This window comes from Myxocyprinus asiaticus, chromosome 6, assembly GCF_019703515.2.
Source record: "Myxocyprinus asiaticus isolate MX2 ecotype Aquarium Trade chromosome 6, UBuf_Myxa_2, whole genome shotgun sequence".
NCBI classification, from domain to species: Eukaryota; Metazoa; Chordata; class Actinopteri; order Cypriniformes; family Catostomidae; genus Myxocyprinus; species Myxocyprinus asiaticus.
The window spans coordinates 4,221,975-4,294,063 of record NC_059349.1 but is presented as its reverse complement, the minus strand read 5'-3'; the positions used below and the strand labels follow the sequence as shown (position 1 = coordinate 4,294,063).

The 72,089-nt window shown below is 38.6% G+C and overlaps 2 protein-coding genes and 1 long non-coding RNA gene across 5 annotated transcripts; 1 reads left to right on the top strand and 2 right to left on the bottom strand.

Annotated features, from left to right (window-relative positions):
* Positions 1 to 12,532: 12,532 nt before the first annotated feature.
* On the bottom strand, positions 12,533 to 30,359 carry LOC127442909 (gastrula zinc finger protein XlCGF57.1-like). 2 transcript variants are annotated; one of them, XM_051701289.1, is made up of 4 exons: positions 30,227 to 30,356; positions 18,866 to 19,039; positions 16,168 to 16,314; positions 12,533 to 15,875 (listed from the first exon to the last, which is right to left on the bottom strand). In XM_051701289.1, the coding sequence occupies exons 3-4, from the start codon at positions 16,220 to 16,222 to the stop codon at positions 14,695 to 14,697; spliced, it is 1,236 nt and encodes a 411-aa protein (XP_051557249.1). In that variant the 5' UTR covers positions 16,223 to 16,314; positions 18,866 to 19,039; positions 30,227 to 30,356; the 3' UTR covers positions 12,533 to 14,694. The 2 variants fall into 2 exon arrangements, with proteins under 2 accessions (XP_051557249.1, XP_051557250.1); XM_051701290.1 differs by lacking the exon at positions 18,866 to 19,039 and having other exon boundaries at positions 30,227 to 30,359.
* A 7,323-nt stretch (positions 30,360 to 37,682) lies between these two features.
* LOC127443001 (uncharacterized) lies at positions 37,683 to 41,353 on the bottom strand. Its single transcript, XR_007897580.1, has 3 exons — positions 41,110 to 41,353; positions 38,675 to 38,849; positions 37,683 to 37,914 (listed from the first exon to the last, which is right to left on the bottom strand). It is a non-coding gene; the product is annotated as an uncharacterized LOC127443001 (long non-coding RNA).
* On the top strand, positions 40,079 to 64,569 carry LOC127442877 (E3 ubiquitin/ISG15 ligase TRIM25-like). Of its 2 annotated transcripts, XM_051701165.1 has the most exons (6): positions 40,079 to 40,722; positions 41,641 to 41,736; positions 41,833 to 42,066; positions 45,442 to 45,592; positions 60,037 to 60,096; positions 61,550 to 64,569. In XM_051701165.1, the coding sequence occupies exons 1-6, from the start codon at positions 40,138 to 40,140 to the stop codon at positions 62,077 to 62,079; spliced, it is 1,656 nt and encodes a 551-aa protein (XP_051557125.1). In that variant the 5' UTR covers positions 40,079 to 40,137; the 3' UTR covers positions 62,080 to 64,569. The 2 variants fall into 2 exon arrangements, with proteins under 2 accessions (XP_051557125.1, XP_051557126.1); XM_051701166.1 differs by lacking the exon at positions 61,550 to 64,569 and having other exon boundaries at positions 59,759 to 60,041.
* The last annotated feature ends 7,520 nt before the right edge of the window (positions 64,570 to 72,089 follow it).

Sequence of the window (72,089 nt, the reverse complement as noted above, 5' to 3'; positions counted from 1 at the left end):
TGACAGTGAAATATTGAGGCATAGTGCCATTTTTATGTCATGTTGGTCATAACAGTTGTCAGTTGATGGCGCTATTTTGCTGCTGTTGTTTTTGACAACCGTTTCTGCTCATGTCAGTGTCAATAAAGCTAATTTGGTATCTCTGGAGTGCAGGGTTTTGGAAAGAGGGGGCATGGCTAATCCAACGGCTCAGCTTGTCGAAATTCTAGAATGGCTAAAAATTTTGTAATTTGAATTGTCTAGTCTAAGGTTCATGATCAGATATTAGTATATCGTGATATTGTGATGTACTGACATTTGATAATAACTTGGAATCCAGAAGGAAAAAATAATTCCTTGAATAAGATTTATGTACAGAAGATAAAAATTAAAAGTCTACCTGAGGGACTAAGAATTCTCCATATGTATCTACAAAATGTAAAGACTGCATATGTTTTCTTAACATTGTGCTTGATTTGGATGCAGTGTTAGCCGGCTGTCTGTCTTATGTTTTGTCCAGCACACAGTTGAAATCGCCTCCTACAATTACATTCGTCTCGTGATTGTTTTAAAACAAGGGAGGATCATAAAAATTCGGGGCATACAGATTCAATAGAATAAATTGTTTTGAATTTATAGAACCAATCACTATAATGTATCTACCAAACTGACCTGAGATAGTTTTATTTGTATTTTTTATGAATAAATGGTACATTTTTCCATACAAGATTAGCCACTTCCCTGGCCTTAGTGCTGAAAGTGGACTGATATACCTGTGTAACACAGTTGGATTTTAATCTGTTTTCATCTCCCTTCTTGATATGCATTTTCTTAATAAAGCATATGTCTGCTTTCAAAGATATGGCTGTCACGATTATGAAATTTGTCTGGTTCTCACCATTATGAAGATTAATTGTACGTTTTAGTTCTTTTACAATTATGACAATTAATTGTCATACAAATGGTCATGCTTTTGTCATATGTGTATGTGTGCTTCATTAACCTTAAGAAGCCATTTATTCATTTTTAACTTTTACATGATTTCCTTTAAGGCTTTAAAAACCTATGAATGACATCAAAAATAATATTTTAAATATAAAAACATTTCTAAATACTTAAAATATGGGGGCCTGGGTAGCTCAGCAAGTATTGACACTGTCTGCCACCCCTGGAGTCACAAGTTCAAATCCAGGGCATGCCAAGTGACTCCAGCCAGGTCTCCTAAGCAACCAAATTGGCCCAGTTGCTAGGGAGGGTAGAGTCACATGGGGTAACCTCCTCATGGTTGCTATAACGTGGTTCTCGCTCTCGGTGGGGTGCATGGTGAGTTGTGCATGGATGCCGCAGAGAATGGCGTGAAGCTTCCACACGCGCTACGTCTCCACGGTAACGCGCTCAACAAGCCATGCGATAAGATGCGTGGGTTGATGGTCTCAGACATGGAGGCAAATGAGATTTGTCCTCCGCCACCATGAGGACTTAGAGCGCATTGGGAATTGGGCATTCCAAATTGGGGAGAAAAGGGGAGAAACAAAATACTTAAAATATCGCTCTCTCTTTTTGGTCAACTTTAGTTTTGGTCCATTTTGCATTTGCACCATTGTTGTTGTTGGAACCCAGCCAACCTGATTATTATATTATATTATATTAGTTATATTAAGTATGTAGTAGTAAAATATTTATATAAAAATTTCTTCACTTTCACACGTTACTTAAAGGCTCTTCATTAACCTACAAGCCCTTATTTCACATGAAGAAAGACTTTTGAGATTCTGTGTTTCTTCATTCTATCATCTCGGGCATGACACAGGGCTCCTTTGTGTCACTGCATGTCTTTAACACTGCGTGAACAAACCCATAACAACAAATCACGTTTGTCATTACATGATCATTAAATTAAAGTGAAACTGGAGTGCTTTGCATTCACTATCATCCTAGTTTATATTTTTGTGGGAGTTTAGCGTGAACCTCCGCAGAGTCCTGAATAAGTCCTGTTCTCAGTGCGGTCCACAGTGCAGCTCAGAGAGGTGGTTGGCATTTAAAGGGATCAAGCATTCTTCAGAATAATCTCCCAAGTGGGGATTCTGAAAGAAATCCTCACTGATCAGGGCACTAATTTAATGTCACATACACTACGTGAGCTGTATGATTTATTGTGTAATAAATCGATTCGGAAAAGCGTGTGCCATCCACAAATGGATGGCTTGGTTGAACAATTTAATAAGACCTTAAAAAATATTATTCGTAAGTCCGTACACGAAGATGCTCGGAATTGGGATAAGTGGCTCGAACCTCTGTTATTTGCAGTACAAGAGGTCCTGCAAGCCTTAACGGGGTTTTCCCCGTTTTAATTGTTATATGGGTGTAAGCCTCGTGGTGTGTTATACGTCATGAAGGAAAATTGGGAAGAGGGACCTTCACAGAGTAAAAATTAAATACGTTCTTTACCTGAGAGCAAAACTCCACACACTGGGGCGTCTATCACAGGAGAATTTGCTACAGGCTCAAGAACATCAGTCCCAGCTGTATAACAGGGGAGCTCGGCTAAGGGAGTTTGCACAGGGAGTTAAAGTACTTGTATTACTGCCCACATCAAGCTCGAAATTACTCACGAAGTGGCAAGGGCCCTTTGAGGTCACACAGTGAGTTGGGGAAGTCAAATTTGAGGTAGTGCGTACAGATAGGGGCGGGGCTCATCAAATTTACCACCTCAGCCTACTAAAACCATGGAGAGAGTCGGTCCCCTTATCCTTACGATGATAGTTCCGGAAAGGGAGGAGCTAGGTCTAAAAACCAATCAGTTCACCCCAGTGCCTTGCGGAGACCACCTCTCACCATCACAACGTACAGAGTTTGCAAGGTTGCAAAATAATTATTCTGACGTGTTTTCGCCTCTCCCTGGCCACACTAATCTCATAAAACACCACATCGAGACAACCCCCAGGGTAGTGGTATGTAGTCGGCCCTTCCGGTTACCTGAACACAAAAAACAGGTAATATGGGAAGAATTAAAGGTCATGCTCGATATGGGGATAATAGAAGAATCCCAGAGTGATTGGGCCAGCCCGGTAGTTCTGGTACCTAAGAGCGATGGCTTGGCTCTTTTCTATGTGGATTATAGGAAAGTCAACACAGTGTCGAAATTTGACGCATATCCAATGCCTCGTATTGATGAACTGCTCGATCAGTTGTGCACGGCTCGCTTTGATTCGACAATGGATTTAACAAAGGGATATTGGCAGATCCCCTTAATGCTGATGTCCAGTGAGAAAATGGCCTTCTCCACACCATTTGGGTTGCACCAATTTGTGACCCTTCCATTCGGTTTGTTTGGAGCCCTGGCTACGTTTCAGCGTCTTATGGACCGAGTCCTCAGACCGCACTCTGCATATGCCGCTGCTTATTTGGATGTTATCATTATTTACAGTAATGATTGGCAGCGGCACATGCAGCATCTGAGGGCTGTTCTGAGGTCGCTGCGACGAGCGGGGCTCACAGAAAACCCGTAGAAGTGCACAATTGGGCGGGTGGAGATACAGTATCTGAGGTTCCACTTGGGTCATGGGCTAGTGCGGCACCAAATTGATAAAACCACGGCAATTGCGACATGCCCAAGACCCAAGACCAAAAAGGAGTTGAGACAGCTCCTGGAGCTGGCTGGCTATTATCAAAGGTTTGTGCCTAATTATTCAGATGTTGCCAGCCCGCTGAATGATCTCACTAAAAAGGGAGCTCCAGACCCGGTCCAGTGGACGGAGCCATGTCAACAAGCTTTCACGCATGTAAAAGCTGCACTTTGTGGAGGGCCGCTTCTGCATTCCCCTAACTTCTCTCTCCCTTTGTTTTGCAGATGGATGCATCGGACAGGGGGCTGGGTGCTGTACTGTCCCAGGTGGTGGAGGAGCGCCCGGTACTGTACATTAGTCGGAAGCTCTCTATGAGAGAGACTAAGTACAGCACCATAGAAAAGGATTGCTTGGCCATCAAGTGGCTGGTCCTCACTCTCCGCTACTTTTTGTTGGGATGAGCATTCACCCTCTGTTCGGACCATGCCCCTCTCCAGTGGCTCCACCGCATGAAGGATGCCAATGCCTGGATCAGTCGTTGGTATCTGGCACTCCAGCCCTTTAAGTTCGAGGTGGTCCACAGGCCGGGGGCGCAGATGGCTGTCACGGACTTCCTCTCTAGTAAGTGGAAGGGGGGGTACCGAACTGAGTTGGGCGGTGGGGGTATGTGGGGGCAAGGGCATGGCCGAGCATTCATCTGGGGAGAGAGGAAGCGGTAAGGGTTTTCACCTGAGATGAATTGCGGCTAATTGTGATTTCTATGTTCACAGTGAGAGGCGGGGAGTTAAAAGGCTGCCCAAAACCCCAGAGAGAGAGAATCCAGCTGACAAGTTGTGTGTGTGTTGCTTGGCTTTTATAAAGTTTTATATTCACGCTTAAGGCGGACGTGTTTGATTTATAAATAAAAGTGACATACCTGAGTTGGAATCGCTGTTCCCCACTTCCTAATTTCATTGAACCTTTACAGTTAGCCAGAGCAGAACTTGAGTGAGTCAGTTTGGCTGCACTCAACCACAAAACTGATGTTACCCATTTGAATTCTACATTAAAAGTGCTAGGGAGGACATCAAACCTCTCTAACTGTTACTCAGCCCCAACACTGTAAACAGCACTGATGAGGTAAAGAGGAGACAACCCATGCACAAACATTATAACAAGGCTTAAAATCACATCAGCATCCTTAATAAAATGTATCAAGTAACACTACTGTAACTGGTATTATGACATTCATATCAAGAATCATATCAAATATATTATGGTGAATCTATCAGACTTAATTTTGATTAACTACAACTTTCACAGTTGTAAAGCTTTAAAGTTTCTATACACACTATGCACTCCAAAACACCTGAGGTAGCTTAGTGTTGTCTCACCACAGTCTCTCTCTGTCTCACTTGGCCTGTGGAACTGCCAGTCAGCTGTCAACAAAGCGGACTTCATCTCGGCCTTCGCCAGTCAGTCAAAACTGAATGGTTTGGCTCTGACTGAGACATGGATTGGCACAAACTACACTGCAACTCCCTTGGCTATCTCTACCGACTTCACTTTCACCCACACCCCTCGTCTTACTGGGCAGGGTGGGGGAACTGGTTTGCTCATTTCCATCTCATGGAAATGCAATTTTTCTCATCTATCTGCAATAATACACCATTTGAAATCATGCCATTACTGCCACTAATCCTGCTAATGTTAATGTTTTGATCTGATTTTTAATCAATCGTCCCCCAGGTCAACTAGGCAACTTTGTTTAGGAGCTAGATGTATTGGTGTCCTCATTCCCTGAGTATGGCACTTCACTGGTGGTCCTTGGGGACTTCAACACCCACCTGGACAAAACTCAAGCGGCTGACTTTCTAGCGCTTTTGACCTCATAAGATTGAACACCCCTGCAACACACAAAGCAGGAAAACAGCTAGATCTCATCCTTACCCATAGCTGTATCTCCAATAATCCTCTTGTTACTCATTTAAATATCTCTGATCACTTCTTCATCGAGTTCTCCGTCACTCTCTCTCTTCCTCCTTACCTCTCACCCCACCTATGGTTTCCTTACACTGTAACCTTTGCTCTCTCTCCCCCACTTGCTTCTCTTCTATGGTCATTGCATCCCTTCAATTCAGCACTTCCCTTCACTTGATATAAATGCTCTTTGCTCAACATTGACTTCTTTCCTTGATAGTGTCTGTCCTCATACCTCTAGGCCAGCACATGCCAAACCCTCTAGACTCTGGCCATTAGAGACACTTTTTGACCACTGCACTAATCTCAGGTCTGTGGAAAGGAAGTGGCGCAAGTAAAAAGACTCTGCTGACCTGAGCAAGTATCAATCTCTTCTCTCCTCTTTTTCCTCTAGTGTTTCTGCTGCTAAGGTTGAATATTACCAGAATAAGATCAGCAACACTTCAGATTCCTGTAAACTGTTTCCAACTTTCTCTATCTCCCTCCACCGCCTTCCACTTCTTCTCTGACTGCTGATAACTTTGCCATGTTTTTTTTACTGACAAAGTAGTGAGCATCAACAGCCAATTCTTTATACCACACACCCACAACCTCTCAGAGACTGAGATCTCCAAAGTGTATCTTGCTAACCATCCTACCACCCGTCCCCTTTACCCTATTCCCACCCATCTTCTGCAAACTGCCTCTTCATCAATCTTACCCACACTCACACACATCAAACAAATGACTTACTACTGTACAGTTTCCCCAACACATTTAAGCAGGCTCGAGTAACCCCCACTGTTAAAAACAAACAAATAACCCCACAGTAGTTGCTAACTACCTACCTTTCTTTGCTAAATCTCTTGAGAGGGTTGTTTTCAACCAGTTGTCTGCTTTTCTTTTACAGAACAATCTACTCGACAGACATCAGCCTGTGTTTAAAAAAAGAACAATCAACAGAGACTGCCCTCTTGTCAGTAGTGGAAACCCTGTGACTGGCGAGAGCCAATTTCAAAACATCTGTCCTTATCCTCCTCGAATTGTCTGCTGCTTTTGACAGTGAACCATCAGATTCTCCTGTCCACTCTCTCTGACCTGGGTTTCACAGGAACTGCACTTGGATGGTTTGAGTCATACCTCACAGGCAGATACTTCAAGGTCACCTGGAGAGGAGAGGTGTCCAAGTCACACCAGCTGACCACTGGTGTTCCTCAGGGATCAGTGCTTGGACCCCTCCTTTTTTTTCGATCTACACTACATCACTCGGACCCATCATTAAGGCACATGGTTTCTCCTACCACTGCTATGCAGATGATACACAGCTCTACCTGTCATTCCAGCCTGACGACCCCACCATCTCAGTTCATATCTCTGCCTGTCTTTCAGAGATCTCAGCCTGGATGAAGGAACGTCACTTTCAGCTCAGCCTTGCCAAGACAGAACTCCCCGTGATCCCAGCCAACCCGTCTGTTGACCACAACCTATATTCATTTGGTTCAACTACACAAACACTAACCAAAAGTGCCCGGAACCTGGGAATGATGGTGGATGAACAGCTTAACTTCACAGCCAGCATCTCATCAACAGCCCGATCCTGCAGGTTCACACTTTACAACATCAGGAAAATCACACCTTTCCTGTCCGAATATGCCACACAGCTCCTGATCCAAGCTCTGGTCATTTCAAGGCTGGACTACTGTAATGCCCTGTTGGCTGCTCTCCAAGCTAGCACAATTTAGCCACTTCAGATGGTCCAGAACACTGCAGTACATCTGGTCTTCAATCAGCCAAAAAGTGCTCACATCACCCCACTCTTGATTACACTCCACTGGCTGCCAGTAGCTGCCCGCATCAAATTCAAGGCTTTGACTCTGGCATTCAGGACAGCTAAAGGAACAGCTCCCTCTTACTTCAATTCATTTCTCCAGGTATATGTCCCAACTCGCTGTCTGCAGTCAATGAACAAGTGGCGCCTGGTGGTCCCGTCGCAAAGAGGCACAAAGTTTCACGATCATTCACTCTCTCTGGTTCTCTGTGGTGGAATGAGCTTCCAACCTTCACACGATCTGCTGATACCATCTCAGCATTCAAGAAACAGCTGAAAACACACCCGTTCTTCAAGCACTTAACCAATCAACACTAAATGCTCTTACTTTTTTAACAAAAAAAAAATGTGTCTGTCTCTTTCTTTTGAGCTAGCATCTTTACTACTTCAGCTACTGTGAGAACAGCAGTGCGATACTGAAGATATTGTTGACTTGTATGATAAATTGCTTGTTTTGTACCTCATTTGTAAGTTGCTTTGGATCGTGGTGTTTATTTTGATCTTAATTCCTTCTATCCTGTTGTTTTAATCAGGGTGGATAAAGAATGTAAAAACTATCCTAAATTATAAACAACTGGGCCCATGGACAGAAGACCCCATCCATTGGAGTCCTTCAACTCAAGACTTAAAGTCTTAAAAATCAAAGCGAAGGGAGACGATTGCAATCTCAAAACCTCAGTTGTATTGGTTACAATGCTTTAGTCATAAAACGTAAGATTAAAAAGGTATTGTAAATGGTTACAAAGAACAATCTTAACTGCACAACAGTAGCATTGGGGAAACAGCTTACAATCGATGCCAATTCCCATGTTCTATCAATTCATGTGTCTTTATATAGTCAATCTTTGCACTCTTTCTAGTCTAGGGATTCCCAGGGTGATGTCACTTGCAGCTTTGAGAAAGCTTTTAAAACCCTTCTCAGTTTCGTAGCCAGATTACTTTTTCTTTTCCTGGACGTCTTTCTCTTGAGTCTCTGTCGTTTGGTTTGTAGAACATATTCATACACACCCCATTCTCTGTTGTTTACTTATGTTTATCTCATTGGGTACATTTAGGTTAAACTTCTTTATTTTAAAACATGTACATGCTCTTCTATTCTAAACGTAAAAATATAATAAAGCAGTTCAAAAACTTTTAAAGCAGTTCTCTTTTTATCTCTTTGAGATTACACAGAAACAGCTATATGTTGAAGCTAGTTGCTTATTTAACATACCCATCCAGAGGCTTACTTCAAGGCTACTTCATTTTAGCTCAAAACTAATACATTGAAGCCATCTTCTAAACATTCAAATGTACTACATTATAAGCATTTTAAACAAGGTACACTACATCAAATTTATACGGAATACTTGTAAGTAGGGGTGCACCGATTGATCGGCCACCGATCTAAATCTAAATCACCGATGGCAGAGTCTTAAATCTGTGATCAGTGATCGGCCAATCGTGCTTAGATTCAGGGCTGATCTTTTTTGCAGCACACAGGGAAACACACATACAGTGCTACTCTAAGAAATGAGCACTTGCTCAGCCCTGGAAGCATACAGTGTGGCCTCTGGAGGACGAATTGTTGGCATTTCAAAGCATTCGCAAATTTATACATTCAGACATGCTGTAATTAAGATGAATATACCATTTTGTTTTTTAAAAACTGTGTAAAGGCCGATTTATACTTCTATGTCAAACCTACGGCGTAGGCTACACATAGCTATGGCGGTTATGGCCTGATGTGCACCTTCTCAAAAATGTCGCGCCGACGCAGACGACCACAGCTGCGATTGGTCCACTGTGTTACCAGAGACTGCCAACAGCACGATAAGAAATTATCCACGCTAGCAGTGCATTTTCTCCTAGATTATTTTATCTATTCATCTACACCGATCAGCCACAACATTAAAACCACCTGCCTAATATTGTGTAGTATCGTGACAATCATGCCATGGTCCAAATCACTGAGATCAAATTTTTCCCCATTCTGATGGTTGATGTGAACATTAACTGAAGCTCCTGACCCATATCTGCATTATTTTATACACTGCACTGCTGGCACACGATTGGCTGATTAGATAATTGCATGGATGATTGTTGGTGCCAGACGGGTTGGTTTGAGTATTTCTGTAACTGCTGATCTCCTGGGATTTTCACGCACAACAGTCTCTAGAATTTACTCAGAATGGTGCCAAAAACAAAAAAAACATCCAGTGAGGGACAGTTCTGTGGACAGAAATGCCTTGTTGATGAGACAGGTCAACAGAGAATGGCCAGACTGGTTCGAACTGACAAAGTCTACGGTAACTCAGATAAACGCTCTGTACAATTGTGGTGAGAAGAATATCATCTCAGATGCGGGTTGGCACTGTTTTGGCGGCACGAGGGGGACCTACACAATATTAGGCAGGTGGTTTTAAAGTTGTGGCTGATCGGTGTATATCCACAGATTAGTGATCATGTTACATTGTGTTGGGACCAGTTATGTTTTTTGTGAGCATCTGCTGTTTTTATATTCTGTTTTATATGAACAAGCAAAAACGTGACAAAAGATACTTCTGTTTACATCTTATAAACTTTTCTCGGGTCTTTTACTCAATATATATATCAGGTATGTGAGTGAAAAACTACTTGCCGTATTCTAATCCAGAACTTTCCGATCTGTATGATGTTTTGACTGTATGTTTGACAGTATGGTTTACAGTAAATAATCACATTTCATAAGTTATGAAAATGGAACAGATGTTAAGAGTTGGTTATTTTGTCTAAATGCATAGTAAAGATTTTAAGCTTTAAAATGACACCCATTGTGTGTTGGTCAAGCAAGCAGTTATTGATTAATTTGTTTTGTTTTTTTCAGCACGGAGAGTCAAAATATGCTACATTATTTTTAAGCGAGTAAGAAGCAATCATACAGTACATGCCTAATTTATTTTCTCTCTGCATTGCAAGCAACATATATAATAAATAATATGTACCTAAATACACACTTTAATGAACTCATTTTCAATGCTTTAATAATTAAAAAAATACTTTTGAATCAATTTCCTCTAAATACAATAGCATTTTGGCTGTATAGTCACAAAACGACGCAGACACACCAACCCAGAACTATAAATGCAAACCAATGTGTTGGTAAATACGTGGAGCCTATGCCATAGGTTCGACGCATAAGTATATACCGGCCTTAAGAATTACATGTGTATGAATATTAAGGTGCCCATTTTCAAGAGTCATTATTACGGCAGTAATTCTGACTCGCCGCGTAGTTAAGAGCACAGAGAGGACAAAGATACTGCAAACGGGTATAAATTAAACGACAAATAAACATGCAAATACATATCTGAGAACACGTGAAATAACGTGAGTTGTAACAATCAGACAGTGGGTGCTTGTCATTTCTTAAATTGTGCATCCTCGTTTCCTAACTCCTCTGTCCTCAAGCCTGTGACCCAGAAACCGATCAAAGTCTGCCATCATGAAGGACGTATACATTATCGAAGATCAAGAACAGAGGAAGCTTCCCGAGGATGCTTTAGCAAGGAATCGCAGGAGCATCCTCAGCGGAAGACCTTTGGCTGAAGCACCTGACGCATGTAAAAATTCTCCCCCTTCACATCTGACACAACAGTTTTCATTCTGTTTAAATAAACCATAATTGTCACATACTTCAACAGTGTATCCTGAATTATTAGGTCTTATTATGAAAATATCAAGTAATTAAGTTTCAACAACATAACGTCAAGCGATCCGAGGTAATACAGCTGTGCAGAGACGGTGCTCTCAAGTGACACGTGAGTGAGCAGGACACCATTTTACAAATCCGCCTTGCTTTGCCTCGTTTTCTTTCCTTGCACCCTTTCCTCGTTTCCTAAGAGGGAGGAGCTAAGAAACGAGGAAAGGAAGCAAAGAAAGGAAATGAGGATGCACAGATTCAGAAATGAAAAGTATCCAGTGTGTAGAGTGATCCAGAGAGCTTTCAGCTCCACTCTCTTCAACATGCACTTTCTTGGTGTCAATCAAACAAACGCGCTCTTCAGGTGTTCTCAGTATCTCACAGTCACTCATCCCAACACTATTCTATGAGGATCCCAATTTAAATCAGTTTAATGTTGGTCACAATACCACTAATCACAGCAATTACAGTTCAACCTTAATGGCGCCGCATCTTCAAGCAGTTGCTTAGTAATTCGTGATTTGTGCTACAACAAAACGGCAAGTAATCAAATCATAGATACTCATGTTTTCTCACTGGAGCGGTTTTGGAGCTTGTAATAAATATATATTTCTAATTTTTAAACGTATCTCTGGTGTGTGTGACGCTCTCATGGTTTATGCTGATTGCCAGTACATCACAATGACCTTTTTATAGTGACAAAAGTAATAATCATAATCGTTTTCTATACAAATAAATGTTATCATTTTACAATTAATGTCATGTACTTTTACTGTGTGGGGCATAAACATATAACTGCAGCATATAACTTGCAAAAGTGTGACAAAGGGCACTTTAAAAGAACATTAGTATCGGCTGATCTTATTTTTTATTTTTTTTTTAAATCAGTGATCGGTATCAGCTTCAAATTCCCTGATCGTTGCACCACTACTTGTAAGGTTATATATAAGGAAAATAATCATAGTAAAGTTTCATTTAGCAAAGCATTATAGTAAGTCATTCAGAGTAAACACACATTATACTTGTAAAAGTAAAAACATAATAAAGCAGTATTCTTGCATTTATCTCATTATCCAAAAAGCATTAAGACTATTCGTCTTTTTTTTTTTTTCATGAAAAAATACTATAGTTTATTTTTTAGAAAGACTATATACTGTACATTGACCGAACTATGGTAATAAAGAGCCATCCATGGTCTTACCAGTGGTTTTGGCCTTATTAATACAAATGCCACTCTTAAACAGTGGAAGAACAATGGTAAACTTTTATAAAGGCAAATACACTTTAGAATGAAGGGGTTTGAGGTCTAGACTTCCGTGAATTATGGACAATTTCTTTTGTCCTGCTAAACTCGTATTATTCTCGTTCAAATAAAATTTCCAAACAAATGCATGCGGTAACAGTCACCAGTAACTATCACTTTTTGTGGGGTGGGGGATTTCGATCAAACTTGTTTGATTACACTTGGCTGGGCTCAGAGGTGTAAAATCTGCATTTGTGCTGCTGTTTTCTAGAAGACAGAGACTGAAGCAGTTGTTATAACAGAACAGCTGCTCAGTGTTTTCAACATCACAATACCTTTATTTTGTGTTACAAACATTAAATTAATCATAGGAGTACTGGGATAAAATTTTAAAGCCATTACCATTTGAGCTGGATGTACTGATATGCTGATGTTTTTTTGACATCAAACAAAGAATGTTTTAGGTTCCAACATAATCCACTTGAGCCTTCTCAGAGTTCATTGGTCACCACTTCCGGTGCAACAAGTGAGAACCATATTCGCTATGAAGAATTAAAATACCATGCAGCATTGCAATGTAAACAACATGGCTGTGCACATAGCAGTAATCACATTCACAATCACATCTTGTCAATCAATCACTCATTATAAAACATTCTTAAAATCACATTATACATTTAATGATATACACTGCCTGGTTTGGATTTAAATAAGCAGACACTTAAGAGCCAATGATTGGATCATTATTGCAGTAATTAATGTTTCAGCTGGCAACAATTCTTTTAACCCTAACTGATGCAGTGTTGTTCCTCATTTCTTAAACAACCATATCGGAAGACGTACCCCATGGTCGTGGAAAAGATGTTACTGTGTTTCAGAAGGGCCAAATTATTGGCCTGCATCAAGCAAAGAAAACAACTAAGGAGATTTCTGAAATCACTGGAATTGGGTTAAAACTGTTCAACACATTATTAAAATCTGGAAGGATAGTGGTGAACTGTCAGCTTCGCGGAAGGTATGTGGTCGGAAATGATCACAAACTAAAACACTTGAAGTCACATCGTAAAAAATCGACAGTAGAACTCACGGCTATATTTAATAGTGAAAGTCAGAGGGGGGCCTGGGTAGCTCAGCGAGTAAAGACACTGACTACCACCCCTGGCGTGCTGAGTGACTCCAGCCAGGTCTCCTAAGCAACCAAATTGGCACGATTGCTAGGGAGGGTAGAGTCACATGGGGTAACCTCCTCGTGGTTGCTATATCTGGTACGCTCTCGGTGGGGCGTGTGGCAAATTGTGCATGGATGCCGCGGAGAATAGCGAGAAGCCTCCACACGCGCTATGTCTCCGCGGTAACGCGCTCAACATACACGTGATAAGATGCGCGGGTTGACGGTCTCAGACGCAGAGGCAACTGAGATTCATCCTCCACCACCCGGATTGAGGCGAGTCACTACGCCACCATGAGGACTTAGAGTGCATTGGGAATTGGGCATTCCAAATTGGGGAGAAAAAGTGGAGAAAACCAAAAAAAAAATAAAAAATAATAATAAATAGTGAAAGTAAGAGCATTTCCACATGCACAATGCGAAGATAACTTACAGGATTGGGTCTAAACAGCTGTGTGGCCACAAGAAAGCCACTTGTTAGTGAGGCTAATTGGAAAAAACAACTTCAATTTGCTAAGGAGCATAAACATTGGACTGCGGAGCAATGGAACAAGGTCATGTGGTCTGATGAGTCCAGATTTAACAAATGTCAGTGTAAGAAGGGAAGCGCATGAAGCGATGCACCCGTAATGCTTAGTGCCCATGCACTGTACAAGCCTCTGGAGGCAGTGTTATGATCTGGGGTTGCTTCAATTGGTCAGGTCGAGGCTCAGCAATAAAATGAAGTCAGCTGACTACCTGAATATACTGAATGACCAGGTTATCACATCAATGGAGTCCTGACCTTAACCCAATTGAAAGTCTTTGGGATGTGCTGGAGAAGACTTTACAGAGTGGTTCAGCTCTCCCTTCATCAATACAAGATTTCGGCCAAAAATGAATGCAACTCTGGACAGAAATAAATGTTGTGTTGTTGCATAAGGTTTTCGAAACAATGCTCGAATGAATGCATGGCGTAATCAAAGCTAAAGGCGGTTCAACTAAATATTAGAGTATGCAACAGTCAGTGTATAATCTGTCCTCCTGTGTGCCTGCTGCGAAGCGTAAGGTGACACTTTTTTCATGCTGCAGGACTAGTCAGTACACTCATGTGCGAAGAGGTTAAAACAAAATATTTAATTTATAAAATATATACTTCATGCTCCTCTCATTTGTTCAGAGAGCTACATCTGTTTCTCTTCAGGTATACCAGAACTGGGTGTATGAAGCAGTAACATAAGATATTATTTCCAATCAAGAAATTTAATCTTTGTGATTATCTGAATTTCACACTGTTTACTTGAAAGCGTTGACCCTGAAAATGAACTTTGCTCAGTATGACAACTTTGGACAATGCTTTTTTAGATGAGTCTGTAGATTACTTGATTGGGTGAAACTCTTCCCACATGAAGTGCAGTGGTATGGCTTTTCTCCAGTATGCACTCTCTCATGGGTTTTCAAATTTCCTAACACAATGAAACTCTTTCCACAATGTAAGCACTTGTAAGGTTTTTCTCCAGTATGGATTCTTTGGTGACGTTCCAATTCATAAGCTCTGATAAAAGCTTTACCACACTCTGAGCATACATGAGCTTTCACACCGGTATGTATTATTTGGTGCATATTAAAATTGCTCAACCATGAAAAACCCTTTCCACAAAAAGAACACACATAAGTCTTTTCATTTGAATGAGTTTTCAGGTGCATCTTTAGCTGAGATGCCAATGTAAATTCTTTGCTGCACTGATCACAGTTAAATGGTTTTAATCCAGAGTGATACTGAAGATGATTTTTGAGAGTTGTTGCATGTGTGAAACTCTTTCCGCACTGAAGGCATGTGAAGGGCTTCTCGCCAGTGTGAATTCTTATGTGATCCTTTAGGCTTGCTTTTTGTGTAAAACTCTTTCCACACTGAGTGCATGTGAAAGGCTTCTCTCCGGTCCGGATTTTCATGTGATCCTTTAGAGTTTTCTTTACTTTGAAACTCTTTCCACACTGAAGGCGTGTGAAAGGATTCGCTCCGGTGTGAATTCTCAGGTGTCTCTGTAAATCTCTGTATAGTGCAAAACTCTTTCCACACTGAAGGCATGTGAAAAGCTGCTCCTCAGTGTGAATTCTCATGTGACGGTTAAGGTTTCCTTCTTGTGTGAAACTCTTTCCACACTGAAGACATGTGAATGGCTTCTCTCCTGTGTGAATTCTTAGATGCCTCTCAAGATCTCGTTTTATTGCAAAACTCTTTCCACACTGAGTGCATGTGAAAGGCTTCTCTCCTGTGTGAATTCTCAGGTGCCTCTGTAGATCTACTTTTTGTGAAAAACTCTTATCACACTGAGGGCATGTGAAAGAGTTTTTGGCTCTTGTTCTTGGAGTCCATATTCGCGTCAAATGTTTTTCAGTCTGTGAGCAAACAACAGATTCTTCATCAGTGAAATGATCAGATTTATGATACTGATGGTGTTCCTGATCCACGTCATTCAGTTCTTGACTTTCCACTTTCACTTCCATCAGATCTAAAATGAACAGCGAATAGAGACAAATGTGAAACAAAAAAATACTCCAATTGAATATCATTAGAAAACAAAGACTGCTATATGTTATGTTATCTTTGATATGCTGAATATCAAATTAATGAATGCTAATTCTTGTCATTCTCAGGTTAATAATCACAAGATGTGCTAGATTCTGTTTTCATTTGTTTAACTGTAATTTTACTCTTTCTTTCATTTTCTAACTGCAATTGCCAGATCTGCAACCATAATGTTCTTCAACAGTCATTATGAAGAATCAAGAATGGACACCAACCTATTTGTTCCTCAGTATCTTCATTTTTCATTATGCGTGGTTTTGGATCACTCATGTCTTCACTCTTGCAATAGTATGTCAGTAGACTTCAGTGGTCTCGGTGGGAGTTGTTCCTCTTATTATGCCACCTTATTCCTCTTTCTTCACCTGTAGGATGATGGGAATATTTTCAGCATTTAGAAATAAATTGCAGTTAGAGAGGCTTCACTGAAGGTGTGAATTGTGATTGCTGTGTGGGTGCACCTCTCCAAAATTTTTATTATGCATCGTATCAAAGCACACCACAACAGCTAAAATTGATCCACTTTATAACCACAGATCTCCCTGGATTATGAAACGGATTTCAGAGGTAGGGTCACATTTTGACCAAGGTTAAAGTTGATTAATCATATCTCACTGCATTTGGGCACATTTTAATTGGGAGCATCTGCTCTTTCTATACTGTTTATGTTTCATGAAGTTACAAATGAAAACACGACAAAAGCCACGTCTGTTCACAACTTATAAACTCTGTGCTTTTTTTCTCTTAGCTTTTATTAGCTGATATATACTCTTGGATTGTGAGTGTAACAATATTTGTTGTATTCTAATCGAGAACTTTCCGATCTGTATGATGTACTGAATGTATGTTTTTAACAGTATTGTGTATAATAAATAATCATATTTTATAAGTACGAAAACAAGACGCTTCTAATTTGTCAGCAAATTAAAAAGCACCAGTTAAGAGATGGTTAAATTTACTTTAAGCATTGTAAAATCAATGCTAAGCTTTAAAGCAACACCCATTTTGTGTTGGTCAAGCGAGTATTTTTAATTAATTTGATGATTTTTTTTTTTTTTTCAGCACAGATTGTCAAAGTATGCCAGAATATTTATTTATTATTTCAGTGAACAAACATACAGTATATGCCCAATTTATTCTCTCTATGTTGCAACATGAATAATTATGTAACTAAATCTCAAAATGTCAAACTTTGAACTCAATTTTAATGCTATTTAATAAATACTTTTTAAATCCATGTATTTCATTGATTTTGTTTATTTATGAAATGTATAATTATTTCAGAAATTATGGCATTTTCTCTAAGGACACTAGCACTTTGGTCGTGTACTCACAGACACACCAATGCAGAACAACAAATGTACTATAAATGAAGAATGAAATTACAGAATGCAGTAATATATAATTATAATTCTTATTAAGCAACAAATAGCCATTTATCTAATTACAACAATTCTCCCGATAACAGTTTTTACTTTTAACATGTTATTTACTATATATCAAAAGTGGTGAAAGAGGTTTTTAGCAGCTCTACTAAAAGTGATGGTACTGTAATTATTTTAGATTATATAATACATCATATATACTGATACTGTGGCCTTTTTGTGCTGTGTAGTTTTGGGGAAATTAAATCCAGTTGATTTGGAATCTTCTTGTGTTCTGTTCATTAAAACACAGAATACACTGAGAATTGTACAGGGAACAGTGTAAAAGCATCAAAATTCTTTGACAATCCAAACATGGAGTAATATACACTTTTTGAGTGAAATAATGTGTGGTACCCTGTCAGTGTAAAAACAAACATTGCGCAAGTATGTATTAAACACCAGTTCAGAGTAACAGATCATTTGCTCTACAGTACATTTTTAAACTCTTGGTGTAAATAATTTACACTTTAGTGGTGTATATATTTAATACTTTTGAAAATTTTTGAAAGTTTTGAAAGTGTTACTACACCAGGCTGTTGAGACTCATATATACACAAGAAAAAGGTGAAAATGAGATGTTTTTGTTTGAGAGCGCTTTTCATGTTTATTCAAAATGGCGCTGGCGTTGATGACCTACCACAGAATCATGAACGCAGCTTCACTATTGCTGTAGCAAAGCAGATAGCCACAGTCTACTGGCAGATTAATATTGTTGAGGATTCGAGTTTAGGAGATTTAATGCCCACTGCAATGAAAATTGCAACCTATGTGGTAGGGCTGGACGATATCGATCAAAAATCATATCTCTGTTTTTTAAGGCTGAATGGCGATACAAGATATATATCTCAGTATTTTCTATGAAGAGGGCAAATGTTCAGTTGTAAGTCAAAGCCACAAGTGAGATGGTAAATGAAGCATGCTACACAATTTGTTTCAGGGCAGAAGACTTTTTGGGCTGCAAAGGCTTCGTGGCCGGGGTTGCAGCAGCAGCACGAAGTTTAACGCACTCTTCATACTGCAGTTTATGTTTGCTCCCTAAAATAATCCCACAATGCACTGTAAAAACCAGGGAGCATCGTTGCTCACTATGTTCCCTTACTGGAAATGTCCTCGTCTTCTGAAGTCTCTCAAGTCATTAGATGATGAGCACAAGTGTAAAACTATGAAGTCCAAGCGTTATTTTCTCTTAAAGAGATGTTGTTTGTAATGTCTTACATTCATAATTACCATGAAAGTGAAACAATCTTTTACATATTTAAGTTGTTAAAAGAAGGTTTAAAATACACTCCTTTATATTTTTATTCCTTTATGCCATTTATCTGTTATAACAGACCTTTTTCAGAGACTGTGATGACGTGTTTCCGCCTTATTTATCAGCGTAAATCTCACAATTGCTTTGAATATTTAAAAAATGTATAATCTAGTGTAAATTTAAAACATTATGCTTTGTGTTATATTACCTTGGAATCAATTTAAAAAAAATAATTACCACAACTATGATGGGGTTTCTATTACAGCTGCTGAGAGAGTGACAGTAAATTTGGCATCTTCTCCCGTCTTAATCTACCACTCTCTATTTTTTTTCCTCTTCTGCAATCATTCAAACGTAATAGTGGATTTTTCTTGAGTGGATTGAGGCAAGTCACTATGCCACCAAGAGGACCTAATTGAGGAGAAAAAGGGAGAAAATACATTTAAAAGAAAAGTCAATATACTGCCCAGCACTACTGTGGAGACTAGTTCTTTCAATTAGTCAAACTTTGGGAAATGTTTAATGTTACTTGAATTGGTGATATTTTAGTGCATTTCTATCTTTATATTGTGGAAGGCTTTGTTTGGAAAATGTTAATAAAGCATTATATTGTTAAAAAAAAAAAAAAAAAAAAAATCTGTTTTCTTTCCTAAGATGGTAATAAATGCATTTTGGCAGGTAAATAAATATATATAGGTGTCAAATTTCAGCATTTTCAAAATCTGCGATTAATCGTGATTAACTACAAAAAAAAACAAAAAAGTATGCGCTTAAGACAAAAATTTTTAATTGACTGACAGCACTAGTTTATATTTTCAATTGTATTTATAATCTTATTTGTACTGGTATTTTTCCACCCGTTGTCGTAGAGTGATTTTCAAGTCACTGCTGAAGGAGCTGGTGGAAGAAGTTGGATTTTAGAAGTAGTTATATATAATTTATTGACCACTTCATTATTTTGATTATACTGTATATTTGTTTCGTTTGAAGTGTAATTTGAATTTAGAAATATTTTTGGTTGATTTTTTTTGTTTTTTTTGTTTCCTAAATAAATTAATATAATTTTTAAAGCAAAATTGACCAGTAGCAGGGAAGTGCATGCAAAAATCCACAGCCTAACCTGGAAGGCCCATTCAATCACTATTAATACTAGCCATGATTTGTGAGTCACTTGATCAATATGATTAATAATACTTGCATTCTTTTTTAATTTAATGGAGCCTACATCCAAATCCTGAAAGGAAACATTTTCCATGCGTTTAAAAGGAGCATGTCATGGTCATTGAAATATACCTAACATTTAAAAAGGACGCAGTTAATGCAAAAAAGAACACGTTCATAATTCTATTCTTCTAATTCATAGCATACAGCCCATTTACACTACCAACTTCTTATTAATAGGCTGTCTTTGTTTATATCACTGGTGCTTGACAGGGAATGGACTATATAATACGACATACACTACCGGTCAAAAGTTTTGAAACACTGAAATGTTTCTCATGATCTTAAAAATCTTTTGATCTGAAGGCGTATGCTTAAATGTTTGGAATTAGTTTTGTAGACAAAAATATAATTGTGCCACCATATGAATTTATTTCATTATAAAAACTAAAATTTAATAAAAAATAAATAAAAAAGTTTTGTAATTGATGACTTGGTCCAAATAATAAAGAAAAGCAGCCAATAAGTGCCCAACATAGATGGGAACTCCTTCAATACTGTTTAAAAAGCATCCCAGGGTGATACCTCAAGAAGTTGGTTGAGAAAATGTCAAGAGTACATGTCTGCAAATTCTAGGCAAAGGGTGACTACTTTGAAGATGCTAAAATATAACACAGCTTTGATTTATTTTGGATTTTGTTTTGTCACAACATAATTCCCATAGTTCCATTTATGTTATTCCATAGTTTTGATGACTTTACTATTATTCTAAATGTGAAAAAAAAATTATAATAAAGAATGAGTAAGTGTTTCAAAACTTTTGACCGGTAGTGTAGACGCTGCAAAAACCGAAGAAGAACCTCAGAATTAAATTGCACTTGACCTAGCCCATTAGCACAACCCTACCCAATGTACCGATGTAGGGATGTACCGATCCGTCATTTTAGTATTATTATATTAAATTACAGTAATATTTAACATGACTGGGGTCCAAAAAAAAAAAAAGTGTGATTGAAAAGATATCCAATTACAACTGAAGGGAACAAAAATGAGGTCTGAATCCATTTAGTTCACACAAAAAGGAAAATTCTCTCATCATTTATTCACCCTCATGCCATCTAAGAGGAGTATGACTTTTTTTTCTGCAGAACACAAATTAAGCTCTGTAGTTCCATACAATGCAAGTGAATGGTTGCCAGCAGTTTAAAACTAAAAAAGCATAAAAAGGCAACATAAAAGTTATCCATACGACCTCAGTGGTTAATTTCTTCTAAAACGATTTTAAGAAGTATTTTGGGTAAGAAACAGATCAATATATAAGTCCCTTTTCACTATAAATGTTCACTTCTGGTCACTCTCCAATATGCGTTCATGAGAGGACCGAGTTCATGCAGCCTTGTGAATGAATGAATGAAAGTTACATTTATATAGCGCTTTTCTGACAGTACACTCAAAGCGCTTTACATGATCAGGGGACTCTTCTCAACCACCACCAGTGTGCAGCATCCACCTGGATGAGGCGACGGCTGCCAAAGTGTGCCAGTACGCTTACTACACACCAGCTATTGGTGGAGAGGACCAATAGCTGGAGTGACATAAGCTTACTTGTATCACGCGAGAGGCTGCATCAAAAACATAAATATATAAAGAATTTTAAAGCTTGTATTTTTTTATGCATTCCAGTATACATATGAATTAGCAGTGTCTGCATTTAATCAGTGTTCAATTTTGAATGTTCGTCAGCACTCCGAAACCGAAATCTCTAATATATATATATATATATATACACACACACACACTCACTGAGCACTTTATTAGCAACACCTGTACACCTACTTATTCATACGATTATCTAATCAGCCAATCGTGTGGCAGCAGTGTAATGCATAAAATTATGCACATACGGGTCAGGAGCTTCACATCAATGTTCATATCAAAAATATGATCTCAGTGATTTTGAGCGTGGCATGATTGTTGGTGCCAGACAGGCTGGCCTGAGTAACAAAGCAAATCTCACACGTGAACTGCCCAAATACAAACAGCACATTACATGCCCCACCAGAGACAGGAACATACTGGATCATTGCTACACAACAATAAAGGATGCATATCGCTCTGTCCCTAAAGCAGCCTTGGGACTCTCTGATCACTGTCTGGTTCATCTTCTTCCAACCTACAGGCAGAAATTTAAATCAACCAAGCCAGTAGTAAGGACTGTAAAGAGATGGACCAATGAAGCAGAGCGGGAACTACAAGCCTGCTTCGATTGCACGGATTGGAGTGTTTTTGAGGCTGCAGCCACAGACCTGGACGAGCTCACAGATACTGTTACATCATATATCAGTTTCTGTGAGGATATGTGCATTCCTACTAGGACTTATTTAAAGTTCAACAATGACAAACCGTGTTTACAGCAGAGCTCAGGCAGCTTTGTCAGGCCAAAGAGGATGCTTACAGGGGTGGGGATAAAATCTTGTACAATCAGGCCAGGAACACACTGAACAGGGAAATCAGAATGGCTAAAAGAAGATACTCTGAGAAGCTGAAAAACAAGTTTTCACCTAACGACCCTGCATCAGTGTGGAGTGGCATGAAACAACTAAAAAATTGCAGGACTCCTACCCCCAACCCTGTGGTGGACCAACAACTGGCTGACGACCTGAATGTGTTCTACTGCAGATTTAAAAGGCCCAATCTCACACCCCACACCCACTCTGACCTTCACTTCACACAAACACCTCCTGCAACCCCCCTCCTCCCCCCTCATGCTACTCAACCTGCACTTAAGATCTGTGAAGATGATGTGAGCCGCGTCTTTCGGAAACAGAAGACGAGGAAAGCTTCAGGCCAAGATGGCGTCTGACCAGCGTGTCTTCGATCCGGTGCTAACCAGCTGGCCCCCATCTTCACACAGATCTTCAATAGATCACTGGAGCAGTGTGAAGTCCCATGCTCCTTCAAACGCTCAATCATTATTCCTGTCGCAAAGAAACCAAAAATCACAGGACTTAATGACTACAGACCTGTCGCCCTGACGTCTGTGGTCATGAAATCATTTGAGAGACTGGTGTTGGCCCACCTGAAGAACATCACTGGACCCTTTCTAGATCCCCTTCAATTTGCTTATCGAGCAAACAGGTCTGTGGATGATGCAGTCAACATAGGATTGCATCATATCCTGCAACATCTGGACAGACCAGGGACATATGCAAGGATCCTTTTTGTGGACTTCAGTTCAGCTTTGAACACCATCATCCCAGCTATACTCCAGAATAAATTACACCAACTCTCTGTTCCCATGTCTATCTGTCAGTGGATTACCAGCTTGCTGAACACGCTCAAAACGATGGAGATCATTGTGGACTTTAGGAGGAACACCCCAACACTTCAGATCTCTGAGCACCAGAACCGTCAGGCACAGGAACAGTTTTTTCCCCTCAGGCTATCCATCTCATGAACAGTTAAATTGCCCCATTGAGCAATAACTATGTGCAATACACAGTTTAGTCTTTTTATATTTATCCAACACATCCAACCTCTTCTGCCATTTCATTCCTCTGAAGAAAAAAAAAAAGTGCACGTATGTATGTATGTATGTATGTATGTATGTGTGTCTGTATGTTTGTGTATAATTATTTTTTTATGATTATCTATGTCTTGCTGCTGTTTTTGTATTGTTTTTGTATTGTTGTACACTGGAAGCTCTTGTCACCAAGACAAATTCCTTGTATGTGTAAGCGTACTTGGCAATAAAGCTGATTCTGATAAGAATAGCATCTCAGAATGCACAACACGTGGAACCTTGAGGCGGATGGGGTACAACAGCAGAAGACCACGTCAGGTTCCACTTCTGTCAACCAAGAACAGAAAGCGGAGGCTGCAGTGGGCACAGGCTCACCAAAACTGGACAGTTCAAGACTGGAAAAACATAGTCTGGTCTGATGAATCTCGATTTCTGCTGAGGCAAACAGATGGTAGGGTCAGAATTTGGCGTCAACAGCATGAATCCATGGAACATGGTTTGTCTTGTTATGTGCTTTGTTACAGCCGTCAAAGCACCACATCATCAATACATTTCAAGAGGGGGCATGTGCCCCCTTAGATTTTTGAGCCAAGAGGATTTTGAAATTCCAAAAAATGTATTTGCACCTTCGATAATTACATTAAATTATTATACATTATAATTAATACATTAGATTATTGCATGTAAAAAGAATGTCTGTGGCAGACATCTTCATTCACAAGTCTAAATTTTGTCAGTCAAACCGAGTTTATGTTCTGCTATAGGTGACGTCAGGTGGCTGCCTTGGAGATCACGGTCACAGCGAAGGTCGAGCACAAAGGGATAACGCAGTGTTATGGTATTAAAAACTAATTAGGCTAATTGCATCTACTAGAGCCATGGTGCTCAACAGGTGGCCAGCATCCAACCCTTGAACCATCTTTTTGTGGCCTGCGTGATGTCATCATATAAAATTATTATTTGTTTGTGAATTTTGAGGGGTCAATTTACTAGAGCATATACGGTCTGTGATGGAGGAGGAGGGAGTGGCCGGGCTAGGGTGCACACCTGGCACAGAGTTGCCCCAATCAGTGGGAGAGAGAGATAAGGAGGAGCCGGGGATGCCAGAGAGAGAGAGAGAGACACGTGGCAGTGTGTGTGTGTGTGTCTACGTGTCAGCGTAAAACAGTGTTTTATTGTGTGCGACTGAAAAGTGCAACAATAAATGTCTATGTGTACCTTTCAACCCGGTCCCAGCTTCCTCCTTCCCACACAATCAGGCAATGGGGGTATGTGACGAGGAGGAGGGAGTGGCCGGGACGTGAGGGTGCATGCCTGGCGCTGAGCTGCCCCAATCAGCAGGAGAGAGAGCCGGGGACACTGGAGAGAGAGATGAGGAGCCGGGAACACCAGAGAGAGAGAGAGAGAGAGAGAGATAGAGAGACAAACGCGGCAGTGTGTGTGCGTGTGTCTACATGTCAGTGTGAAGCAGTGTGCGACTGAAAAGTGCAACAATAAATGTCTGTGTATTGTTCAACCCGGTTCCAGCTTCCTCCTTCCCACACCCTGTTACACGGTCATTTTAAAGTCTCGATAAATTGCTGTCCCTTTATAGAGGAAAAGAAACAGCAAACGGATGTAAAGAATAAATTAAGGCGTGAATATAAATCTAATTTCCTTAATAACATGAGTGCAACATCAGGCTGTGCCCGAGTTAACAGTGTGTGCGCCTTCCCTTAAATATGCTCTTTCCCACTCGTCATGGCCACAACGCAAACTAACCTGTTTAAATAGTTCAAAAGAAATTTGCTCATTGCTAAAATTATTAATGGAAAAAAAAAAGTGTATTCGGTACTGCGATCGATATTATGTGCCTATTTTATACAATCAATTAATTTTCTTTTGCCCTCAGATGTAACCAAAATAATTTAAATATTTTATTAAGCTCTCTGAAAAGTTAAAATTTAGTATCCACATTGGGACATCCACAACAAAATAAGATACTTCAGATGTTGAAAAATTTATACAGATAATAATATATATATTTAAAAATAAAGTCACACACAAGTGATCATCAATCGTTTGATTACAGCTTATTTTTCAGTTTAATCCAATTCAAAGTACTTACATACCCATGACTTGTTTCCAACTATCCGTGCTAACCACAGTTTTCTTGGCTACAACTTCCACAGTTGTAATGAAAAATTCTGTTAAGGTAAGAGTGTTGATGTGTAGTTTTTTTTTCTTTCTTTTCGTATGAGCTTAACATGCAGAAATTACATAGTTATATTGTCACAGTCAGGTGCCTCAGCCAGTCGTGGCTGGCATCATCCAAACTGGTGAAGTTGCCGGGGCACCTGAAGCAGGAGCAGGAATATAGAATGTGGTCGGCCGTCTGCTCCTTGCCATCGCCGCATTCGCAGATTGGGTCATCAGTGAGACCCCACTTGTGTAGGGTGGCCCAGAAGCAGCCATGTCCAGTTCTTAGTCGGTTTAGCTTGACCCAGGCTTGTCTGGGTAGGTCATTTCCAGCGGGTTTGTTAGATACTTTGTCGATAAACTGTTTCAGTCTGTGGCTGTTATTATTCCACGCATCTTTTTGAGCTCATTATTCCAGTTGTGAGCTCACTTACGGCTAATTCACTGGTGATTCAGGAAAAAGATTCAAAAGATCATTTGCTCACGACTCTCTCACGCCGAGTTTGTTTTTGCGTGCGGTGCAGCAAGCTTGTCACAACAGAATGGGTGAAAAGCGGCACGAGACACACTGGTGCGTGCTCTATAGATGTATTCAATAACTCACAAGATGATATCTGATGAAACCGCATATGAACGCACACAACCCGACTGTCGCCAATGGCAATTTAGTCGCAATAAATTATTTTTGGTCGCATTTGCGACCATTTTATTCACAGTCTGGAGCCCTGTATCCACAGTAAAACGAGTCCTATATCGACATAACCTGAAAGGCTGCTCAGCAAGGAAGAAGCCACTGCTCCAAAACTGCCATAAAAAAGCCAGAATACAGTTTGCAAGTGCACATGGGGACAAAGATCTTACTTTTTGGAGAAATTTCTTCTGGTGTGATGAAACAAAAATGAAACTTTTTGGCCATAATGACCATCGTTATGTTTGGAGGAAAAAGGGTGAAGCTTGCAAGCCGAAGAACACCATCCCAACCTTGAAGCATGGGGGTGGCAGCATCATGTTGTGGGGATGTTTTGCTGCAGGAGGGACTGGTGCACTTCACAAAATAGATGGCATCATGAGGAAGGACAATTATGTGGATGTATTGAAGCAACATCTCAAGACATCAGCCAGGAAGATAAAGCTCAGACAATGACCCCAAGCATACCTCCAAAGTTGTGGCAAAATGGCTTGAGATATGGGCCAAAATTCCAGCAACTTATTGTGAGAAGCTTGTGGAAGACTACCCAAAACATTTGACCCAAGTTAAACAATTTAAAGGCAATACTACCAAATACTAACAAAGTGTATGTAAACTTCTGAGCCACTGGGAATGTGATGAAAGAAATAAAAGCTGAAATAAATCATTCTCTCTACTATTATTCTGACATTTCACATTCTTAAAATAAAGTAGTGATCCTAACTGACTTAAGACAGGGAATGTTTTCAACAATTAAATGTCAGGAATTGTGTCAGTTTAAAAGTATTTGAGTATGGTGTATGTAAACTTCTGACTTCAACTGTAATATATATGTATATATATAATGCATTCTCTTTTATTCTTGTTAATTGCATGTTTCCATGATGTTTTAAAACAGTATGTTAGTTTTGTGTAGTCTACTCACCTCACTAATAAATAAAAAAAGCTTGACCTTGGTGCCCCCTCAAAAAATAAAACTAAAATACAAATTAGGGGGAATGATGCCCCTGACTGAGCCTAATTATCAACTTTTGGGTTCCTTAACCAGTCGATTATGAAAACTGGCTGTTTTGCACATCCCTAATACGACTTATAAACTCTGTGCTTTTTTTCTTTTGTATGTATGTGCTTTTACTTGATATAGGCTATTTGGTATGTGAGTGAAACAATATATGTTGTATTCTACTCGAGACCTTTCCGATCTGTATGATGTTCTGTATGTGGCCCAGTGATGAATAAGGTTTTCAATTGACCAAAAATTAAAATAGGTTAAAACTGCACATCAAAGTAGTTTTCGCTTTTATGAGGATGTTATTGCCTTATTACTAATCTTATTTTTAACAATGTATTTTATGTGTTTTAATTGAGAATCATGTGACAACAGCAGTCAAAATGTCATACGGGATAAGGAATTTTCTAAATATTATCATATTAAATTTTTTTTTAATCAATAACACTTAATGAATATATAAAGTGAGGCAGTAACCAATATTTAGAGCTCGTAAAATAAAACTTGCACAATTATTTTTTCTCATTATAATGTGTTTGCTTTAAACGTGACCCTACTTGTTAAAGTTCTTTACCCACATTTTAATGCTGCAATGTGATTTAAGCTTCAAAATATCTGAAAATGTTTTACAGTACTTGGCATCATACTATTATTGTTTTATCAACTCCATAAAATGAAATTATGTGTTTTAAGGGAAAGAAAAAATCAGCGTTATCCCGCCAGACTGAAATTGTTACTCGGTATGACACCTTATGAGTTTACACATGAATTGTCATTTTTACACAACTTTTTATAATTTTTATGTTATGCAAAGGGAGTCACACTGAAAATAGTTTTTTCAAGGAAATGAATTAGGCTACACTGTAAAGAAACCTTGCTGCTCTCTCTTTGCTTGACAGTGGCATCTAGAAAAATCATCAAAATGTGAAAACTGTACATATATATATTAAATGTTAATGATGAATAATTATATAAATATTAAGCATCTAGGCAAATGAGAAACGTTATGAATATGGTTCATTCTCTTTTGACACGTTTAAGTGATGTACGTGAGTAAACAAGGTTTGAACATCAACTGTAACAAGATAAAACTGAAATGCACAGCTTTTTAACACTTCTGTGTACAAATTTGAAGGCTGTTTATTGGATCAATACAGGTAAATGTCATATTATGCGACTACGCATTACTTTACGGAGAGCTTTCGACCTACTAGTTAAGTCTTGCCTTAAGAACAGGTGGTGCAACCAAATTAAGCACTGACTTAGTTACAAACTAACTAGTAGTTACTAAGCCCTTAACGTCCTAACTTACATGAGAACTTACTTTTTTTAGCGTTATACCAAATGACACAGGATTTTACTACATAGTGTACCAGTGAGCGAAAAGGGTAAATTAAACACATTTTAAGAGAGACTTACTAACCTTTCACCATTGTTTGGGGGTCCTTCAGGGTCTTTTCTGATTGTGTAACATTCTGTCTGATAACGTGTCAAAATAAAATGCCCCATAAAATTGCTCCAGATTGCTTGTTATCCCAGATGACATTGGCTGACTGCCAGTTTTGGGACAGAATGCTCCAAAGCATAATAATCAACTGGGTGTCATGTTTCTTTAAATATTTTAATATATTGTTGGCAGCACTCATACAATAATGCCTGTGGCAGAGATTTTAGGTTTTATCTGATTTTTAACACTTTTTGTAGCTTTTTTGCATTTCACCATGAGGTTTGGACAGTTATCTGGTATGACACTGTGTGAATATAATGTCTAATAATTCTTAAACTTTGTAAAACCCTCATTACATGTTCATATCATTTGATAAACAGAGATTAATAGATTCAATAAATGTGTTTTCCTTATTTTTACTCCATAAAGGGGTTTGGACATAAAAATTGCACATCACGTCATTGGGCCACGTCTGTTTTTTAACAGTATTGTGTACAATAAATAATCATGTTTGACAGTCTGTTGTACAGTAAATAAATTATATTTCATAAATTATGCATGGAACACTTCTTATTTGTCAGCTAATTAAAAAGCACCCGTTAAGAGATAGTTATATTACTCATGTTCATTATTATTATTTTAGTGGGATTTATTCTAGTATGAGATTTATTCTTGGTCGAAAATACAGAGTAACTGTGTTACTGTTATTTTGCTAAAGACCCCCCCCCCCCCCAAAAAAAAAAATTGCAATAAAATAATTTAATTATTATTATTATTATTATTTTTTTTTTTTAAACTATCAAGCAATTATGGGGGCAAAGGGAATAACTAACCAAGAATAACCGCATATTTATTTTTACTTTGTTTTACTTATTTTTGCCTAATAATACTTTGAAATCTGCAATTTTATAATGGGAGTCAATCGGTCGCCTATTCAAAATGTGACCACTCACATATGTACTATATGGCGATATGATTACTAAATCAATAATAGACCCTTTAAACATCATATGTACAAAATATGGTATTTGTGTATGACAGGTTTTATTTGCTTCATTTTATGGAATTTTGAGGAGCACAGTGGAATTAAATTTTCACATTAAATCACAATTGCAACGGTGGGTTTAAATGGGTTAAGAATGGGGGCATAAACATGAAACTACACAACCAAAACAAGACCAAATATGACTGATACACAAAGCACAGAAAGAAAATACCTTTACAGTCCAGAAATAAGAAACACAGAAAGGTGTGTTATGAGGATTGTTTTAATATTTCTTAAACAATTGTTTAAATAATCATCTTTACCCTACAGCTGATAATAATAGCCATCGTGACTTTGCTTCTTTTTATTTCAAATGTCGAATTATTGTTTACGTTTTGAAACATACAAGCATAACAGCGTCTGTGCAGCACGGAGAGAGAGGAATACAACGAGCAAATATGATTCTCTCAAAGACCAAACTATACAGAGCATTAGCGTGTGAAATACATATAGAGTTGAATAAACAGATTGAGTTTTTTTGTCGTGTTTTGGCTTATTAACTCATAAAAAATAACCATAGTATGGAATATGGCATATTGTAACTTACATCAGGTGATCTTCATTCAAACGAGCCTGAACACAGCGTTATGCGATATGTAGATCTTGAAATATTCCTCAAAGAGCGTCATGACATTGTAGCAATTAGCATCTCTGACAACTACTTCTTCCTTGGATTTATGGCGGTTGGCAAACTAGCTTTTGGTGTATTTCCGCCGCCTACAGGGATGTAATGTGAAGCGTTGATGTAGAATGTGAGGGTGAAAAAACCCCTGAAGACTACATTCTGTTACACTGGCACATTTCTTTTGCACCCTTCACATTTTCTCACATTTCTTACACGACATACGTTTTATTTTGTACACAGTTAGCTGTGTAAACTGAAGTTAGCTGAAAGTATCCAGTGGCCACTTGTATATAAAAAGAAAAGTATAAAAGAAAATAAAAGACGCCATGTCTTTATTGCAAGCGATATTATTCTCATAATGACGTCACACATCATTGACAGAGAAATGTTGGCTAGCAGTTTTCATTCAGTCTCTCTCTGCGCTGCTAAATTAGGTTAAACAAATCCAGCACCACTCTTTTAGAGTGCATGATCCCCACAGACAATCTGATGATAAAAATCAAATCTGTAAATACGCAGAACATCTCCAACATCAGGGCTTACAGCAAAAGTCTTTAGTAGTTAGCAGACTGAGCTGTTTTCTTAACTAAGAACCATAAAGATGATGAAAACAGGTCTACTTTAAGTCTAGGATTGATTAACACGGAGGAGATGATGGGTATAACCAGGGACAAATATTTACCCTAATACTGTATTAGTACTGTATTTTAGCAATCATGTCACATGTCCAGACTTCATTTGGTGTTTCTGTCGGCTCAGCAGTTTAGAATCAGAACTGGCGAAGCCCGTCCCGATTCACGAATGAAACACTCTTTTGAGTCGGTTCTTTTCAATGAATTGGTCAAACGGGTCAGTAAAACGGTCTGAATCGTTTTGCGATTCTATCTGAATAAACCACATGGAGATCTTTGGAGCGGTTTCTCATTCAGTAAACGGTAGCGGGATCCTTCATTAAATAGAGAGCAAAAAGAGCACTGGATGAAATGGAATATTTACCTACAATCTAATGCAAGACTGTAAATGCATCCTCGACAGCCATCTCACACCAGATGTGGCGGTTTTGTGCAAAATGCGTGGGATCATCATAGATTTATTTTAAGAAATAATATTTTTTCCTGCATCTTAAACTTGTTTTATGTCCATTATACAAGACAAATGTAGATTTTTTTTTTCTCTCCCCTTTTTCTCCCCAATTTGGAATGTCCAATTCCCAATGCACTCTAAGTCCTCGTGGTGGCGTAGTGACTCACCTCAATCCGGGTGGCGGAGGACAAATCTCAGTTGCCTCTGCGTCTGAGACCGTCAACTCGCGCATCTAATCACGTGGCTTGTTGAGCACGTTACCGTGGAGACATAGCGCGTGTGGGCTTAACACCATCCACCGCGGCATCCACGCACAACTCACCGCGCACCCCCCCGAGAGCGAACCACATTATAGTGATCACCAGGAGTAATTATTAAGTCCTGTAGTGTTAAAGCCATTTCATTGTTCTCATTTGGTATGCGTGGAGCTAGTCCGTTGTCCTCAATGTTAATCAACGAAGATTTGGAGAATGTCATGCACATGTGCAATGAGCATTGAATGATGGGCTGAGGGGCACGTTTGTCTTTGCCCCTTTGCCAATTAAAAGCTTTGATCATAATAAGTCTGTCAAGCTGTTGACATGAGCATCGGAAGTTACCGTTCTTGAGTGCAGACTTGCATATTGAACCTCACTGGTAATTTTTAAAAGCTCATTTTATTCTAATATGTTGCTGGTTGGATTAGTTACAGTGCACCGCTCATCATTTCAATGAATTGTATGCCATTGCTTTAAAGAGTTGTGTTGTTAAACCATTAGTTTGTATTAGACTAACAAAAATGAACAGACCCTCGATATTGAGCAGTTATTGTAGTTTTGCTATATTGTTCATGCAAGTTAGTGAGGTAATATGCACAGCTTTTGATGATTTGCCTATATCTGGTTTGCTTTCACGGTCACTTAAGCTTTTAAATGTGGATGTGTGTTTTAGTAGTGTTTTGAAATAAATTATTAGGGAAATTGCACCACACAGTAAGTTTTTTTTTTTTTAATTAATTTAAAATAACCTAGATGTTCAGAAATAATAGTATAAAATAAGAAAACCGCAAAATACAACTGCAAAATGCATAGTAATTTTTATCTAAACCAAGTCTATCTAGAAAGTTATCTAGAAATTATTATCTAGAAGTTATCTAGTTTATCTAGAAAGTACTCATTGTACATGTATCAGTTTGTGTGTATAATCATAAAACCTTTAAGGCTGCACAATTTATGGAATAGTTACTAATTATAATTATTTTAAAGTGCTATTTAATTCCTGATGAGGGATGGTGTGGCTTAAAGCGACTAACACCCTGTATTTAGATGTGTATAAATATTAGGTAGCTTTCTTCAGGTAATGGGCCAAAAAAAAAAAAAAAAAAAAAGAAAAAAAAAAGGAAGAGATCTAACGGACACAAAAAAAGTACAAAATTATGAGAAGCCTATCTGAAGGATGCAACTCTCTTGAAATTTCCATCCTATTAAGGTGTGCCCACAATACAATAAAATACTTTGTTAATAATAGTCAGGAGAGCTGCAAAAATGTGTTGAGAAGAAAAAGTGCAAATTAACTACAAAAGATATAAATGTGAAACCACCAGGAGCCCTTTAGCTTCCAGTATCACACATTTCCAGAGCTGTAACGTTGTCTCCAAAAGTACAAAGTGCCTGGTTCTCAAAGTCTTGGCTAAGGGGAGGAGGGCTAAAACACATCCTTGAATTAATAAGAATTACAAGTTGAAGTATCAAGATTGGGCCAGAAAATACCAGAAGAATGATTTTTTAATGGTTTTATGGACAGATGTGATGAGAGTGGCTCTTGATGGATCAGATGTGTGGAAACATATCTGGATCACTAATACACACATGAGAGGAGAGGTAATGAGGTGGGTTGCTTTTTGGACTTTTTTGAGTTTACCTAATGGCAAGATGGTTGGCCATCTGTTAACTGGTCTGTTTGTTTTCATTCTGTTTATGTCTCTTTTTGTCCAAGATATCTCTGCTCTATTGGTTTATGATTGTCTAACACTCATTAACATCAGAAATACTGTTTTGTTGTTGTTTTTTTTTTTTTTTTGTGGATTTTATTCCCTTTTCTCCCCAATTTGGCATGCCCGATTCCCAATGCTTACTAGATCCTCATGGTGGCACAGTTGCTCACCTCAATCTGGTTGGCAGAGGACAAATCTCTGCTTCCACTTCTGAGACAGTCAGCCTGCGCATCTTATCACATGTCTTGCTAGGAGATTTAGTGTGGAGGCTCATGCTATCTCCGCGAATGAGTATTTATCACCTCTTATTTATTTTAGATACCAGTTCCTATATATTGTTATTTACACATGACAAATATACTATCAAATCTACTTTTATTACATATCGTATTTTAATGGGGATATCATTTATTACAACTGACAGTTACATGAGTAAACAAGGTTTGAACAACAACCGTAACAAGATCAAATTGAAATTCACGGCTTTAACGCTTCTGTTAACAAATTTCAAGGCTGTTTATTGGATCATTACGGGTAAACGTCATATTATGCGACTACACATTACTTTACGGTGAGCTTACGACCTACTAGTTAAGTCTTGCCTTAAGAACAGGTGGTGCAACCAAATTAAGCACTGACTTAGTTTGTAATTAACTAGTAATTACTAAGCCCTTAGTGCACAGGTTTTCAAACCCTGGGTCGAGACTTAAAAAATGGGTCATCAGGATGATTTAAGGATATTGTTCCAAAAATAAATTAATTCAATTTTAATAATAATAATAATAATAATAATAATAATAAGAAGAAGAAGAAGAAGAAGAAGAAGAAGAAGAAGTTTTAATAGAAGCACATTGAAGTACATCATTCAACTAAACGCAAAATAAATACTCCACCTCTGTCACCTGACCCACGTACATGCAATCAAACATAGTGCTCAGAACATTATCACGTTGTTGATGCAGCCATTTTTTCCCGACTGCGATGATGCAAAGGCTTCACTAGCGTGACATTACTAGCCAGTTTTTAATTTCTTTTATTCTGAACATGAGCAGGCCAGTCAAAAGTACCATTTATGATTTTTTCACAAGAAAAAGAGGGCCTGAGACCCCTTCAAATGAAGCAGCAGAAAACGCCGTCAGCCGTCTAACCCTGCTGCACACAGTGGAGATCAGCAGAAAAGATCGTGAAGGCGATGCATGTGAACAGCGTAGCAGTATCAATACTGCTAGTTCTTGCCCAAAGAAAAAGCAGAAAGGCCATATAAAGATGATTTTTGAAGTTTGGGTTCGTCAACTGTTCTGACGCAGGTCATGCTACAATACCAGTGTGCGTAGTATGCGGGGAAAAATTGGCAAATGAAAGTTTGAAACCAGCGAAGTTGGAAAGACATTTCTTAAGAAATTCAGTTATCAGTTCAGGTACTCAGCAGAAGTGTAACACACAATCACAAATTGCACTTGGCATCTAATAAAGTTTCATATCGTGTTGCCAAAGAAAAAGCGCCCACACAATTGCAGAGAGATTAATATTGCCTGCTGCACTAGATATAGTTAATACAGTTCTGGATGAAAAGGCATCTGAAAAGCTAAAACTAATACCTCTTAGTGACAATACTGTGTCATGTTGAATTGGGGATATTGCCAAAATTTGGAAGAACAGCTTATAGCGAGCCTGAAGTCAGCAAAGGATTTTGCTATTCAGCTGGACGAGAGCACTGACATTGCATCAAGCGCTACGTTATTTTTTTTATGTTCAGTACGCTTGGCAAGGTGAATTTGTTGAAGATCTTATGTGCTGCCTAACATTGCCTTCCATTTTTGAAGAGTTAAATGCTTTCATGACAAAATGCAGTCTGGATTGGGTCAATTGCAAAGGCATCACCAGCAACGGGGCAGCCAACATCACTGGCAACAATAGCGGAGTTGTCAGAAGGATTAAGGATGCAGCAGGAGAGAACATTGTTTGGAATCATTGTTTTATTCATCGTGAAGCTTTGGCATCAAAAGGAATCCCACTTGAGCTTGAAGTGGTGATGAGACATTGTTAAAGTTGTGAACTACATTAAAGGTAGTGCTCTTAATAGCCGACTTTGAGGCCATGTGTACTGAAATGGGAGTCGAGCACACACATTTATTCTTTCATATAGATGTGAGATGGCTGTCGAAGGGCAGGGTGTACGAATTGAAGGATGAAATACATGCTTTCCTAACTGAGAAACTGTCACCTCTCACAAGCTCATTCAGTGATGAGAAATGGCTTTTAACCCCGTCTTATCTTGCTGACATATTTTCTGTTCTAAACGAACTGAATCTAAAATTACAAGGAAGGGAGGACAATATTTTCAGACATTCCGAACAAATCCAGGCTTTCCAAAAGTCACTCGAACTTTGGCAGCTGCGACTCAAAACCCCAAGCTACTATATGTTCCCAACAATGATGAAACACACTGAAGAAAATGGTGTCAAAGAAATCGGTCGCTGGCCTGATGAGCCTCATTAAGTCACATCTGGATGCACTGATGGGGAATTTCTTATTCTTATTGCTTTATTTTTTTAAAGAAAAAAAAGGGTCACTCTTAAAAAAAGTTTGAAAACCACTGCCTTAGTGTGAACTTTACGTACCAACTTACAGACCTTACCCACAGCTGGTGCAACCCTACCCAGGACGGAGCTGACAGAGGGTCAGGAGGCGGAACTGGCAGGAGGCGGAAGCCCAGGGGGGACGGAGCCGCTGAAGAGAGACTGAGGGAAGAGTTACCAGGGATGGAGGCTCAGCAGATGGAGCTGGAGTTGGAGTGGGTGGAGCCGCTGGAGGATCAGGAATTTGTGTCTCAGGGGGCGTAGCGGGCAGAGCCACTGGAGGATCATGAATTTGAGTCTCAGACGGCAGAGACGGAGTGGGCGGATCCGCAGGGAATTGAGACTCAGGGGGCGGAGCGGGCAAAGCCGCAGGAGAAGCAGGTGGAGCCACAGGAGGAGGAGTCTCAGAAGGAGCAGGCGGAGTCACTGGAGACTCGAGGAACTGAACAGACTTAAGGAACTGAACAGGCTTATCGTCAGCCCCGGGGAACTGGACAGGCTCGTTGACGACCACCGTGTACAGGAGCGCTGGCAGTGGCTGGGAAACAACCTCCATGGCCATGGGCACTGGCAGTGACAGGGGAGCAGGAGCCCTTCTCGTCTTCTGGATGGCCAGGGGAACTGCTGTGGGAATGCCCTCAGTTGCCAAGGATGCTGGCTCTGGGATGGACGAGGCTTCAGGCGCTGGCTCACTGGGCTTGGTGGCCGTGAGGAACAGTAGGAGGAATGCTGATTTCCTCATCAGCCACTCCCACAGTGAAGGTCAAACCACTCAGGGGCAGGGCAAAGTCAATATATTTTTTCAGAGTCCAGTCTATCCCCCCTGGTTGCATTAAGGAATGGATGGGCTCATTTAGTCGTGCGTGAAAAACAGCTTCAGGGAGACCTCTTCAAAATTCACCTGGTGGCCACAGAATTCCGCCACAGATTCCTCTATGGAACAATCCCCTTGCCATAGGCGAATAAGTGCCCCTGCTGGGTTCATCTTTGGTAGAGTATTCTATAACATTCTGGCAGGCTGAAGACAGGAACAGACAGAGACAAAGTAGCTGAAGTGTGAACCCAAGTGCAGTTTATTCACAGTGCTGGTAATGGAACAAAACAAACAAATGACTAGACTTGACTTGACTTGACTAAGAACCAGATAGACTGGACAAGGAAACAAGGTTACAACCAACAATACAGCACACATGAGGGCTTAAATACACTGACAAGGGAAACACATGACAAAGACAACCACACTGTATAAAGGTTGCTGTAAATTTTACAGTAACTTACTGGCAGCCAGATGCCAGGAAGTTACTGTCAAATTATTTACAGTATGATTATTGTATTTCCATTTACAGTAATATTACTGTACTTTCATTTACAGTATATTTACTGTATTTTCATTTACAGTATATTTACCGTATTTTCATTTACAGCATATTTACTGTATTTTCATTTATAGTATTACTGTATTTTGATTTACAGTATAATTAAAATATTTTCATTAAATAAAATGTATATTTATAATTTATTTAATTTACATTTTATTTAAGATTTCAATTGTAATTTTTTTTTTATTTAAATAAAATGTTCTACCTGTAAGAAAATCTAATTATAGTACAGCACTGTAAACCATGTTTTTTCAACCCTCCCCCCCCCAAAAAAAATCACAATTACTCATGCACATAATTGTACATTTATTGTCATTGTTGTACATTTACTTAGTAAAACAAGTTCTTAAAATTCCTCTCCTGGGTATCTGTAATGTAACATGGCTAAAACTTACACATTTTGAAAGTGAATCAAGCCATAATAAAATTAAATAAAAAAATCAGTTTGTTTTTATTTATTTTTTATAATTTTGCCAATCAAAGTCAACGGGGATATTCAGACTGACGCTTTTTCTTTGCACCCACTTTCCAGGTTTTTGGCTGATGTGTGACTTTGATTGGCATTTGGTGCCATCAGGGTTGATTCTTAGAATGAACCTGCAAGCACAAGAAAAAAATACATTATTTCTCAAACCAGTGTTTCTCCAACTGTCATAACTCCGTAATGTATGCAGTTTGGTGCCAATAAAAGCAATATGTACTGAATACCTACAGAGAAAGTACATAATTAGTTGATAATCCATGACATTCAAATCACTGAAGCTCCATCCATTACAACAAAATTTATTTTGGGTTACGTTATGCTGCAACCCTCATTTGGAAAAATGTTTGCATTTTAAAAAATATAAAAAAAATATTTATAGACTCACAAATTAACCTAACATACATGTGGGAAAAAAGTATAGCAATGGGACGAAACTCAAAGAAAGGCCCTAGCTGGCCAGCAGATGCATACCCAGGGTATTCTTACTTCGAGGCAACAATGCTTATCACTGAGCTGCCCTTTTTCAGCCCAAACAGCTTGGCATTACAACAAAATCACAGTCCATTTTCCCACCAATACACTTCACGTCCCTCATCTACTACATTGACGGATAATATCAAAATGAGAATCAGAATCGACTTTAATGGCCAAATATTTGTACACATACAAAGAATATGACCACAGTTTTTTTCATTGCTCTCAATGTGCTAACACAGGAATTTATATTATATTTGATCAATAAAATGTATATCAAAGTGGATTGACCCTAACCCTAACCCAAATTAGGAACATAAATTCTGCCCAATTTGTAGTCACACTGTCATATAACAATTGGTGTTATGCTGCTTTTGAATTATTTAATGATGTACAAACCTCTAAATAAACTCCAGTGTACTGGCCGCCTCTTCCTGGTACTGCACATTGAATACATAGTAGCAGCCAAACAGGACAGCTAATGCTGATGAAAAATAGGTTAGCTCTTGCGGCTGGATGATGACTCTGCCCTCCATAGTTAGCATCCATGTTTTTGCTTGGAGAACAGAATCTCCTGTAACAAACACCATCACAGCAGCTTTTTAGTGTTGTTTCAGGCTATGTTTTTTCTCCCTGAGTCAAGAGGATTTACCACTTCAAAGGAATCCTGGTACAAGATAATGGACACTGAGGACATACACTGCTGAAAAATATCCTTGTCTTTAAAATTCCTGCCATCCCTTACATCCTCCAGTAAATGTGGATCATCTGATCTGTGTGCCTTTACTTCAGTGTACTGTGCTTTGACTGACTCATGACTAAGAAGTGCTTTGAGGGTCTCCCTTACTGGAACATACTGCAAAAAGCAGTCTTTTCCTTTGGCATTTGTTCCTAGATACACTTGTTTAGGTGCCACTTAGTTAAAATTCCTCTTGAAATATGTCTTCCGTGCTTCATGAGACCTAAATACTCCCTCATTATACAACCTCAAAAGCTTGCTCTTGTTTAGACCAGCTATGATGTTATCAATATCAACTACTGACAAATTAAGCTTTGTTAATTCATCTCTCAGTTTTGAAAAAATATGTTCCATGTTGCTATCATGCACCACCTGGAATTCCTCTATTAAACTTTGGATAGTGGTGGCTGGTAGTGGCATTTTGGATTGCGTCCTCAAATAGCCAAACTGCCAAATTTGTCAAATATGTGTCTTGTATATCATTGCCTACCATGGATTTCACTGTCATGCCTACTGCTTGATGCATCATTATCTACTTGTGCAGGGTTCTCCAAAGAATCTCTGTGTTTCCTGCTAATGTGGGATGCACAGCAAAATCCCCGGTGTTAAATGTACACTCCTGGTGTTTATATAGTTCTCACTCGCTGGTGTTAAAAACTAACACTGAAGCAGTGTTTAATCTACAGCAGATAATGAAATAAAGTAGGTACACTCTCTGAGTGATGATTGATCATTAGTGATGACACCTGATGTTAACAAGCAGAGTCTACTGAAGGAAAGAGGAACAACAAGAACAGGAAATCAAGAGAACAAACCAGCAAACACCACAACATTTGAATCTGTCTTACAGTCACACAACATTAGATGTACATCAACTGCAAAAAAAATGTTTTATTAGACAACAATCTTTCAATATGTTGAGTGAGGATGTTTTCATATGTTTGCAAAAGTTATTTACTGATAATTAATAGAGGTTTGTCTCTGTTTAGTGTTGCTGATGTCATTAAGTCTAACAGTTTCACTTTCACAAAAACAGAACCAGGAAATTCTCTAGTTCACGGATATAAAAACCTGCTGTTGAGCTGTCGTGTGTGTATATCTGTCTGTCGCTACGTGTAGTGAAATGGCAGAAGCCAGTATTTCAGAGGGACAGTTCAGCTGTCCAGTGTGTCTGGATCTACTGAAGGATCCAGTGACCATTCCCTGTGGACACAGTTACTGCATGAGCTGTATTACAGACTGCTGGGATCAGGATGATCAGAAGGGAGTCTGCAGCTGCCCTCAGTGCAGACAGACCTTCACTCCAAGACCTACTTTGTGTAAGAATGTAGTGTTTGCTGAAATGGTGGAGAAACTGAAGCAGACTAAACTTCTAGCTGCTGTTCCTGCTCACTGTTACGCTAAAGCTGGAGATGTGGAGTGTGACGTCTGTACTGGAAGAAAATACAAAGCTGTCAAGTCCTGTCTTGTGTGTCTGAACTCTTACTGTCAAAATCACCTCCAACAACATGAGAAGTTCTTTGAAGGTAAGAGGCACAATCTAATGGATGCCAGTGGACGACTACATGAGATGATCTGCCGAAAACATGATAAAGAGTTGGACATCTACTGTCGCACTGACCAGCAGTGTGTTTGTTATCTGTGTACAATGGATGTGCACAAAAACCATGACACTGTAACAGTCTTAACAGCGAGGACAGAGAAACAGGTATAAATAAGTACAATAATTTCTATTGCCTTTTGTTCTGAATTTCAAAATTGTTCACATTTAAACATTTTATATTTAATATATATATATATATATATATATATATATATATATATATATATATATAGTCACATTATGAAGTCACATTTCATGTTACATTTAAATAAGAGCACTCGTAATAATTAATATTTGTTCTAACTCCTGTAACATGGTATATCTCTTGCTGTTTAGAATGGAATACTTTTTTATTTGTGTAAAATGTGTTATCCTTTATAAGACACTCAAATAATCAAGAAAAATATCACGGCTTATATTACTTCTGATTCATTCAATGCATGACGGAAATGGAAGGTCAAGTCAAACACATTGTATTTTGGGAATAGTTACCCAGTGCACTGCGCTGTTGAAGACTGCATATTGCCAAATGTAGTAGGCCTGGGTATTCCATACATACAGAAATTTCACTTACTGTGCACAGTATACATATTATATACTGCCAAAACTTTGTATGGTAGCATGCTTTTCCTAATATTTCCACTGTTTCTCCTTAGTGACAGAACCAAAACACTTTAGTGTTTAGGTGCCAATAAAGCAATACTGGAACATGTTACTCAGAAAACTCTGCCCTAAATACTTCCATGGAACTTCACTGAACATAAATTGAGGGTTTCCTGTACTTATTCATAACAGGATGTAGGTGAACATGTAGTTACACAGATGTACTTTGTATCAGAACCTTTGATTATACTTATGCAGTAGTTGCATTATAGTTACATATTTAATTGCACAGGTGTTAAAGAGACTCAAAAATAAAGTGGTATATAAAGAGTGCCAATTTCCAGCACTTTAAACAAACCAATCTTTAAAAATTGTTTTGCTCAGACCATTGAAGAATGCTGTAATTTATTTGTCCTACAGAAACAGTTGGAGGAGACACAGAGAAAACTCAAGCAGATAATCCAGCACAGAGAGAAATGTGTTCAGGAGCTGAGAGAGGCTGTGAAGTCTCATAAGGTGAGATTTGATCAGAAGACAAGTTTGAAACTCACTTAGGACTCTCCTCCAGTGCTGGAGCTCTTTCACTGTGTGATTGTAATGTGTGTGCAACAGCACTCTGCACAGACAGCATTGGAGGACAGTGAGAGGATCTTTACTGAGCTGATGCGCTCCATTGAGAGAAGCCGCTCTGAGGTGACACAGCTGATCAGAGATCAGGAAAAGGCTGCAGTGAGTCAAGCTGAAGGACTCTTGGAGAGTCTTGAGCAGGAGATTACTGATCTGAGGAGGAGGGACAATGAGCTCCAGCAGCTTTCACACACAGACGATCACATTCATTTCCTAAAGGTAACCAAACTCCAGAAATACCACAGATATCATATTACACCAGACACTTTTATCAATTCACTTGCTCTATTATAAATATATTACAATATGTGACACATTTGATGAGAGTACAATTATCAGTGTAAATACTTATTGGAATAACCAATAATACATGGGGGCATGAAGTAATTCCAGCATTTACAGGGGTTAGTCAATGATTCTATTGCCATCCGAATCCAAAATATCTCTGTTTTTCTCCCACCTCCCACAAGAAAATGTCCAGCCAAATTACCTACTGTTTTTGACAAACACCAAGGTCGTGTGGTAATTTAATTCCCGTCCGAATCCACATCTCTGAGTTTATAATCAAAAAGCCATTTTGGAAATCCTTTTTGACCACTGCTAAGTGCCATACATTTGTGCTGCATCGACAGTTGTGAAAGTTGGAGGATTGTGAAATAATTCACAATAATAAAATGACATCGCCGCTCCACCATAGTGAGTGGGAACTCTTAAGTAGAAGGGAAAGAAAAATGGGAGCCAGATCTCAAAAACTTTTTAAATGGTCCATTATTATGGCAGCAATGTAAAACAAAATTGTAATATAGCATATTTTAATGCAGAAACGTTTACTAAATACACTTATACATAGGGCTTGCATGACTACTCATTTATACGGGTCGAGCAGTCCCAGAACATTTGCCTGGTTAATGTCTGTCTTATTTAAAAGGTTTAATTTCCACCTCCACTTTTTAAACACTTAAACATCATTTTTAGATGATAGAGCTTTCTAGCCTTCCCAGACGAAATTTGAGGAGCTATCTTTACTGTCCTTGATATCTGCGGCTTCTGAATCTCCTTGCGTGCGCTTAGGAGAGAGCGTGCAAGCGGCTCAACTGAGGTGATAGAGGTGAGGAAACATGCGTACCCCCATTGACAGATTTATTTGGCTGCGTTGATAAACAGTCACATCCCTACAGTTTCTTGATTTGTTTAATTGCTCTTCGCAAGAATTTTGGCTTGCTCCGTATGTGAAAATGTACACTTTAAATGTCCGCAGCGCTTTGCAGCGCTTTTCCCTCATGTTTAATTTTTTTTTTTTTTTTTCACTTTAGCGTAATTCTAAACATATTTAAATGCAAATACAGAGGACACAGTAGCCAATCATATTGCGTCTCTCTCTCTTTGTCTAATATTTAAATGGCTCAGTTTTGCAGTTAAACTGGTTTCTCTGGAGCACGCTGCGAGAGTTTTACTCTGAAAATGCTATTTGCTCAGGTGGTTTTCTGGGTGTTTCCTTCTATCAGCTTGCACGGTAAGGTCTGCTTTGGCCATGACATATAAAAGCGTGTCTTAATAAGTTAAGCCTTAGCCAAATCTGGCTGGCACACATTGCTATCTTAGGTCATTAGATTAAATAAAGCGTTATGCCATTTGGCCTGTGGCCTAGAAACACCTAGATAGCATACACTTGGTGCACATAATTATACAATTCACTGGTAAGTCTGGTTTATTTCAGTGGTTTTATTATAAACAGCCACTTCTATTAACTCATGTGAAGTTTATTTTAATAGGGTTTTTATAATAAGTTGTTTATAATGTGTAATACATTACAATTAAATCAATAAATATAATTATTAATTTAAAATGTATTTTTCAGATTAAAAGTAATTTTAAATGTAAACATTTAAAGTTTAAAATATAAGTTAATTTTATCACCTAAATTAATTCAATGTGGTCAAACTTCTGTAACACCCACATCTACAAAACACTCCCACCTCTGTAATAAACCAAAACAGTACATGAAATGTTAATGGAACAATGCAAATTAAAAATTGTATTATATTTTTTTAAAACTCAACCTCAATGTATTATTAAAGGTACATGAAATGCTCTTTTTTATTATTTTATTATCTTCCCTGAGGTCCACTGATAATGTTAAGTTTTTTTTTTGGCACCAAAACAGTCATAATTTAGTAATATATGATCATTTTCCATCCTGTCTCTGGCACTCTGTCTGAAACGCTCAGTTTTGGACAGTAAACAGATATCCCATTCCACTTTGCACTGCATGTGCTGCTACTACTGCCAACAACACAAATAAATGGTTTAGAAAGTTTGTGTGGACACACCCAGTGTATAAAGCCTTAAGTTGTTGCGTTGCGTCGCATCAATGGATGTGCCCTGTTTAAACGGTGTCAGCACCATAAACTATCTAACAGTCATGACATTTGAAATATACATGAATGAAACGGTTTGCTGTTTTGCATCAGGTCCAGTGTTTTTAACTGCCCCATCCTTCAATAACAGTTCCCCTGCATAATTTGAAATGTATTATGACTGGTTCACAAGCAATCCACACTGATATGAGCAAAAAAAAAACAAAAAAAAAACAACATTCAATCCACGCTGAAATACGCTGAAGACACACCCACATGATGCACACACATAGCCCAAAGCAAGTTGTGAACTAAACGCACACACATCCAGCATCACATCACCAGAAACGTATCAAATGGTCAAAGATGTCCATCTAGCGCATGTTTTCATACACCAAAAATTAAAAGTAGCACAGATGGGCGAACGAACGCATCCATGACGCATTTGTGCTCAAAACAACAATACGTAGCAGCTGAATAAAACCGAATCAAGTCTCCTCTTCAGAGTTGTAACTTGACACCACGTCTTTTAAAAGTGGCGTGAGATATGTATCAAAGCAGTCAAAGATGTCTGTCTCGTGCATGAATATATACAAAAATAATCCAAAATAGTCCAGATGGATCCCTTTTGGTGTACAGGAATAGTTAGGCCAAAGTAGGTCCTGCTTTCCCTCCGAGTACGAACTGAGCACCAGTGAGCGGGGCCAAGGGTGTGATAATGTGAAATATGCGCTGATGTTTTTCCGCTGTAGAGGCGGTCATGAATTAGTGTACTCCTAGTGACGTAGGGTTGCCGCGGAAGTAGAGAATAAGGAGTTTTTGCAGATTGCTTTTAATACATGCTTTTATTGCATTAGTGATTAAGTTTTAAGTGAAATTTACAGTATGTTTGTATTGTAGAAAGACCTCTTATATGTCAAAATATCAAGGAAAGTTTTATTCCCTAGGACATGACCCCTTTAACTTAACAGCAGTCTACATTTACATGACTTGTTGTTATGACTCTGTAAAGTATCGTGAGCTTAAGTGGATTTCTTTAACACCTGTATTGGGCTCTGTCCACTTGTGATCAAATTACCTGAAACTGATGTTAATACCAGGTGTAAATGGGGTCTTTGTGTTCTCATGATGATACCTCTGAACAGACAGAAAGAAATTCTGAAGAAATGTGCTTTTATTTCTTTAGTCTGCATGTCTTTATTTGATGATTGTGATGTTTGTCTTTGTGTGTCTGTAGAGTATGCAGTCTCTCTCTGTCCCTCTTGAATGTCCAGTCTTTCCCAGAATCACCGTTGGTTCTTTTGATGATGTGGGAAAATCTGTTTCTCTGCTAAGAGCCAAACTTGAAGATTTATGCAAAGTGGAGATACAGAAGATATCTGGTACAGGTGAAGATTTATGTTCAACACTTTGTTGTGCATCATGCAGCACATTTAAGCAATTATTATTAAAGGGTCATGAAACACTAAAACATGTTTTTCAAGATGTTACCTGAGGTCCACTGATAATGTTATAAAAAAAACCTTTGCACCATTTTTGAACCAGCAGCAGCTGAATGACAGAGAACTGCTTCTCACTTTCAGAGCTGTAACTTGACACTGCTTTTATTAAAAGTGGTGAGATACATGCAACGGTCAAAGAGTCTGTGTAGTTTGTGTTTATATACAAAAATAATTCAAAATAGTCCAGATGGGTCCCCTTAGGTGTTCAGAAATAGTTAGCCACACAAGGCCTACAGTGTCGAACTTCACGCCAGTGGGCGGGGCCAAGGGTGTGATGGCGCATGTTGTGGGATGTGTAAACAGTCAGATTTCAAAATGAGCCTTTTCAACAGGGTGGTAGTTATAAATGCTCTTTTTAGACTGGGGAGGAAGTTTTGTGTTCTGAAAATTACAGTATGTTTGTATAGTACAGTTACCTCTTATATGTCTAAATATTAAGGAAAAATTAATTTTCCATTTCATGACCCCTTTAACAGATTTGTATGTGTTGCCCATTATGCAAGACAATGATAGAAAGTATTACATTATTTTCAAGGGGAAACTGGTTAATTTAGGGATTTTTTAGGCCATTTACTACTTCATGGTTTAAAATCAATGTTGAGAAAATGTCACATGGATTTAATGTGTATATTTTAGATTTACACTAGTTTTAAACATACACATCATTAGTTTCTCTCTATATTATTCATGAGATGGTGCTTTCTCAGACAGCCAGTCAGAAGCATTGGTTGTGAATAGGCAATTGCATGATCAACAAGAAAAAGAGAGCTGCATGTTTTCCATTCCAAAGTAGACAGCGACATGCTCTTCATAATAACCGCCTAGATGCGTGTGTGCAGCAAGCAGTTTTAATGGAAGATCTTCTAGATTTGCAGTGCCATAACAAACACCATTCATCCTTAAAGTGAGTGTTAACCCATCAAACCACTTATTTCAACTGCATTATAACAGTCTCAAAAGTTACTAAAGATGCAAAAGCACATTCACATACAGTACATTCAGAAAGTATTCAGAGCCCTTCATTTTTTATCCACATTTTATGTTGCAGCCTTATGCTAAAATGCCTTAAATTATATTATTATTTTTTTTCACATCAATCTACACTCCATACACCATAAAGACAAAGCAAAAACTGATTTTTGATAACTTTGAAAATGTATTACAAATACAAAACTGAAATATCACATTGACATAAGTATTCAGACCCTTTGCTATGACACTTGAAATTTAGCTCAGGTGCATCTCATTTCTCTGGATCATCTTTAATATTTTTCTGCACTTTGATTGGAGTACACCTGTGGCAAATTCAATTGATTGGACATGATTTGGATAGGCACACACTTGTCTATATAAGGTCTCACAGCTGAAAATGCACATCAGAGCAAAAACCAAGCCATGAGGTCAAAGGAACTGCCTGCTGAGCTCAGAGACAGGATTGTGTCGAGGCACAGATCTGGATAAGGCTACAAAAAATTTTCAGCTGCATTGAAGGTTCCCAAGAGCACAGTGGCCTCCATAATTCTTAAATGGAAGAAGAAACAACCAGGACTCTTCCTAGACCTGGCTGCCTGGCCAAACTGAGCAATTGGGGGAGAAGGACCTTGGTAAGAGAGGTGACCAAGAACCCGATGGTCACTCTGGTTGAGCTCCAGAGATCATGTGTGGAAACGGAAGAAACTTGCAGAAGGACAACCATCACTGCAACACTCTACCGATCTGGGCTTTATGGCAGAGTGGCCTCTCCTCAGTGCAAGACACATAAAAAAGCACCTAAAGGACTTTCAGGCTGTGAGAAACAAGATTCTCTGATCTGATGAAATGAAGATTGAACTGTTTGGCCTGAATTCCAAGCATCATGTCTGGAGGAAACCAGGCACCGCTCATCACCTGCGCAATACCATCCCAACGGTGAAGCATGGTGGTGGTAGCATCATGTTGTGGGGGTGTTTTTCAGCAGCAGAGACTGGGGGACTGATCAGGGTTGAAGGAAAGCTGAATGAAGCAAAATACAGAGATTTTCTTAACGCAGCTAAATACAGTGATTTCCTTAATGAAATCCTGGTCCAGAGTGCTCAGGACCTCAAACTGGGCCAAAGGTTCACCTTCAAACAGGACAATGACCCTAAGCACACAGCCAAGACAATGCAAGAGTGGCTTAGGGACAACTCTGTGAATGTCCTTGAGTGGCCCAGCCAGAGCCCAGACTTGAACCCAATCGAACATCTCTGAGTGAGACCTGAAAATGGCTGTCCACAGACGGTCCCCATCCAACCTGACAGAGCTTGAGAGGATCTGCAGAGAAGAATGGCAGAAAGTCCCCAAATCCAGGTGTGCAAAGCTTGTCGCATCATACCCAAAAAGACTTGAGGCTATAATCGCTGCCAGTGTGCTTCAACCAAGTACTGAGTTAAGATCTGAATACTTATGTCAATATTATATTTCAGTTTTTTCTTTTTAATACATTATCAAAAATATGGTTTTTGCTTTGTCATTATGGGGTATGGAGTGTAGATTGAGGTGAACATTTTTTTTAAAGCATTTTAGCATAAGTCTGCAACATAACAATATGTGAAAAAATAAAGGGGTCTTAATACTTTCTGAATGCACTGTATATTTTAAAAAGCACCAAGGCTCATCATTTATATGTGCATTAAACCTTTAAGCCCTGAAGGTGTTTTTAAAGATTTCCTGTTTCAGTGGCATACCCAAAATTAAAGGCTTATATATAACAAAATAAAAATAAAAAAAATAAGGAAGAATTTTTTTTTAATGACATATATTATGATACATTCCGAGAATCCCAGCCTAAGAAACTGCTGAAAATCACACCAAAAAAAATTAGCCAAAAATTTACTTTTTTTCTTATTTTTCAGATTTAACATTATACTGTATATCTCTGGGTGTAAATAAGCTGGCTCAGGAAAAAAATGCTTTTTTTTTTTTTTTTTTTTTTTGGTTCCCAATCATGTCAGCTATATCTGAGGAAAAAAACATTTGTTGATACGAAAAAGCAATCAACTTTTATAACATTACAAAAATAATTTATCATAGTGTCCAAAAACATCTCCATGTGTCCAAAATCCTCTCCATAAATATAAAACATAATAACTGTAAATAAGAACTAATTACGCATGCAAACGCAACAATGACTAAAGGTTTGCATAGCATGTAGTCATGATTTTAGTAATGAGATTTCACAGAAAATAAGATCTGGGGCCCATAAGATCTAAGTTACGCCACTGGACCTATACATCCGATTACCTTGTATGTGGGCTCGTTTGAAAGATATTCACCTCTAAGTAATGGTATGTGATATTTTATGTTCCGTTTATTTTTTGTGAAGTTATAAGCGATAGCGCGGCATATAAGCAACACCAACATAATTGTCAAATACATATACTCACTATATTTTTGTCTGTGAGTAAAACAAATAGGCTGGTTATATTATACTCTTTGAGAGCTTTTCGACAACATATGACATATGGCTATTTGATGAGTCTGATGTTTTTACTGATTGCAATAATTTATACAGTGTAATTTTTAAAATAAATTATCAAAACGGTACACTTCTGATTTGTCTGCAAATTTCAAAGCACTTGTTCAGTTTTGGTCATGCCAGCATGCATTGTTAAGTAGAGCTTCTAAGCTTTCAAATTCTACCTATTTTGTGTCGGTAAAGACTGTAGTTAATAATACTTTGACAAAAAAACTTTTCCTTACAGGCCCGCCAGTGGACAGGGTTAAGTCACAGATATAAATTTACCTGTGTGTATTTCTGAATTGTATTTTGAGCTTACAAAAAACTTTTTTATAATACACTGCATGGCCAAAAAAAAAAAAAGTTGCCATTTGTATTTAAATAAACAGATACTTAAAAGCATATGATTGAATCATTATTGCAATGATTAATATGTTTCAGCTGGCTTTTAACCCTAACTGATGCATTGTGTAGCTTCTCATTTCTTTTTTTTTTTTAATCCCTTTTTCTCCCAATTTGGAATGCCCAATTCCCACTACTTAATAGGTCCTCGTGGTGGCGAGGTTACTCACCTCAATCCAGGTGGCTGAGGACAAGTCTCAGTTACCTCCGCTTCTGAGACAGTCAATCCACACATCTTATCACGTGGCTCACTGTGCATGACACCGCGGAGACTCACATCATGTGGAGGCTCATGCTACCCTCCACGATCCATGCACAACTTACAACGCACCCCATTGAGAGCGAGAACCACTAATCACGACCACGAGGAGGGTACCCCATGTGACTCTACCCTCCCTAGCAACCGGGCCAATTTGGTTGCTTAGGAGACCTGGCTGGAGTCACTCAGCACGCCCTGGTTTCGAACTCGTGACTCCAGGGGTGGTAGTCAGCATCGATACTCGCTGAGCTACCCAGACCCCCAGCTTCTCATTTCTTAAACAACCATGTCAGAAGATGTATCACATGGTCTTGGAAAAGATGTTACTGTGTTTCAGAAGGGGCAAATTATTGGCCTGCATCAAGCAAAGAAAACAACTAAGGAGATTTCTGAAATCACTGGAATTGGGTTAAGAACTGTCCAATGTATTATTAAAACCTGGAAGGATAGTGGTGAACCGTCAGCTTCGCAGACTAAATGTAGTCAGAAAAAAGTCCTGAATGATGGTGATCGGAGATCACTAAATTCTCAGTGAAGTCACTTAGTAAAAAAATAGACAGTAGAACTCATGGCTATGTTTAATAGTTAAAAGTAAGAGCATTTCCACAGTCTCAATGTGACGAGAACTTACAGGATTGTCACTAAACATCTGTGTGGCCACAAGAATGCCACTTGTTAGTGAGGCTAATCGGAAAAAAAATTTCTTCAATTTGCTAGGGAGCATAAATATTAGAATGTGGAGCAATGGAAAAAGGTCATGTGGTCTGATGAGTCCAGATTTATCCTATTCCAAATTGATGGGTGCATCAGGGTAAGAAGGGAAGTGCATGAAGCGATGCACCTGTCATGCATAGTGCCCACTGTACAAGCTCTGGGGTTGCTTCAGTTGGTCAGGTCTAGCCTAGGCTCAGCAACTTAATGCGGCAATAAAATGTAGTCAGCTGACTACCTAAACGTACAGAATGACCAGGTTATCCTATCAATAGATTTTTTTCCCTGATGGCACAGGCATATGCCAGGGTGACAATGTCAAGATTCATCAAGGTCAAATTGTGAAAGAGTGGTTCAGGGAGCATGAGGAATCATTTTCACACATCTATTGGCCACCACAGAGTCCTGACCTTGTGCTGGAGAAGACTTTACAGAGTGGTTCTGACTCTCCCTTCATCAATACAAGATTTCAGCCAAAAATGAATGCAACTCTGGACAGAAATAAATGTTGTGACATTGCATAAGGTTGTCGAAACAATGCCACGACGAATGCGCACCGTAATCAAAGCTAAAGGCAGTCCAACTAATATTAGAGTATGCAACTTTTTTTGGGGGGGGGGTATATGTTGGTATATGTTGTTGTGAATTACAGTGTGCATTCATGGGAATTCGTGTTTCATGACCCTTTAAATTCCCCTTCATCTAAAAAACACTAGGGATGGGCATTATCATCTAATTTAGTAGCAGAGTACTTCAACCCATAAAAAAACGAGTACTTTGACCCAGTCACCAGCTGGGGCAGGAGCAATTGTGACCTTTTGAGTTAGGAGTGCACTGGGTGTGAGTATGAACGGGTCATCTAGGTCAGTTGACACTGGGACAAGAGGTCGGGCATTGATTATAGCAGCAATGTGTTGAAGGTCCAAGCTGTTGGAACATTGCATCTAGTATCCTTCTAGCAAGTCCAATCATCCTCTCCCAGGACCCACCCATATGAGACGCATGAGGCGGGTTAAACAGCCAGATACAGCCCTGGTCCATGAGAAATTTTTTAACAGAGGTATTGTCAACATTAGAAGAAATGGTAAGCTCCCTGCAAGCACCTACGAAATTTGTTCCTCTGTCTGAGCAGATGAGCTTCACAGGCCCTCGAATGGCAAGAAAACGCTGCAGGGCATTAATGAAGCTAGATGTATCTAAAGACTCAATAAGCTCAATGTGCACAGCTCTCACACTCATGCAGGTGAATATTACTGCCCACCTTTAGCTCTGTGCATGACCATTTCTGGTACATCATGCTGCCACACTCCATGGGCCAAAAACATCTAGTCCCACATTCGTAAATGGAGGGTCAGTGGATACTCGATCTGCTGGAAGGTCAGTCATTTTTTGAGTCTGTGGTTCTCTTCTTAGTCTTCGGCATGTAACACATTTATGAATGACACTGCAAACGCGTCTCTTGCCACCAACTATCCAATAGCCAGAAGCACGCACCGCACCCTCTGTATAATGTTGTCCCTGGTGTCGCACTTTCTCATGATGATGTTTGACTAAAAGTGTTGCAATGTGATGTTTCCCAGGGATGATAAGGGACTTTTTTACGTCAAGCTCAATCTGTGCTTCTGTTAATCGTCCTTCTACTCTTATCAGGCCGTTTGCATCTATGAACGGGTCTAAACATTTAAGGAGGCTTTTTCTGGAGAGCTTGTCCCCTATTTCCAAGCTCTTATACTCTTGGGCATATGTCTCCTGTTGGACTGCTTTGATGATAATTTTTTCAGCACATAAGAGTTCTTCAACTGTTGGAGCATTGGAACAGTAATGCCAGCCCTTGCAACTTGATGTTTCTGTTGTAGAACCTTTTTGGAACTGACGAGATATATGAAGAAGATGTGCAATGGCATGAGTGATAGACTTCCAAGTGGAAAATTTGGAGAAGTGCTGTGCTCCAAAACTCTTACTCATCATTGTGGTCTTCAATGTGGAGACTTGAGGACATACTTCTGCATCTGAAGAAGGATTCACAAGCTCATATATGTTCTCTTCAGGTAGAGTCTGGGGGTTGTTTATCAGAAACTTTGGTCCATGAAGCCAATTGGTGTCTTAGAGATGAGCAGCAGTGACAGACCTTGTTGCAATGTCTGCTGGGTTCTCATCTGTGCGCACATACTTTCACTGATTTGGATGTGAAGACTTGCGAATCCGGAGGACACGATTGCTGACATATACATAGTAGCGTCAAGACTCATTATATATATAGACTAGCACTACCTTACTATCTGTAAAGTAAGTAGTGTCATCCAAGGGTATGTCAATTTCTGAAGTGATGAACTCTGCCAGTTCTACTGCCAGAACTGCAGCACACAACTCAAGATGGGGAACTGTTTGCTCAGGGCTGAGTTTTGCCTTACCCATGATGAAACCAACATGGTTGATTCCACATGAATCTGTCAATCTGAGGTAGACCACTGCAGCTATTGCTTTTGTTGATGCATCAGAGAAGACAAATAACTCCCTTCGTGTAGCTGTAGAAGGTGATATGTATGTGTAGCATCTTGGAATGTGGAGCTCACTTAAATCCTTAAGGGAAAGTCACCACATGTCCTATTTTTCCTCCATTTCTTTGGGAAGAGGGGAGTCCCAGTCATCATTATGGTTATTAAGCTCTCTCATGATTGATTTGCCATGGATTGTAACTGGAGCAACCAAGCCAAGGGGGTCAAAGATGCTATTAATGGTGGATAGGACACCTTGATGAGTAAAGGGTTTTGCTTCAGTGGTGATTTCGAAAGTAAAAGTGTCAGATTTCAGACTCCAATTCAATCCCAAACTGCGCTGCATAGGAAGCATGTCAGATCCAAGATCCAAATCTTTGGGATCACTGGCATAATCCTGAGGTGGGAAGGCCTTTAGAACCTCTTTGCTATTTGAAGCTATCTTGTAAAGCCTTAAGTTGGAACCAGCAAGAGTCCTCTGTGTGTTTTTGAGCAGGTCCACCGCCGCTTTGACTGTAGGAAGAGACTTCAAACCATCGTCAACATAGAAGTCATGGTTCACAAAGTTCTTGACCTCAGGGTCACCACCTCTGACAGACTGCTGGAGACAGTAGATGGCCACAGCAGGAGATGGACTGTTGCCAAAAACATGGACCTGCATGCGGTACTCAATGATGTCTTCGGATGGGTCATTATTACGGAACCACAGAAACCTTAGGAAATTGCGGTCATCCTCTCTTACTAAGAAACAGTAGAACATTTGTTCAATGTCAGCTGTTATGGACACAGCTTCCTTGCGAAATCACATGAGCACCCCAAGAAAGGTGTTGTTCAGGTCTGGTCAAGATAAAAGAACATCATTCAGCGAGACATCCTCATGACGAGCACTGGAATCAAAGACAACTCTTATATTCCCAGGTTTTTTAGGGTGATATATGCCAAAGAGAGGCAAATACCAGCACTCTTCTCCTTCCATGAGAGGGGGAGCTTCTTCAGCATGGTTGTTGCTAAAAACTTTGTCCATAAAAGTAAAGAAGTGCTGTTTCATCTCTGGGTTCCTCTCTAGATTACGTCTCAAGGTTGACAACCTTTTCATGGCTTGAAATCTGTTGTTATGGAGTCTGCACCTTGGAGCTTTAAAAGGCAATGGCACTACCCAGCTGTTGCTTTAGTCTTTCTTCAGCTCTAATTCCATAATGTGAAGGAACGACAGGTCGTTGATAGATGGGGCCACTTTGTTGTCATCACAGGTAATCTAAAACACTTCTTGGCCAAACTGAACACCTTTGTGATTGTAGACAAGTTGCTCCATAGAACTCATTCCATTGTAATTTCTCCAATCATTACCGTTTCTCTCATTAACATGAAAAACATTTGGACAGGGATCAAAGATGGATGGGCATTGTTCTTTTGTGTTAGTGAAGAATGTACTCACAGTGGTAGACTTGTGAATGCCGTTCAGACAAACATTGCCAACTATCACCCATCCTAGGTCAAGCTTTTGTGCATAAGGAGCATCATGAGGACCGTTTACCTGTCTGCGAACCTTATGGACTCTGATAATGTCACGACCTAGAAGAATCATGATAGGAGCATCTGGGTCTAACTCTGATACGAATGGAGCTACAGGCTTCAGGTGAGAGTGATAGAGAGCAGCACTGGGTGTGGGAATCTCTGCTCTATTGTCAGGAATGTTGTTACACTCTAGCAAACCTGGTAGGGAGAGGATTACCTTTCCATCTACAGACTTGATTTGGTAGCCAGATGCTTTTCGACCGATGGTCTCTGTCACTCCAGAACAAGTTCTAAGGGTATACGGAGAAGCTGGGCCATTTTCTTTGAAGGCATTAAAGAATTCAGAATGAGCTAATGACCTATTGCTCTGCTCATCAAGGATCACGTAGACTTTCAGTGCTTTCTCAGGCTGGCCTTTGGGATAGACTTTCACCAAGCTTATTTTTTAACATGATTTATTACTAAGGTCACCTCTGCAAACTTCAGTGCAATGATCTTCCACTTCTGTTGGTGGCGTGGAAACTTCCTCCCCACCATGCTGTGATGAGAAGGCTCATTGGCCCCAATGAGCAAATGTGTTTCTCACTTCCACACTCAGAACATTTGGTCAAAAATCTGCAGTTCTTAGCTGTGTGTGTTGTGGCTAAGCAATACTTGAAACAGATTCTCTTTTCGTTCAAAAATGTAAAACGTTCCTCCAAAGGCTTCACACGGAAGGAACGGCATTTCCTTAGTAAGTGAGGTCTTTTGTGAATGGGACAAAGTCTCTCAGCATCCTCAATTTTCCGTTCATCTTTATCTGCGTCAAAATGGACAGGGTAAGATACACTTTTCTTGTTAACTGAGATTTCTCTTGATTTGCTTGGCTTCCAAGTAGCCTTGTCTGCTTTATGCAGTGAATCTGTTTGAGTAGACAAGTTGAACCCCGGGTCATTCCTTATTCTAGCTTGCTGACTTATAAAGTCAACCAAGACCTCAAAGGGGGAAATGAAACACCACACCTCTCTTTGTAACCAGATCCATGTGACAGCCACTTTTCTTGTAGATTAAATGGCAGCTTCTGAACTATGGGATTGATGCCACTGTGTCCAAGTATGAAAGTCCTGGAAGGTATCCATCAGCTTTAGCTGACTCTATTTCCATAAGAAGATCGCTCAGTTCGTGAAGCTTTGAGTAATCTTTGCTTGAAACTCTTGGACAATTTTCAACATGCTTGAAAAGTGCTCTTTCGATTATCTCTGGAGCACAGTAACACTCTTCCAGTCTAGTCCATATCATGGCAAGACCCTTCAATGGCTGATTAATGTGTACTGACCTCATGCGTTTAGCGTGTAAGCTGATTCTTTTCCCAACCATTTCACTAACAAGTCCATTTCTTCACTAGGTGTCAAGTTCAAACCACTTACAGCATTTTGAAAGGACCGCTGCCAGGCTCTGAAGCTTTCCATTTGGTCACTGAACTGTATTAAACCAGTGTTAACAAGTTCACGGCGAGCAAAATATCTGACAAAGTCTGAAATGTCTGTCTTGTCTTGTTTGGAAGGTTGAGGTGTTGGACTTGCCATTGGGAAAGGCGGTGTGCTGCTTTGGATGAAACTTATGTGTCTTCTGCACTGGTTATTATCTATAGTGTTACCAGAAGGATGATTCATGACTGGTAAGAACTGTGATGGTTGAGCAGAATCTTTTCTTGGTTGCATGTGATAAAATTCAGCATCATCTGAGCAACCCTCTGCCTTGAAACGTGTAGCAGGAACAGAATTTCTGACAGGTAACTCTGTGTGAGGCTGTATGGTCTCATTTGGAGGGAGTGGCTCTGCTTTTGATGCTGATTCTGTGACTGCATGTAGATTCATTTGTTCAGCGTATTCACATGTCCACTGCATAACATCAACAGGAGCTGTTTCCAGTTGATGATCATGTTTACTATGGACGCTGGTGTCAACAGCTGCTTCTAGAGCTTCTGCTTCGGCAACGGCTGCAGCAGTTTCTCTCTCTAACACCATTTTATCCATATTTGCCTCCAATTTGGCTTTCTCCACCTTTATTCTTTCCTCCTAATCTGCATACATTAAATGTGCCTTGGCTGCTTCAGCTTTTGCTCTGGCCATTGCAGCTGCAGCATTTGTAGAGGAGCTGCCCGATCATGAACATGACATATACGATCTGGTTTTGAGTGAGGGTGTGGACTCCATTGCGCACACAGTACTTGTTCACTTTACTTGAATCTTCACAAACTGCTGCTGTAACTTTTCCTGCAGCCACTTTTTCACTATACTGTCCTCAACATAGTTTTAGTGTTTTGACAGTCAGATAAACTCCCTTCCCTCACATGACTCTGAAGACAAGAAGTTAGTTTGCCCACAGGTTTAATGGTCTTGGGTATGGAGTGAAACTACAAATAAACAATAAACATATTTCAATAATAATAATGTCCAGGAATTAACAACAATTACAGCATCATATCAACATCCACATTAATGTAATATTCTGATGATGCTTGCAAATAAACATGTCATTTTTTTTTAATGTAAATGATGAATATAGCAATAAGACACTAAAGCACAATGTGGCTAATGCAATAGCCTGATGGAAAATAATTAATAATTATTTTTAACCGTAACAGTTCACATTTATACGTATAATGAACATCAATGTAAATCAAATAAATACTTAAAGATTACAGAAATAAATGCTGATTAAAGAGAGCCATTGTTACTGCTGCCCGCATGGAGCACTCTCTAGTTCCTGATTCACGTGAATACCGGAAAATCACAGAATTAAAGCAATGTCAAACTTGCCACTAGATAGAGCTCTAAACCATAAATAAAGTAAACAGAAGAATTAGTGCCATGAATAACATTAAAGAATTACAGACATTAAACAATTAAATCTGTTATCAAATTAAACACAAAATATGGAATCTGTTACATCAAATTTGTTCCAGCACAATAGTAGTAATATCTGTACATAAATGTATATAAAATACAGTAAAGAACATTTCCCGCTGAAAGTTATTTGGTGCACGAGAGGTCTTAATGATAAATAAATAATAATACACCACAGGGTTTAGACTATCCTACAGTAAAAAATGGGCCCTGTTTTTGGAGTATCTTTGCTTTTGGCTGTCTACAATCTTATGTATGAGGACAAATGTAAACTGCGGAAGAGGAGAAGTATCTGTTATAAAAGGGCTATAGCGCTTGCCCAAGCATTTGAACATGTAATATGTTCTGATCGAAAAATTGCTTTAAAATATATCCCGAGGAAACGCCACCCAGGGTCACGTGATCATAAACGGTAAAATTACTTACTTGAAGTGACCATCGCATGTACCCTTCGCTAACGGCCTTGTGAAAGGGCCCTTCGTGGAGGGCTTGAGTTGCTCACTTTCATTTGGAACACCCCTTCGTGTGGTGTCTCCTTCCCACAGTGCCCTTCAAGGGCACAAAAACACCATTTGGAATTCGTCTTATGTTACTCGTAAATTAAAGTGTAAATTTAAAAGAACAAACATGAAACATATGAAACTAATATTTTGTTTTATTCAAAAACATTACCAAGAATGGTCTCAAAATAAGCTATTTTCAACAAACTATTCTTTTCTCTTAGGAAAAAATAAACATTTAAAGAAAAATATGCATTAATGACCTAAATTCAGCCATGAAACTCTATTGGGTGCAAGATGATAGATTCTCCAAATGGTATCTGTTGAGACAATTGGCTCCCTCACATGTAATAATTATAATTAAACTTACATTTAGATAGCGCTTCATACGGGGAATCTCCTCACCCACCACCAGTGTGCAGCATCCACCTGGATGATGCGATGGCAGCCATAGTGTGCCAAGTACGCTCACCACACACCACCTATTGATAGAGAGTAGAGTACAGTGATGTAGCCAATTCAGGGATAGGAATTATTAGGAGGCCATTGTAGATAAGGGCCAATGGGGGGAATTTGGCCAGGACACCAGGGTACACCCCTACTCTTTACGACAAGCAAGCTGATTGAGAAGCACCATCAGTCTTGCGATAGCAGTTAACCACAGAGCACTGCAAGAGTTTTTTCTGAACAATGCTATTTGCTCAGGTGCTGGGGCTTTTTCCTCTATCAGCTTGTTCGGTAAGCTCAGCTCTTGGCAATGTCACGTAGAAGTGCATACTTAACAAGTTAAACCTTGTCTGTCATAAATCGCTATCTTGGTTCATTAGATTAAATTAATCCACACATAGATAGTCTAAATCACTAGTTAAATAAGCTCTGGGCCTTCCTGGTTAAGGTGCTCTTTATGAGTTAGGCCACTAGCATTTTAGCTATCTGACTAAGCAAGCCGAGGCACATGTAGAAATTTAGTTAATTAGCGTTATGCCTAACTAGCATACATTCGTTGCACATGGCTATTCAGAGCAGCAGCAGTACATACTGTAAGTCTTGGCAATTAGATCTGCTTGAGTGGGCGGTTGTGTTTGCATTTACGTGTTATGCTTTCGTGCAGCTTCCCTGCTAGTTGGGGGGATTGTTGTAACGTTTTGTGTTCATGTGCTATGCTTCATACGGCTTCCCTGCTTTGTTGGGAGGATTGTTTTGTAATGTCTATTTGAGCAACAGCAAGTCTTACATGCTCAATGCAGCATGTTTTGCATCTTGTGCAGCAGTAGCAGCATGTCCACATGCTAACTCCATATGTGTATTTCCTAACACTCTCACTACTTTCTCTGCAGCAGCAGCGTAGCAGATCTAGTCCACCAAGACCAATATCCTATCTACATGTCACACCTACATCGACATGCCAGACCTTTCCAAGAGTTGTCATGGCTGAAGTACATATAATAATAATAATAAAAAAAGTTTAAAAAATATAAAAAATATTTGCAGTCCAATACTGACGGCATTAGGGTGATGTACTTCATAAAGGAATCACATTTTTATAATGTTTTTCTAAAATGTGCTCTGTCAGTGTTCAGAGATTTAACACACATAGACACATACTGGTCTGATAAGCTTCCGAGTTTCTTGTAACGCATCAAGTTTTTTTCCACCATAAAAGCAGCTCCTTATCCATTAGTATGCTTGACTCTAACAAGAACTGAATACCAATAGAGTAGAATTCAATAAGAATCAAAATATTACAAGTATTGCCACACCTGTTGAAAGCACAGACGCCATCATATCTCCTTCTCTCATCCAGCACCTCGATGACACACATCCACAGCACCACCCAGTGGACTCATTTGTAACAGTGAGATTTGGTGAGAGATTCAGAGGTAAAGCACAGTGTAATTCAGCGTTTCTCACAGCAGGCAAATGAACAAAGGTAAATCGATTTGCAATATTCGAGTAGTGTTTTTAATAGTCGACTAGCTGGTGCAGAACCAGTACTCAGTTTGTAGATTAATCGTGCACATCCCTAAAAAACACATAGCTATTTACACTTTAATAAATAAAATGTCTGTTTGGTTTCCATAGTGAGATCCCTCCAGATGATTACCATCCCTGAATACAAGACTAGAAAGGAGTTCTTACAATGTAAGTATCAGTAATAAACAGTGTTGGGTAAGTTACAAAAAATAAGTAATCCACTACACATTACTAATTACTTTAGTAATCTAGTAATCACATTACTAATTATTTTACATTTAAGTTACTTTCAAAATCACTTTTCCTCAAAAGTTTTTGGTTTTCTGCTCAAATTCAAAATATATATTTCCTCATTCATTGTCGCACACTCTTCAGTTGTAGCAGAAATGCTAAAAGACGTACATATAAATTAATATTTTAAATGTATTATATATAATACTTTAGCGCAAGTAATGTACTTAAAAGTAATTACTTTAATTGAAAGTCAGAAACTGTAATCGGATCACAAGAATTTAAAATGTAATGCGTTACATCACTTTTTTTGTCTAAAAAGTAATTTGATTACAGTAACTAATTACTTTGTAATCAGATACACTCACCACTGGTAATAAAACAAACACACAGACACACAAATCCATTCCACCTTGAGTGCTTCCCACGACCTATTCACCCAATACCAAGCACTTCTGTTGCAAAAACAAGACAAAATTTATGAAGCAGAGTTGGGAACTTTGAAAAACAATCTATCCCAGCCAACATTGAAAGTTGGGGCCAATGTAGGTAAGACATCGGCTTGAAGTATGGGTCCCAAATGGGTTTGTCCGCGGACTCCATGTTGGCCCTGTCTGAGATATAGCTCTCATGTAGAATCTGCTGGGTTGCCCAGCTGGGCTCTACTTTAGCCCCACTTAGATTCTTTATCTTTCAATGTTGGCTGGGACAAAATGTAATTCAATTAAGTACTATATTTTAAAAAGAAAAGAAAACAAAACCTGTTTAATTTTACTAAATTATGTCAGTTATTGACTTCTTATTTCCTTCTTAGTTATTTGTTAATTTTTTCATTTTAGTTCTATCACAATGCAGTCACAGCAGTTTGCCTGAAAGAACTAAATATTTGGATGTCTTTAATGCTTAATTTACACATGTTCAGGAGCAGGTGTTAATTTTGTTCGTACCAATTAACATTGTGAAAATAAAAATAAAACACGAACCCGAGAACTTGTGTCAGAACGGCTCTGTGAACAATTCACACAAAGCTGTTCTTTTTTGATGAAAAATGTTCTGCTCATGTTTCTTGAATGAGGCCTAATTTGTTATGCCGATTATGTACAGAATAAGTGTATAAAAAAAATGAATTAAAAATGTATTTAAAACTGTATTAAATTGGGCTCTTCAGTAAATGTATGATTTACAATAAGAAAAAAACCCTTGATTTTGCACCCTACAAAGTTAAAACATTTTTCTGAATATAAGCATAGTTGTGCCAAACCTGTAGGTCACAGGGCAGATCATACTCTAAGAGACCCAATTTCTGTCATAACAAATTTTACAAAATGTGTTGTTACTGTGTTAACATTTCAAATATAGATTTCCTGTTAATGTATTTTGTTTCCTTCAGATTCCCGTCATCTTACTCTGGATCCAAACACAGTGAATACAAATCTCTGGCTATCTGAGGGGAACAGGATGATTACTTACACTGATACAGAACAGTGGTATCCTAATCATCCAGACAGATTTACGTTTTGGACTCAGGCTTTGTGTGGAGACTGTGTGCGTGGACGCTGTTACTGGGAGGTTGAGTGGAGTGGGAGAGGTAATGCGGATATATCAGTGTCATATAAGAGCATCAGCAGGAAGGGTGATGATGCCTTATTTGGATGTACTTATCAGTCCTGGTGTTTGTGTTGCTCTCGCTCCAAATACTCATTCAGTCACAATAACGAACATACAAAACTCCCTGTAGCCCCTAGTTCCTGTAGAATAGGAGTGTATGTGGATCACAGAGCAGGAATTTTGTCGTTCTATAGCGTCTCTGACACAATGACCCTCATCCACAGAGTCCAGACCAAATTCATTAAACCTCTATATCCTGGGTTTAGAGTTTATAATAGATCAAGTGTGAAAATCTGTGATCTGACAATATAGTTGATGCAAACTTTGGGGTGCATGATAAATCACTTACAGTTCAGATTTGATGTTGATGATTTTAGTAAGGAAACTGTCTTATTTAAAGTGTACTCTACAGAGCCCCAGCCACTAGAGGTTACTAATTTAAATGTACATAGGGTTGTTAACTCTTTTCGGCAGTGTAAAGCTAGAAATAAGCCTGGCCCTGATAACATTTAACCACCTTTCCACTATCTGGCCAGTGCGAGCCAGGGCTATCAACTGGCCAGCCAGGGCCAATAGCCTCGGACCTCGAGCCACGAGACCAAAATCGATCTGCGTTTTCACCGTCGGGCCAATAACTCCGCAGTGTTGCCCAAAAATCTGCCCTTAATACTCCACTGCGGTGCAAACGTCACACACCCCACCCACTTCACAAGCAAGAGGGACGCTCAAGCTGAGGTATCATGTTATCTAGTCTTCTAAAATATCGAGTTTATATCGAATGAAAACAGCAAGATAAGTTAGCATTGACAACTCACCGACTGTAACTGCCATGGTGTCCCGAGTGGTCTCTCCAGTAACAGCGGGATGATGTCCGAGCACACAAGTTTACCAAACCATGGAAAGTAATTTCTTTGGACACTGCTTTGTGCATTGGCTGTTTTATCGGATTTGTACTGTGTTTTTTTTTCTCCGAACCTGTACAGTTGTGCACTGGTACAGAGAGTGCTAAAGGCCGTGATGAGTCCAAGGGGTGTTGGCAAAGATATGCGAAACAAACAACCTTATTTTTGTAATTCCGTTTGGTACCACTAGGAGCACAGAAATTACACACTTTAAATAATTATCGTTGGATATATACATATACATTTTATATATGTATAGTGGCCAAATGTGGCCCATTTATCAATATAAACTGGCCCTCTGATCTGTTTTGATACTGAATGAATTTGGAATCTGAAACAATCTATGTGAAACGCTGACATTTTTGCAACAGAAAATCCAAATCCTCTAAACCTCCAATGCACTGGCATAGCCATGGGTGGGCTGGTGCCTCCCATTGGGCATTTAGACCCAATAACCAAATCAATGTCTTATGCAAAACTATCAAACAAAACTTATATAAAACTTATTAAACTATTGTTCTCATTATAACAAAGCTATTTACACTGCAAACACCCAATGCAGCAATGAGACCAATTTATTTTCCCTGTCTAATAAAATTTTTGTAACAAATGTCATATATGTGAATTGATTGCTATGAATTGTATTAATTAGGCTATATTTAAATAACTTCTGACCAGATATAAGATGCTGAATTAAACAACTTGAATGTTAAAATGTTCTCAAGGCCTCTAAGATATTTAAACTCCATCCACATTATTTTCTAAGATAAAATAATGTTAATTACAAATATATCTATAAATTGATTATTAACATTATTCGTTATAACTGCTATGCATTGCATCAAAAGCAGCTTTAGGATTTTTCCCCTTTTTTCTCCCAATTTGGAATGCCCAATTCCCAATGTGCTTTTTTAAGTCCTCGTGGTGGCGTAGTGATTTGCCTCAGTCCGGGTGGTGGAGGACGAATCCCAGTTGCCTCGGCGTCTGAGACCGTCAACCTGTGCATCTTATCATGTGGCTTGTTGAGCTTCACACCATCCACCGCGGTAACCACGCTCAACTCACCACGCCCCACCGAGAATGAACCACATTATAGTGATCACGAGGAGGTTACCCCATGTGACTCTACCCTCCCTAGCAACCGGATCAATTTGGTTGCTTAGGAGACCTGGCTGGAGTCACTCAGCACGCCCTGGGATTCGAACTAACGAGCTAGTGAACTCCAGGGGTGGTAGCCAGCGTAGTTTACCACTCCAAAAACTCCACTGTGACGATTCAAGGAATGCATAGGCAAGGAAGAAGCTGGGACCGGCTTAACAAACACATAGACATCTATTTACACACACACTTTTCACTGTTACAAACATCGTCGGCTTTTACGTTCAATACATAAACACAAACATACACAGGTCCGTGTGTCTCTCTCTCTCCGTCTGCCACTGTCTCCTCTCCTTAAATACTCCCACTTATCACCACTATTAAATATTCACCACTTATCTTCCTGGCCTCGCTCTGCCCAGATGCCGCTCGGCCCCGCCCTGCTCGCCACATCCACCCTCTTTATATTTCCTGTATGTCTAAAATACAATTTTCTGTCCAAATAAAATATGTATGAATTTATTGCTATGAATAGCTCAGAATAGATAGCTCCAAATTTTTCTCTACATTCGAATATTTATTTTTCTCTCTTACTGCGCTATCATGGTGCCGTAATCTCTCCGCTGTTTTAATAAGAGGCATTGACAAGATCAAAGAAGAAAGTAGATAGTAGGTCCATTATAATATAACTACCTAAATCAAAGCTGTTGTCCTCTGGCATGTGCTTAATGTTTTTCAATGTGTTTCAGTAAAATTTAGTCTATCATTCTGATGTAATTTACTCTGAATAAAAAGGAACAAATATATAGCAAAGTTTTTGTTGTTGTTTTTTTTATTCATAGCCAGATGTTCTACAACTTGTTTCAGGAGCATTAATAGATCAAGTTAGGCAGAGTTGTTCAGTTTACATGCCTTGGTAGATTGTATAATATTTTATCAAATTTGTAGACGGTCCTTAAGAGTCCATAGAGATAACACTTTTATCCGTTTTTGAAAAATATAGACTTTAGAAGAAAGCTGACAGTCATACCTTCCAGTAATATTAACGTATTAATATTAATTATTTTGCCTGCACTATTTGAAAGGTATTGAGTAAAAAAGTGTTCTTGACATAACACCCTAACCCTAACATTAACAAAGTGTCCCTGTTACAGTGTAATTACCCAAGTAAGTACAGAGTACTAAACTATGTAATAACATGAAACAACATGAACTTAATATTTTATTAAGTTATGGAACAGCATGTACTTAAACATTGTAATTATGTGTAATGTATTTATAAAATTGTAATTATGTATGAAAAGTATTATTACATATGTGTATACCTGCATTTGTATAAGTTCAACTGTATGCAGACGCTGAGCTTTCGCGTCAAAATCAAAGTATACTTTGGACTTTACTGTCAAAGTAATCTCCAACAACACGAGAAGTTCTTTGAAGGTAAGAGGCACAATCTAATGGATGCCAGTGGACGACTACATGAGATGATCTGCCGAAAACATGATAAAGAGTTGGACATCTACTGTCGCACTGACCAGCAGTGTGTTTGTTATCTGTGTACAATGGATGTGCACAAAAACCATGACACTGTAACAGTCTTAACAGCGAGGACAGAGAAACAGGTATAAATAAGTACAATAATTTCTATTGCCTTTTGTTCTGAATTTCAAAATTGTTCACAAATAAAGCACGTATATATTTATAAATATGTATGAATATTAAAATATAATCACATTATAAACGAAGCCACATTTCACATTACAATTTAATATGAGCACTATTTTTCTGCAAAAATAATTCATATTTGTTTTAACCCCTGTAACAATGCCATATCTCTTGATATGTTCAGAATGGAATAGTGTTCTTCTTACTGCATACGGCACACCAAAATAATTGTGAAACATTATGCAACAATAAACATTTCAACATTAACACATGACCACACCAAGTTGCATGTTTAATTCAGCAAGTGCGGTCCAGTTATCATCTCGGAAATAAATGCTATCATTTTGCATTTTTAAAGGGATAGTTCACCCAAAAATTCTCTCATCATTTACTTGCCCTCATGCCATTCCAGATGTATATGACTTTCTTCTGCTGAACACAAACAAAGATATCTCAGCTCTGTTGGTCCTTACAATGCAAGTGAATGTTGACCAGACATTTGAAGGTCCAAAAAGCACCTTAAAGGCGTCATAAAAGTAATCCATAAGACTCCAGTGGTTAAATCCATATCTTCAGGAGCGATATGATAGTTGTGGGTGAAAAATAGAACAATATTTAGGTAAATTTTTACTATAAATCTCCACTTTCACTTTCAATCTAGATTCTTTAATATTCTGAAAGTGAAAGTGGAGATTAACGTTAAAAAGGACTTACTATATATTGATCCGTTTTTCACCAACACCTATAATAAGTATTCTGTTTTTGTAACCATCTTGGAATATCTTTTGTTATTTATTTTACATTTCTTAATTGTTTTTTAATGTTTTATAATAATAATAATACTAATAATAATAAAAACCGTTCAGGTACCTATTAATTGTTTTGCAGATTATGAAATTTAATAGAACCAATTTATTTTCTAGTGAAAATTCTACATTTAAATTACAGATTGCAATCTTGACACTCTCGGTTGCACAATGAAAGACAGGTTTTTTTTTTAGAGAACATTTAACTAGTAAATGAAACTATGAATAAATGAAACTGTAATATCTATAAAGTCTTAGAGTGATCATTTGATCATGTGTGATTAAATATGATTGTAAATTGTGCATAGAAATTAAATAATTAAATAATAATTGTATTTAGAACCCCTGTGAGCAAGCTGAAGTCGACTGTGGCAAGGAACACAAAACTCCATATGATGCTGGTTAATGGAGAAAAATAACCTTGGGAGAAACCAGGCTCACTGTGGGGGCCAGTTCCACTCTGGCTAGAAAACATGAATATAATGCCAATATTAGTTATTTATGTGCAGTGCAAGTCATGGTTTTAAACGGTTTTTGTAAATTAAGTGTTAAGGTCCATTGTTTTTTTTGTTTTTTGTTTTTTACTTTAAGATTAATGACTAATGTACGGAGCCCCTGAAGTGACCTGTGCAAAAAAAAATTAATCACAGAGGCTTTTGCGTGCGCACAAGAACCTTTCGTGTGCACACGTGAAAAATAAGTGTTCTGTTTTTGTAACCATCTTGGAATATCTTTTGTTATTTATTTTACATTTCTTTATTGTTTTTTAATGTTTTATAATAATAATAATAATAATAATAATAATAAAAACCATTCAGGTAGGAGAAACCAGCATGTGGTACTGTTGTGGATTACTTGTCTTCATGCATTTTTATAGTTGAATGTTCAAGCTTGTAGACAACTAAAAATATTTTAGGCAGTAAAATCGATAGCAAGTTGACCTAAAAATACGCATTAGAATGCCCCAAGAAGTGTTGGCTACACTTTTTATGTCACTGTGTGATATGCTGGAAAAAATAAAATACTGTAATTCTTATGCATAAGAGTTAAGCAGTTAATAACACAATTTTGGTGAATTTAACCCTTGTGCTGTCTTAAAATGTTTTACCTACTTTGGTGTTCCCGGTCAAAAATGATGAGCCTATTAAAAATTCCTTATAAATCCCTCATTATGCTATATTATCACCAAAAATTTGGATTAGATCTTTTTGTCAACTTTTCTTTCAATTAGCACAGGTTTTGTATTTCTTTTTGGTACTTACTGATCATAGGCCTCATTGACCTGAGCTTATGCACCTCGGTTTTTGAGTGAAAAAAAAAAAAAAAGCATTATTTGTGGATAATTTTGGCAATATTAAATAAAATATGAAAACATGTTGTACTATATATCACACTAGTGTGCTTAACTGTTTAACTAGGAAGTTTGTTTTGAAACGCTTGTATTTAGTAAGTCATTGCACAAAGTCACACGTGTGGTGTTCCCGATCAAAAATGACTGGCCATTGAAAATGAATGAGGAAGATCTCAAAAAACAAGACTTTTATTTTGAAATGAACCAGGGCAAGTGGTCTGGTGTCATGATCAAGGATGTGATCAAGAGCCTTATGCACAGAGAACTGCTTGGCCATCGTGCTGCCACAAACTGAATAATGATCAAGGCCCTATGAAGCTTTATATACTTTAGCTGTGGGAAAGCTTCTGTATATTAGTAAACATTAGCTGCATTTCCACTATTGGGCCAAAAAAGGGTGTTCTATTGCATGCCAGGGCCAGTTGCATTACCACTGTCACTTCTGGGGCTTCATCGTGCCTCCTCTGGGCTTTCTAGGGGACAACGGCCAATAGCCTTTAGCCCGCCGATTACCCTTGGGCCAAACAAGGCCAACCAGGGACTGAGGCGGGTACAATTTCAAAGGCGGAGTTTCGCTGAACTTGTCATGATATGTTTCCAGCGCACAACGGTACAGGTTCAGGAAAAAAAATCATAAAAAAATGCAAGCAAAGTATGCTTTTTTCACTTTTTTTTTTTTTTTTCACAAATTAGGTGCATAAGCCCGGATCAATGAGACCTACAATCAGTAAGTTCCAAATAGAAATACAGAACCTGTGCTAATTGAAAGAAAACAAGCTGACAAAAAGATTGAATCCAATATTTGGTAATAATATGGCATAATGAGAGATTTATTAGCAATTTTTAATGGGCCGGACATTTTTGACCGGGAACACAAAAAGTGTAACAAAGTGAAAAAATAAATGAATTAAATTAGCAATTTTTTTTAGTTTAATAGGATAACATTAAGTAGCATTTTCAGACAAAAGAAAATCCTCTTCAGGTCAAAATGACAGAAAGACAACATGAGGGTTAAAAAGTATTTACAAATTATACTAACAGATGGAAACAGACAAGACAGACAAGTTTAATGACATTTCATGAACACTTTATTTACAAATCAATGTTCATATAATAATTCAAGTTCATGAGTTCATGGAGTTTTCCTTACATAATTAATTTAAAAACAGCAAGTTATGTGAGTTGTTATATTCATTGTTTGTAGGAGTGTATGTTGTACTTGATGTTCTGTTATGTGTTTGTATGTGTGATTAGTTGTGCCTACATGGTGCCCGCCTCGTCACGTGCATGAACAGAGAGAATTCTCGCAATGCACTTCATTCAAGGTAAAGCACCATTGAGGAAGTACTGCATCCGTGTTGTTCCTTCTCTAACATTATCCTTTTTCAGGTGGTAACACATAAAACACACATTACACTACCCTGATCGAGTATAGACATGATTTAACATAATATTACTGGTTTACTGGTGTTTAAATGTTGGTTTTATACTTTATGAAAAATGCTTCATGAGTTCAGTGCATATCAGCACATAGTAAGCATTAGTATTCCACGATTAGCACACTATGCCGTGATACGTGATAATTGGTGAAGAAGATTGATTATTTTCATTAAACCAGAGTTTTTTATGTCTATGTGAGTGTTATATGTGATCTAAAACTTGCAAATTCTGTGAGTTTAACACTTTTATATGTCTTGAAGTTGGTCACGTCAATGCTGCATCAGTAGCTGATGCTATTGGAAACTCTTCCCAGGAGTGAAGATCTCTGACACCCTTTAAAATCACGGAAGTCTATTTGCAGATGGCGCTTGATGCTCCGCCCCAGATATGTGCGTCATCGCAGACATATAAACCGAAGCACAATGACATTTCTTTAGAATTGTTCTCTTCAGGGTCGCGATAACATCTCTCCTGCTCTAAACACCCGCATCTTGACTTCATCGTTGAATCTGCACACCTAAACAGTGAGTGGATTATTTTCATCTTCCTGCCTCTGCTCCGACAAACAATGCATTAACACTTCCGCATTTCAAAGCTATTGTGTTGTGTTGTTGTGTCAAGTAATTTTTATTTGTATAGCGCTTTTCATAACACACATCGTTTCAAAGCAGCTTTATAGGAAATCATGCATTAACAAAAAATGAAACTGTAATATCTGTAAAGTCTTAAGGGTCATCATTTTCAGCTAATGAACAAATAAAAAGTTGGTGGGGATTCCTGAGAAAAGAGTGCATGGAATTTTTCATCTCTTTGTTTGTTGACCTTAAGGACAGAGGATTGTTTGACAGGGGATTTTTGGATAAAAATCTCATCCGTTTCTGTTTTATGGGAATCATTCAGGTAAGTGTGTTCTATTTAAAGTTAAATGTGAAGTGTGTAGCCTCCTTTTTGTCTTTGATAAAATATTTTCTATAGCTTAATGTGCAAAGACAACTGTGCCCAATAGGTTGATGTCCCCCCTACCAACCCAAGAGAGAAACATTAGCTCAACCAATGGCTATAAGTTTGGGGCAGGACTGACTTTAAGTTTAATGACTAATGTACGGAGCCCCTGAAGTGACCTGTGCAAAAAAAATTAATCACAGAGGCTTTTGCGTGCGCACGAGAACCTTTCGTGGGCACACGTGAAAAATTTTCATGTGCGCACGCGTTACAGTTTCCGGTGTGTGTATAGCTCTTTTCCGATTGCGTTATTGCCATCATTCATTTACACATGAAGAAACTGAGAGCATGGATGCATGAATTTATAGAGATATATTTTAAACTTGGCCTTCAGTACAAAGACGTTACTTCTGTTCTTGCTTCCCGACATAGGTATATAATCACAGAGCGACATTTAAAATGCATTTTGCGGTCAAGAGGTCTGTTCCGCCGAAAGGACTACTCAAGCATTGAAGAAGTCGTCGATTTTAATTCAGCATCAACTCCAAACGTCAGGACAGCTCCATGGATACAGGTGGATGTATACAAAATGTAAAGAAAACAACTTGCATGTTCGAAAAGGAGATATATGTACGTTTAATTTTGAGTTTATTAGATTCTAGTGGTGTAGAACACAGAAAAGCACGACGTCTCCATTGGCACCACTACTGTGCCCAATAGGTTGATGTCCCCCTACCAACCCAAGAGAGAAACATTAGCTCAACCAATGGCTATGAGTTTGGGGCGGGACTGACCTATTAATTGTTTTGCAGATTATGAAATTTAATAGAACCAATTTATTTTCTAGTGAAAATTCAACATTTAAATTACAGATTGCAATCTTGACACTCTCGGTTGCACAATGAAAGACAGGTTTTTTTTTTTTGTTTTTTTTTTTTTTTTTTTTTTTTTTTAGAGAACGTTTGAACTAAACCAACCTATGTATTTTTCCTTACAGGATGAATTGGACAAGACTGCACATGTGTGGGATGCGCATGTAATTAGACCTTCCAAGAACGATCAAGTGCCAAGCAGTAGACCTAATATCATGTACTTGTTCCCAGAGCTGTATGGAGCAGAAAACTACCTGTCGCTGGTGGAGAGTGGTGACCTACAGCTGTGCAAGACAGAATGCACATTTTGATTATCAATACCATGTGACAGTGATGTCTATGACATTTGTAATACTGTCATGGCTGAGACACGCTTTGATCTTCCAAAGGACTCTTATCAAGCAATAGACTTGTACTTGCATTTAAGGAATGAGATATTAACCACACTATGACCTGTGCTTAGCATGTTTCTTTTATCTGAGATCCAGATATAAAATGTATATATTCATACTTCTGTAATATTATTGTCAACATGTTCACATTTGTTACAATTATTTCAAAGTTTAAATGTGAAGAAACCAAATATGTATTTTGCGAATATTTACATATTACATTGTACCTATAAGCAATGCCCCTTGTTTGTTACGTAAACTAATCTATTAAATGAATAGTTCACCCAAAAATCTAAATTCTGTCATTTACTCACCCTCACGTTGTTCCAAATCACATGAAATCATTTTGTGCCCTACACAATAAAGAAAATGTAAGGCAGAATGTTAGGGACTGACAGCCTCACTCACCATTCACTTTCATTGTAAAGAAAATTGATACGGTGAAAGTGAATGGTGACTGAGGCTATCAGTCCCTAACATTCTGCCTTACATATCCTTTTGTGCCCTACATAATAAAGAAATTCATGTGATTTAGAAACCACATGGGGGTGAGTAAATGGCAGAATTTTAATTTCTGGACACTGTGTTTTCCTTGAATGTAGGCTATTTAATATTATGTTTCAAATGTCATGTGAAAACAGTAAGGGATTTGTGGATTATGAACAAAATGTGGTCAAAGACAATATACTGCTGGCATCAACTGACAGCGTTTACAAACATGGCTACTCAGACCTGACCATGTATTTGCTGCATTACAGTAAATTGTAATAAAATAAAATAAATGACAAGTATACAGTATGAATTAAAATCAAAGTGCATAAGAAACTTGTCCGAGTCTTAATTTGCATTATAAT

What these genes read in the sequence shown, in the direction of transcription:
- LOC127442909 (XM_051701290.1), bottom strand. Translation starts at nt 16,222, where the DNA reads ATGAGTGATCCAAAACCACGCATAATGAAAAATGAAGATACTGAGGAA. An exon ending in AGATACTGAGGAACAAATAG is followed by an intron (nt 15,876 to 16,167) that starts GTTGGTGTCCAT and finishes TGTTCATTTTAG; the next exon opens with ATCTGATGGAAGTGAAAGTG.
- LOC127442877 (XM_051701165.1), top strand. Translation starts at nt 40,138, where the DNA reads ATGGCAGAAGCCAGTATTTCAGAGGGACAGTTCAGCTGTCCAGTGTGT. An exon ending in ATCACATTCATTTCCTAAAG is followed by an intron (nt 42,067 to 45,441) that starts GTAACCAAACTC and finishes GTGTGTCTGTAG; the next exon opens with AGTATGCAGTCTCTCTCTGT. An exon ending in ACAGAAGATATCTGGTACAG is followed by an intron (nt 45,593 to 60,036) that starts GTGAAGATTTAT and finishes TGGTTTCCATAG; the next exon opens with TGAGATCCCTCCAGATGATT.